Source organism: Diuraphis noxia, unplaced genomic scaffold (assembly GCF_037042655.1).
Source record: "Diuraphis noxia isolate RWA-SAM2 unplaced genomic scaffold, SU_Dnox_SAM2 contig0003, whole genome shotgun sequence".
Classification (NCBI taxonomy): Eukaryota; Metazoa; Arthropoda; class Insecta; order Hemiptera; family Aphididae; genus Diuraphis; species Diuraphis noxia.
The window spans coordinates 38,509,265-38,581,353 of NW_028301713.1; the positions used below are offsets into that span (position 1 = coordinate 38,509,265).

The 72,089-nt window shown below is 29.3% G+C and overlaps 2 protein-coding genes across 3 annotated transcripts; both read left to right on the plus strand.

The window, feature by feature from the left end:
• Positions 1–1,701: 1,701 nt before the first annotated feature.
• acj6 (abnormal chemosensory protein 6) lies at positions 1,702–36,681 on the plus strand. Of its 2 annotated transcripts, XM_015512941.2 has the most exons (4): positions 1,702–2,354; positions 18,560–18,619; positions 28,496–28,774; positions 33,383–36,681. In XM_015512941.2, the coding sequence occupies exons 1-4, from the start codon at positions 2,205–2,207 to the stop codon at positions 34,166–34,168; spliced, it is 1,275 nt and encodes a 424-aa protein (XP_015368427.1). In that variant the 5' UTR covers positions 1,702–2,204; the 3' UTR covers positions 34,169–36,681. The 2 variants fall into 2 exon arrangements, with proteins under 2 accessions (XP_015368427.1, XP_015368428.1); XM_015512942.2 differs by lacking the exon at positions 18,560–18,619.
• Positions 36,682–70,371: 33,690 nt separating this feature from the next.
• Positions 70,372–72,068, plus strand: LOC107171375 (uncharacterized). The gene is made up of 3 exons (XM_015521613.2): positions 70,372–70,635; positions 71,308–71,438; positions 71,530–72,068. The coding sequence occupies exons 1-3, from the start codon at positions 70,561–70,563 to the stop codon at positions 71,951–71,953; spliced, it is 630 nt and encodes a 209-aa protein (XP_015377099.2). The 5' UTR covers positions 70,372–70,560; the 3' UTR covers positions 71,954–72,068.
• The last annotated feature ends 21 nt before the right edge of the window (positions 72,069–72,089 follow it).

Genomic DNA, 72,089 nt, shown 5'->3' on the forward strand with positions numbered 1-72,089 from the left:
GGAAAAAGTAGTATGAAAGTAATAGGTATTAAAAAAATTAATTTCCCTTTTTGAACGTCTTCGTGATGAGATTATGTCATTTGCTATAGTGAAAATCACTTCTTGAATGTGACGTGTGTTTTTTTTAAATGGTGTTTTATAATCTGGTATATGCTATGCTTACACTCGTCGATGTTTATGCGTATGTCTATAATCTATTGAGTATTGACTGCTAATTTCCATACGAATGAGTTCCATGATCAATTTTTTATTTCCGCGACAAAAAATAAATGGACACCCAGTGTATTATGCATAGATGGTAAAAGGTCTTGTCATTGTATTTTGTAATTATAACTTATAAGGAATTTTAATACTAATTTTTTTTTCGTTATAACAAAGTAAAAATATTATGGCTATTGAACATATTTTGCATTAGAAAGACTGACGATTTATTAATTTAATATTAAATGCTTCATTCCCAGCATTCTGTTTCAAAAAAATAGAAGGGGTGGATACACTAAAAAAAAAGGAAAATAAAGGGGCTCCACTCCCTCTGACGAGCCCCCCAAAAAAATCAAGCGCTGTGGACACCTGTAGTATGGTCTGCACTCGGCAGTTATATTCGTTCTAGTAAAACTACTCGTCGATGATTATTAAGACTATATAGTATATACCGATGAGGTCATTAGGATTATAATTTATAATAATATATACTCCGATTACACTCTGTGGCCTCATCGTCACGCGTGTGTTATTTCATCCGTCTGTTGCAGCAGGGCTTATGGTATTATTGCTATTATTATTATACGATGATTATGCTGCGTAGGTAATAATATTTTCGTAATATCCGCGGGCACCACCGCCGCCGTGGTTTCTCTCTTTCTCACTCTCCATCTCGGAATAGCATAATAATAAAACCAATAAATTATCATTAAAGCAAAATATGTCGGGGCGCGCGTGCGTATACCAATAAGCGGAGGACTCCGTTAGGTTTTGTATACCAGCTAACCGCCTACCTATTATTATACGAATTTTGTATACCTACATAAGGTACCTATCTATAAATTGCACGACGACGGAATAGAATATATTTACCTAGGTACTTTTATTATATAATTCGTCGGTAAAAGTTCGAGACGCACGTACCTACCTATAACTACCCACCTATATATAATATCCATCAAGCGCAGTTAATTAGAACTCTCGCGCACGCGCGTAACCGGTGTCTAAAACCATAGACAATGGTTGGCGGATGGTAGGGGGGCGGAGAAGAATATCGCCGTGCAGTTAAGGGACGAACGCTGCTTTATATGTATAATGTAGTCGTCGACGTTTGGTTGTGATGGCGGTGGCGGAACGGTGAGGGGGATGCGAAACGACGGTCGTCGGAGTGCCACGGGAAGGGATGATCGGTGTCGGTGGAAAGGGGGGTGGTGGGGTAGTTAAGTTTAAAACACCCATCAGTGTGCATTATGCGCGGGCACGCCGAAATCATATTTACGTTTTGACCCCGGCTGTCGGCGAGGCGGCGGCGGTGTCTGGTGTGGCGGGTCGAGGCGTGCGCTCTGTCGGGTCGGGGCCAGGCGAGCGCGCGGCGTCATGGCGTCAACGACCGAGACGCAGCGGCGCACGCGCGCCCGCCCCGTGACGCGACGATCCAACCCACGGCGCGACGACGGCCGCCGACGGCGACACCGACTCCGACGACCACGGATGCCGCCGCCGCGGCCGACGCACACACACAGTGCCGCCGAACGCGCAGACCGTCGGGCGATACGAGCGATACAAACGGTCTGTTGTTGGGTTTTCACGCGAACTCGCACACACGCACACTCACGCCTACACTCGAACGTATTGCACACGTTCCACGTCGATCTTTCGTCACGTGGTCGGTGCGCTCAAACGACGACCCACATAATATATTATACAATATTCCCGCGATAATATAGTAAAGTTATAATCTCTGACAGTATTTTTTTAATACGTTGTCATTAAAATGTTACCGCTTATCCAGAAGTGCACGATAATGGGTTACGGATAACATTTATTATTGTACTGTAACGACACATTTCGATCAAAAAAGAAAACTGTTTGTATAGAAACGACGGTAAAAAATCACACGTGTTCTTGTCCCGACAGCGACCTGTACATATTATACAGGTCACCAATAACGTTTGTTATTGTAATAACGCGTCGTCGCGTACGACTGCATTGCCGCAAATGGTATGATGACCATGATGTATGGATCGGAAAAAATGATGGCCGGCAAACCGCCGTTGCCCATCACAGCCACCGGACCGTGTTTTCCCGGACGGTATTCGCCGACGTACCGGAATTCTGCGGACCCAATGCGCAGATGTATGGCCAACCCGTCAGTAAGTCAAAATCGTATTTTTCTTTTTAAGTTATTATTAAGACATTTAGACCGCAGGTTAACTTGGGCAACCCACACCCACAACAAAAGACTTGCCTTAAATAATCGCTCTCGACAACTACGTTATCTCCTCACATCACATCATGTTAACTTAAAAAACAAGCTACTATTATACAAACTCCTACTCAAACCAATCTGGACATACGGTATCCAACTCTGGGGTGCAGCCAAAAAGTCCAACTTAAACAAAATTCAAATCTTCCAATCTAAATGTCTCCGTCAAATAACTAAAGCTCCCTATTATATATCTAACGACACTCTACATAAAGATCTAGCTATTCCAACAGTTCAAAACGTCGCAAAAACCTTCTACAAACGCACACACTCCAAGTTCCACAGCCATCGTAATCCCCTGATTTCCGAACTATCTACCAACACTATTCCTGGTGACCCCAGAAGGCGTCTAAAACGTACCTGGTGTCGTGACCTACTAATCTAAAATTGTTTATACCTCTATCTCCCTTAATTTTGTAATCACACCCTCTCCTACTAGCAAACTAAAATCCTAGCCTAAAATCCTAACCTTAAGTGCCTCCAATGGGCGGTTTCTTATTTCCAGCCTCTCAAAAACCATATCACCTCCATCACATGCACTTATTGTAAAACAACATTTACAGATTGTGTATATTTAAATAAACGTTAAAAAAAAAAAAATAAAAAGTTATTATTAATAATGATATATCAATTCCATCGTTGCACGTGTTCCCAGCAGTTTGGGATTTATTCTTTTTCGACTTTTTCATGTATTGTTATATATTAATAAGTAGGTAGGTTAGGGACGTTAGGGTACCAATAATTATTGGTGTATAATAATCGTATTTATACTTATATATGTATAGTAAAAGATGTGCAAGAAGCATGCAAATAATATATGTGATGATGTATCGTATAATCATATACCTATTATTATGAAAAAATTGAGAATTATAATACGTATCACATTAAGTTAATGACATTTTACTATATCTAAGAAACAATTTTAACCGTTCAACATTTAAAGCTATGTTGTCTTATTAATAATAAAATAAATTATTATTATATTGAGACATTTTAATGAATGTATATACCTATACCTATAGTTTATTGAAAATTAGAACTATCTACTTAGGATTGTGATTTATGTTGTTTAAAAATACCTATGTTTATATGTTAATATGTCTATAAATATAGGTATATACTAAATAGTATATAGTATTATATTATATCTATTAACGTATAATCAAATAATGTACCTATTGCTTATTACTTTATTAATTAATATAAGTAATATATACTTACCTTCATTCATATTTATATCATTTTATGAAGATTGATCAATTTCAAATGTTAGAACTTATAAAAATGTTGTTACGACAAGAACTCAACAAAATAAAGAAAATTGGTCAATCAATATATGAAATACTGGTTACTTTTGCTAATAATATCGAACTACTCGTCATTACTTAAGTAATATTTTGTGTTAGACAAGAAATTTGTGATAACAGATTTAATTAGAATAATAAAAAACTATTAAACTAAACTATTAAGCTTTATCATAAAATATGAATATATATTTTTTAAATAATAATTACAAAAATCTATACAATTATCTACCTAATAAGGAAAGGAAAATAATTATTATTAGATCATCAATTTTTTAGAATAGAATAAAAATAACATTTCTCAATTAACTTAAAACTTTTACAAAATATCGCGTAAAAAAACTATGTATCAAATATGCGGGACATTAAAAATATGAAAATATCATTAGGTAAGTATTGCATCATCTCTTCATATGAGCTACCTAATTATAATTTATAGCGTTATAAATAAATAACTACCGTTTATTTATCTAAAAACTAATACTTTCAATCATTGTTTCTAGTGTAGCAATAGGAACTACCTATAGTTATAGTATATCTGTATATATGATAAATAATTCATTGTAATATAGTATACATAAACAGACTCATTTATATCGGAGTTTCCACTTTTATGTAAGATAGTAAATTATTAGATTTATTTGAAAAATAATTTGGACTTACTAACCATGAAAATGGGTAATAATTTATTAAAAAATATTTTCACAACTATACTAGCTCTTTTCATGTGAGATTTCTTAACCCATAGTAATAATTAAAAAAAAACACATTTATAAAATACAATTTATGATTGATATTCCACCAAGTTATAATTTCTCAATTGAACTATACGCTTAAATATATGGACAATTTTTTCTGTCTGAATAAGTAAAACTCTTCTTTGTGAAACCAACATAATAGTAGTACTAGTTTTTGTTTATGTAATGAGCTCATTACTCATATTAAATATTCAACATAAAGAAAATTTTTTGAAGTTATTAAAGTTAATATACGCTATTACTTATTCGGTACACTATATATATACATAGTATAATATTAAATTTATTGAATAAATTATTAGCTTCAATGATACTTGTTGAGTTATGTTAAGTTTTAAAGTATTAAGTATATGTACTGCCGAAATAAATATAGGTTATGAAACAGGTTAGTACAAAGTTAGAACAAGATATTAAATAGTTCAAAATAAGCATGTTTCTATTTTTTTGTTTACGATATTTATAAACTTATTTATTATGCTATAATGTTTTTAATAGGAAAAATAAAATAAAATTTTAGATTTATGATTAGGTTTTTACGCAGGTAAATAACATCCCCCCCTTCGAAAATTTAATTTGACTACAGATTTGTGTATCACAATAGATTGTTGTTTTTTTTTTTTAAATTAATATTTTTTTATGTATTAACGTACCTATACATATTATTTAACATATGTAACATTAATACATGCGCCGTACCTATATATATATATTATATAGGTATAGGTACCAACTTATAATATAAAATTAACATTCAGTATAAGTGTATAACCTAGCACGTAAACAACTATATAAATAACTTCATTTAATGACGTAGTCGAGTAGAAGTTGAAAGTCAAAGAAAAAATATAATATATATATAATAATCTTGTAAATATTTTTATTATTTAAAAAACATTAATTTATCATAAAAGACTCAAACTTAATTAAAATATAAGTCTATTTTTCATTATATTTTTTCTACATTTACATACATTTGCGTACCATCAACAGTATTTCCTTTGAAATTTATTTTTACGATATTATCACTTTAATTTGTTTCTAGTTCGTTTAGCTTGTTCGTCATATTCATGATTTCTTGTTGGAATATGGCAATCTCTTGAATTAGGGTGTCATACTCTTCTTCTAACTGTGTTAACTCTACCTTTTCTGGGATAACTTCTGTCATATTCGTACGTATAAATCTATATTTTTAAATGGCATTATAATATATCAAGAATTTTAATTTGTAAAATTCTCTTTTTAACTAAATATATAATAATTGTTAATAACTGTAGATGATGAAAAATCAATATTTTATTGTCTATGGTGTATGGAAAAATTAATAACTTCATAATATACGGTGAATGACGTTTGTATGTGAGCAAAAATCAAAATATATATATTAAAAAGTTAAAATTCATATTACATATTATTACACCTATATTATATCGCTGTAGTAAAATACACTGAGCAAAAAGTAGATAAATTGGGGAATACTTTTGCTTTTAACAAATCATAGAAAACTATAGTGATGTATATTATTATTAAGAAGTATTACAATATTAAAACCAATACCTAGGTGTACCAGGGTTGATCAAAAAATCATCAATATATTATGTTTTTTTTTTTTTTTTACAATTTCAACTGGAAAAAAAACTTTATTGAAGTTAAATTCTCAAAAGTACTGCTTGAACATATTAATATTTTTAAAACTGGAAGATGCGATGACCTGACAAACTGTATCATATAGTATTACCTAAGATTACATTAAATAGTTCCCTTGCTGTGTTACAATTATAAGTAAAGATCGTCTATAAATTGCTTTTAAATGCGGAAGGTTAAAATTATATACTATGTCATTAATAAAGTATTACAATTTTATAGATAGTACCTTTATGTATTTTATTGTTTATAAAGATAAACATTATTTAACAAATTTAAATCTTAACTAAAAAATATCAACACAACTATAATATAAAATATTTTTTAAACATTACATATTGCCTCATTGTTTAAATAACTCCCAAGTTTTAGGAGTATTTACGATTTAACCGGCAAAACTTTACGTAATTCCAAAAGTATAACAATTAACAAATAGTAAATTATTTCCGATGATCAGTTGTCGTATTTGGAGTTTAAATTATTGTAGGATAAAATTTAAATAGAATTTATAAAAATGTATACATTTACTAATTGGAAGCACAGCAGATTATATGTACATTCAGTTTTTATGTGACACAAATTGATTACAATAATAACTAATTTAACTGACAATGATGTAAAGTAATTTAGAAACTATTAACTATAGTATAGTTTCAACAATTGAATACATTGCTACTATACATATATTTTTATTATTTATCATTAATAATAACGTAGAATCTATAAATCATAATAATTTTAATTTTTAATAAAATTATATTAAACAACATAATATTGATATTATAAAAAATGTATGTTTAATAAACATTACGTATTTAATGAGGAAATGTGTTATAAATACTCGAGAGGATTAACTGGTTTTTCATCCATTTCATACAATAGCTTTAAAACATTAGTTAGTTTATCAATAACACCAGTTTTTTCTAAATAATTTGTATATTCTTCAGTCATCTGTTTAATTGGGTGGCAGGATGTTTGTATTTCAGACTAAGAAAAAAAATGTATTGATCATGTTCAATATGTTATAGGTACCTACATAGTTTAATGAGTAGATATATCTAATTAAATATTATAATGACCTCATTATATATAGAGAGATATTTCAAACTTTTAAAGTATAAAATCTTTATTATTATTATTATTATTATTAGGTATAACGTTAAAAATTTACAAAATACAATATTATGCAAATTCTCAAAAGTACAAAGTCATAAATAACAACAAATCCAGAACTTTTTAAAGCTTCTTTAAGCAATTTAACAATAATAATAGTTATCTATATTTTTTTAAATACGAGTATGATCGATATAATACATTATTTTATTAATTTGTTTCTACGTTTAAATAACAGATTTATTATATTTCATGGATAGATACATGTATATTTAAGTTCATTAAAAAAAAATCTTAAATGTGTCAACAAAGCATCATAAGTTTGGGAAAATGTATATAATATAGGGTTAACAAAGCTTTAGGTTATTCTGTGATCTTGATCTTTTTTTAGTAATCAAATTTATTACATTGACCACCTACCCCTAGCTTAATAGATGTATTACATAACTAATTTAATGTAATTTATTATAATTTATAACATAGTTAATTGCAGTACATACTTGCAAGTCAATAAATTTATGTTCAGCCATAATAAAAACAAAAATGTATTGTTGATCTCAAATAGTCTAGCTGGAGTGTTTAAAATATTTGTATGTATTATTATTATCAATAAGATTCACATAAAACGTACCATTGAATGCCGAATGTTTACGATGTTAAACGTATTATATTATAAAGTTTATTATGATGATTCCCATGGTTATTGCTTTTAATAAAATCAAACCAGAAAATATAAGGCATTTACAAAATCATAAATATGTTTAACAGGAATAATATCAAATGTTATATGACTTTTATGAGAGTGAAGATAAGTTAAACGAGTGTTTCGGTTCGGCACGATATAGGAGAGTATAAAATATATACATGAAAAGTTTGTATTTATTTGTGAACTTTCGTTCGTATATTCGTTTATCGATTTCGACCCTACTTGTATAAGCCAACACATACATCAACAATATACCTACCATGTTACATATGTTCTTCAATATATCTATATTATTATAATGTTCAAAGTTTTACGTTCGTTATAGGTAATATCAAATAACTATGTATGTTTACCTAAATATACCTATATTCATATAATATGAATTTAAAGTTCAAATATATTTAATAATTTTTTCTGAACTAAATATAATGTTAAAATATATTATATAGTAATAATATATTTAACATGGTAACGAATAAAAGTAGTAAAAAAATCTAAATTTATTCCAAAAATATCATTTTTTTATTGACTTAAAATAATTATATAGAATAAAAACGATAGTAAAATTAGATTATTTTAATATTTTCAACCAAAGTTATTGAAGAAATAAGAGAAATCATGTTTTTCGATTTATCTGAGCTTAACGTTTCAATATTTAATATTACTAGCTAGCCAGGTAATATTACAGCCTTGCTACTTATCTTTAATATTTTTTGAATAATCAGGCATACAAATATGAATAAATTAATATAGCTATCCAAGTATACTTAGGTATGGAAAAAGGATAGTAAAGTAATAATTTGTAAAAGCCAAAATTAAAAATGTTATTGGTTGGTAATAAACACAGTGGTGTTTATGAACTGCACTATATACCTATATAAAATCCAAATGCCGATAAGCAAGGGTACGATTTCGGATTTATGAGTACTATTTCAGATTTATCACTTGTAAATATATAATTAACTATAGAAGTGATAGTCATAATCAAAAATAAATTAATTTAATTATATTACAGCTGTGTTTTTTCGCTTTCTAAAAGTTTCATTGAAAACGTACTTTTTTTATGAAAACAATTATTTTCTTGTTCTAACAATTGGCTTATTTTTCAAACCAAAATTGGTTTGTTATTGTTTTTATAGAAACGGACATTATAAAGTACAAAAATAAGCAATAACATAGCTACAAAGTATAATTACGTTATAATAGATACGTGGAATATTATGTCGAATCCACATAATATTTGAATAATAAATAGTATCTTAAAATTCAAGTTCCAGTCAACACGAATGTATCGATTGACAGACAATTATCCATAATTTATTTACTGTATTATACATTTAACATTGTTTTCCACAGTATAGACATACATTCTTAAAATATATATATATATATATATATATAAAATAATACATCTAAATTCTATATACCTACACCGTTTACACATCTATTCTAAAGTATAGTATAGTCATATAATTCGTCATATATTATAGTATTATACTCGCGTGGTATTTCAGTTTATTCCTTTTTAAATTCCAGCTATATGTATCCCATATACGCGCGGTGGCATTAAAAATTTTTTAACAGCACCTAAATATGTTGTGTAAGTACATAACTTAAACTTTATAATGATAACAGATATATCTTTTCATCGCGCAATTGTTGCAAGTTTAATAAACTGATGACTAAAAAGTAAAAAGTATTAAGTAATAACTATTAATAACTAATAATAATTAATGGTATTTATAATATATTATCCGGCAGCGATACGAACGAAAATATTAAATATTACCATTAACATATAAATATAAAAAATAATTAAAATAATTTCTACAACGTAAAAAAATATCTAGATAAATTACAGAAGATGATTGGAGTTTTCATCTAGGATATTAAAATACATAATAATTGTCAGTTAGATATTTATCTAGATAAGATTCTAGATAATCAATATATTTATTTAGATAAGCCTCATAACTATTCTAATTTAATTTTTAGAATACCTACTTAAATTTGCAGCATTGGATGTAGGTATATTTTGCATATACGATCATGATTTAAGATATTGCAGTAGTATATCTCAAATCATGAGCACAGTTTCACCAGCGTGGCAGTTTTTAGTTTATATACGAATATACATGGTACCTGCATGCCTTATATATTATAAACATATACAAAAATGAAACACGCGTGACTGTAATAAAGACAAAAGACAACGATGCATAGCCCTGCTGCAGAGATGCTAATATTATAATATGAGCTGTAATATTTATACATTGACGGACGCAAGTTTGACAGCTGCAGTGATGTAGGTACCTCTTATATAAATATATGTATATATAATATATTATTCGTACACACACCATTCGTGCTCCATCTATGCGCTTATATTTGCTATTTGGTAAAAAAATATAATTTTTATAAATTGAATAATATTGTCTATATAAACCCATAAAAACATTAAGCAACGTTAAAGGTATGTTTGTACAATTAATCAAATTAATGTGGTAGGTACACAGAGAGAAGTGTGTATATAAACTCTGTATCAATTAGCAAACTATGATAGCCTGTAGGTATATATAATATAATGGTTTAATACGCAATTGTATATAGGTACACTTGTTTATGGCGTGTACCTATATATTATACCTATACGGAAGTATGTAATTCTTAGGGATGTGAAGATAAGTATTATTAATATATACCTACGTATTCGTCATTCATATATATATAAACTTATACCTTCTGAATAAACCCTTTTACGTAACATACTAATTATTTGAAAATAAACAAAATTTTAGAAACGTTTTTCAAAATATATTTTTAAGCAATTTTAAGACGTTATAATATAAAATATTTTACTATTTTTATCGTTACAATTTTTAAGTATTAAGTATTTTGTATGACAGTATATAGATACAATTTTAATTTAATATTCCGAAGCAGAATATGAATATTTCAATCTATAAAAATCAACGTCGGACAAGTAGTTTATTATATAGTTATAGCCAATTATAGATATTTAAATAGCTTGAGATTAGCTGCAGATTAGTGAACCAACATTTTGTGAAGTTCCACTCCGCTCATCCATATATATATATATATACTTATAAATCATTAACTAATCGGCCTCAATTCGATTTGTATACTTTGAAGTGCTCAAAAAAAAAAAAAAATTGCTGCTTTGAAATAAGAAATTAAAAATATACATATAGTATGTTGTCATAAAAAAAAGTAAACAAAATAAATATATAAATACATGATTAAGATAAGAAATAAAAAAAATATTACATTTATTTATTTTTTAGAAAATTAGGTATTGTTTTTTTTTTTTTACCATTTATATGAGATACCTAGTGTACCTACTAGAAATATTTTCCAAAAACGTTTAATTTAAATAGTTGGTGAAACAATAATTTGAGTGTCGTATACTATACGTTAAATGGATTACTTGCGGTAATATAATAATATTATGTCCGTAGATTGCGTATAACACTGTAGTGCGCGCGGGACGCCGGGACTGTGTAAGGGGCACTTACGTTAAACCGCCGGTTGCGTACGCAACGATCAATTTGCGGCGTCCCGATAAAAACGTCGCGTCGCCGTATTCGGCAAAACGATGAGTCTCCGCGCCGGACGGCGTCTGGACGGACGGCGGTCGGACGGGCGGGCAGCAAATGGCGCCCGAGATCGATGACGGAGAATCGGTCCTACGCGCGCCGCTCGTCAATTGGTCCATCGGCGCTCCACCCCCACCCGCCCGGATAACCACCGCCGACGCTGTGCGTATTATTATTAATATTATACAGTTTTCGGCGTAACGGCGCGCCTCGCTTCTATACCGGTGGCATTTCACGCGCGCGCGCACGCGCCCTCCCCTCACAACTACCCCGACCGAGGGTATACGCGAACATCGCTATATATAACGCGCCCGCGAATTGGTTTCCGTGACCGGAATGCAAGACACTATCGGTCGGCCGCTTTTAATGTATACGCGGCGGCCGCGACGACGTCCGAAGACGATGACGGCGGTAAACGAGGACGGCCAAGGCTGAGATGTATATATTACATACATATTATTAGATACTCACTCTATAGTATACCTTATATATATATATATATATATATAACACAAGCGTGCCTGCAGAGTGTGGTAGCACGGTTTAGTCGGTGGTGAGTGTATTTGGGGAGGTACATATTTTAGACGTTTCGATGCGGAATTTATGCGGACGATACGCGCCGCTTATCCACGTACACATATAAACGGTTTTTGGTATTCCGCACGTGTGCTCCAGAGTTGGGTTTCCAATTTATTAAACGAGATAAACGTACGCGGTGGTGGGTATACTTATATACAATATATAAACTTGTATTTTATACAACCCTCACATCACGCATATGTATATTTAACACGCAAATATATATAGATGTGTATGTATATATATATATATACACCATGACTCTATATTATATAGTGTATTTGCTACGGTCCGGCGAAAGTGTTCCGTGATAGTCGGTACGGTCGGCGATTTTTTTTTCTTCCAGTTCAACGTGTAAACCTTGTTTCTTATATCGGCTGCCAGTGATGTTATTATGCGAGCCCGTCCGATCTTAGGGTGACCGTAACATTATTACAGCATCTATTTATTATATAAAATCTATACATATTACACGTATATATATAGGAAGTCACACGTACGTCGCGCTCACCAATATACAGGTATATTCGTATATATATATAGATGAGGAAGGTGTCCAATTTATACTACTGCAATTTATATGCAGCTCATAATATAATATACACGCCGCACACCTATATATATATATAGAATAATAATAATAAAGAATACGTATATACCTACTTGTATGGTACACACTATTATTATATTAGATAGGTATAAGAGGATATACACTGGCTTCACATAGTCTATATATGTATCTAGAAAAGGTTTATATTTAATAATATTATTATACATTTAGATAAGACTCGCGCACACATAATAAGTAAAAGATGACGCGCGTGAATCACTGTTGCAGCCAGCCAAACTCAATCGTACTAAGTGACCACCACACGTACCTATATACAAATAAATATTATAAAATATTATAAAAAATTATTATATATTATATTGTATAATATGTGTGCATTTACCTATACCCATATAAAAACTGCACTGCGCGAGAAATTTGATTTGTATAGGAACTAATGTTTATATATACCAACTTATATTATATCTACAATTTATCGATTTATAGTCCATGTATATTGTATGTTATATTGTTATGTATACAAGACTATATTATACCTATTACAACACTGCAGTATAGTCATAATAATATTAGCCACAGCTGGAAATGGGAAAAATTTAGAAGGTGAATGACAAAAATGTGCGCACCTGAACTCTGAATATTTTAATGTCTTATTGATTACGGGTGTAAAAACGAGTATAAGCTAAAATATTTTTTAAACAACATTGTAGCATCGCCCCCTATCATCATGCACCTCTCATTCAAACAATTTTTATATATAAGTACCTAATATTATACTCAAATGGCGTATTTATGATGGGGGTTAGGGTTATTTTCAACCTCCTCCCCTAAAATATTACCATAATAATACTTTATTTATATTCTTAAACTTAAAATACACACAGTTTTAAGAAAAAAATAATTCTAAAATATAAATGATAAAATGTTTTTAAACAATATGCAATATATGTCGTAAAAATTAAAAATTGTAATACATATGAGTATGAAAGTATACTTATATAAGTAAGTTCATCAAATAGTTTATTATAGAATCTTTTATTTTTGACAGTATATACCAGCTAATAGTACGAACTTTTAATATATTTAGAACAATGTCATCCTATATATACATATATGTATATACGCGATTACGCCTACCTACATGGATGATTTTATTTTGGTATTGCATATAATCAGCAGAATATATTTTATAATCGCAATAATCATATCATTAATTTATTAAACATTGAATTTTATGCAGACTTGTAAAATTATTCATTTTAACATTTTTACATCCACCTTCCATATGAAAATGGAAAAATACGCATTTGACTTAAAACTATAAGGTAGATTTTTACGTGGATATATCAAAAGGTACAGGTTAGAAAAATATGGTTATACATATAAATATACATTGTTTAACTAATAATCAATGCGTTTAACTGACAGAATATTCATTCTTCACATTAATTCTGATTTTACTCCAATCCGCGTCACTGACGTGCGCTTGCGGCTAACGCAGCCTGCAGGTGTCTCATTACGCAATCCACACGGCTATAAAATTAATCAAATTTTATCACCCGTATAACATCGCTGTTTTTATTTTCGTTTTCTCCTCTCAAGACTTTCCAACAAAAATGAATCGGGACCGTGACACACGTCAGTCGCTGTATGTCATCTGTCGACGGCGGCTGCAGATGAGCCATATCTGCGCGTGTATATAAATAATAATCTTGTGTACAGGCGACAAGAGTATATATATAAACTGTAAAGTGCCACGGAATAATAAATAAAAAGTCGTAAGAAATAAACGGACCCGGTAAGGCCAATAACGTCAAATTACCGCTGGTGTTTCCTCTCCCAGAAACCACGGCGCTACCTCACTTCGCCGCTAAAGAGTGATTGATGTCGTTGGCGGTGGCGCTTAAATAATTTATTAATCGCCCCCGTCGTATCTTTCTCTTTCGGCTGTACTGCTACGATGGAATCCGCGTCATCCGACTCCCCTTGCAAAAGCTTTGCCATATTATATACACACATATATATATACCCCGAACCACCCGCCATACATAAATACCGTCTACCCGTCCGCGGAATAAATCTCCATTTAACTACCTAACAAACGTCTGTGAGAGCAATGCTATTATAGCGTCCAATTATGCGCAATTATTTGACCGTACCAAATCCGCGCGTATTCCTCCTGCAGCAGCAGCCTGCTGCAGCTGGTGTGATAAACCCCACAAACACCATTTTACGGCCCACGAATGAATAAAAAATTCTACCACCTTTTACTTAGTTTCATATAACGAATATCGTGGTTCTACAAAAACCATAAACGATTTAATTAGGACTTTATTTTGTACTACGAACCACACATGGTCGTGTTAATATTGTTTTGGAAACACATTTATAGGATTTAACCACACTATATTTTCACTGCTGTCCATAGTATAATAATAATAATAATAATAATAATATATTAATATACATATTATAGTATTCGCACGTAGAAAAAATTAATATGTTTTTCACAATGTATGTGATAATTATATTTAGTCATATTGCAGAGTATATAAGACATTTTGAAATACCCGATCAATAATTATTACTATGGTTATTATTATGATTTCAAATGTTTGCTTAAAAACATTGTTTAATATATTTAGTAGGTCAACGTGAATTTTATTATATAATTTACTATTCTTAAAATATATTTTTATTAGTTTGTTAGGTTAGGCTGTTACTGCTCTACAAACATAAGAATAGTATTATTATTTACCTATATAATACACAAACACAGTTATGATTTTACTGCCTAGTGGAAAATAACAAAACAAACATTTAATACCCAGAAAAAAAAATATTTAAGTCAGAATAGTTGTCATTATTCGGATGTGATAAAATAACAATTTATATTATATTGATAAATATATTGTATCTACGACTCTATGTTATCAGTATTATCTTTTTTTTAAACCTCTATGTCCCGGCGATAAAGGCATCTATTATTTTAACTGTATGTGTTGACTGATACATAGGTTGCGGTCATTAATTTATTATTGATCGGTTTTCTATACCTGTAACCTGCTGCCACGATACTGAAATAACCCTCGTCATATTATTGACAAGCTCTGTAGTTCAGTGTTTATTACACAAAGTTTATGGTAATAGTATGTATAAAAATATTTAAATTTAACTTATTTCTATTTAGAGTTTTTAAATTTTAAGTTAAAATAATCATTCAAACTTTTTTTTACATTTTTTACGTTGAATTATATTTTATGTTTGTGATAATAATCAGTATACAGTATACGCCCCTAAATTATAGAATATATTTAATGAAATGTTTTCAAATGTTTGTAAATAATATATTATAAATATTAAAAATGTACTTGCATACAATTTATTACTTAAGCATAGACATTAAAATATCCAACAATTATCTAGTTTTTATTTAAAATTTAATAAATTTGAATTCAGTTAAACGAAAATTATTGCATTCTCAATGGAATGATAAAAGATTTATTTGTCATGACTTTTTAGTTTTGAGTATCATAAATTTAAAACTTGATAATTATAATAAAAGTACCATAGGTGTGTAATAGCAGTACATATTTTCTAACGCTTATTTCAGAAAACATAAAATTATAGTGTACGATATAAATATAAATATGCATTTCAATTACGAGATTGAATCAAATATAGACTTTATAATATCATGCAGACATTTAAAACCCAAAATCTATTTATTTTTTTTTAATTTCTAAAATCATTACAGTACTTATATAATATATAATTATTGTACATCAAATGTAATAATAATAACAATGTATCTTACTACTTTAAGTTATGTATAATATTTAAGACTAATTATCATTTATTTCACACCATCATATGATATATGAATCTTTTGAGTCATCTAAAATTGGTCCAATGGAAATTAAACGTTATGATAATATGCGCGTGCCTGAACATATATTTTGTAATTGAGAAATTGATGATAATAATATTATGATGGAAAACTAAAAAATCTGATGCAGGTGCGTTTGATATTACACACACAAACATATTATACGTATCTACTATAATCCTCGCAGTTAAATTAATTACTTAGGATTTTAATTTTGAACATTTCCTCCTCCCCGTGTATATACGTTTATATTATTATATTATAAGTGGACACGAAAGTTTTTTTCATTTTTATTTTACCTCAGCAAAGTACCTAACAACAATGCGCAACTGCTGTGTCAAAACAGTGCAGCGCGCGTATTATATACATGTATAATAATATTATGTAGTATATTACGGCCGGCGGGTTGTGGTAATTATTTTGCGTATACGACCGTCTGTCAAGTACTAACTGAATTTTGAAACGAAGTCTCCCTCGTCCCCGGCCCCGTACGTGTTACGAGTACGCGCGTAATGCAACACACGTGCGAGTGATTATCACATCACCGAAGCTTGGACGTTCCGAGTGGGAAAATGACACGTGACGCAAATCCAGCCACCGCCACCATAGTATATATATGTTATATGTGTGTGTATAATATAGGAACTACCATTAAAGCGGAAACCCCTTTTCGTGTCACTTTACGTTTGATTTATGCACAATTTAGCCGAGTACGATATATATATTCTACCTATATATTATAAATATATAGTTGTGAAACTTCTGTGGCGATGTGTGTGTTATAAACGTATATAATAAAAATTAAATATATATAATACTGTTGTACGGTGCATAATCCGCGTATTTGGCTTCTTTTCATATACCGTCCAAATATAATATTATTATGCATGGTGTACCTACTTCTATAGTTTTATTTTTTTTAAACTCTGCCAGTGTGACATTTTACCGATAGGGATACGATGGTATCGAAATACACCACTTGATAAAATAAAAAAAATAACAATAAACTTGTGGTTGTTTCGAGTTTAAAAACGTAAATATTTTATCTTCATTCATGCGTACACTGATTGTATTTATGAACACTCGCACTTCCAAATATTTTTATTTTTATATACTCACCTCAATAAATATTAAAGATTTTTACAAACGCATCATTTCTACGATAAATAGAGTAAACAGTAATATGATACAGATATATTATGTCAATGTTTACCTACATATACGTGGCATTCAATGACATGCAGCGATAAGTATATAATATACATAATTTTTTTTTATTATTATTGGTTTCAAAATCTATGCTGATCATTAGCCTGAAAATATAATATAATTATATACACAATATTCGAGTACCTACCTTACCTAGATTAAATAGATAATTTTTTTCAATTCCATATGAAAATATCTATTAAGTTATTGATTTCTGTGTCATAATAGCTTTTTGTGATTTGTATAGCATATGATATTGTATAGAATTGTTGCAAAATTGGTTTACTTTAACATACAAATGACTATTGTATAGGTACTTATATTGATGTTAACTATTTAATGATGATGAACTACAATGTGAATGTCTTTATGTCTTTATACCACTATAAATTGTGAAGTTAATTGTTTGAAATAATAACAAAATATACTTGAAAAATTAATAATTCTAAAACAAAACACGATGAAACATAAATGACCATAAGTATTTAAAATATCTCATTTCGCATTTGTTAGGTTGCGTTTATAAGTTCCGTATAATAATATGTAGAATAATTTGTTTATGTACCTGCTATAAAATATATTACAGTATTAAAAAAAAATATGTACATTTATTTATAAAAGACTTTAAGGTTTTATAAATACATTTTTATCAATCTCATCCAAGTATTTCTACAAATCTAACCATAGTTTTCGTATTTTCAGAGCCGGATCCTAGAGGATGCGTCCTCATTCATGTGCAACACCTGGTCTCCACGACACAATGTACGTTTTCTTTATAACAGCTTTATGTACTATATTATCTTAATTTCATAGAAATTATTCATTAAACCGCTTCGATAAACGTACTAAATATTAAATATGTAGACTGTTTAGATAATATCATGTTTAGCCTTTAGCGTTTGCCTCTATCATATAACTGCTTACAGGTAGCTAGACGTTGAAAGGTATACACAATAAGAAATATATGGGTACCTTTAAACGAATCTAAGAATCAATTTCTCAATACAATAAATTTAGATTGTATTTTGTAATTACAGTTTTATTTCTATTAACTTACCTACATCAGTTTGTCAAGAATCGTTAGATGAGTTTTATTCTTTCTGTTGTCAAGAAAGGCGAGTTTTATTATAATCGACTTAGCACTTGTTGAAAAAGTTTTTTCCTTATTTTTGTTAAAAGCGGTCCTAAACGTTGCAGACAGTATCGTATTAAAGTGAACATTAATAAGAAACGTATTTTTTCTTTCTTCACTCAGTTGAGGGTGTCTTTTTTTATTTTTGTTTTTTTGTTTTTTTTTTTTTTAAATTCTCTCATTCTTGCTGCAAAGACGAAACAATTTAGCCAACACATTAAAAAAAAAGTCCCTAGAGTGAGAACAAAACTCCCGAGAATAAAAATGAGGGAGGATGAAGACTATAAACTAAAAATCATCAACGAAATGCAAGGCTTTTTGGTTTTCGTCGTTGCAAAGTGGCTTCAGGAACAGGAATTAAAAGGACTTTATTCGGTGGACCGAGCGACGGCCGGGGTAGAGAACACACAAGCGGCCTTAAAACCGTCCCGTTCGTGGCTCCAGTAAATAATAAATGAGTCCCCGGTTGTATCCACCCCCTCTATTCTGAAGGTCTACTAACTATGCCGGATACATGAGGCAGAATTTCGCCAATGCCTTAATACCGAGAGAAAACGTTTCGGAAAGCTCCTCTATATATCGAGCATACCGGAGATAATGTCTAAATAGCACTATATACGATTCACATTCGTTAGTCCGATTACACAAGGACGGATTCATAAATCTCCTCTTGGGATTTCTTCACGTTGAAGTATTGAACCCAACTGAGTACTGACTATGCACCAACAACACATATGCATATACGCGTATGTTTACAAACACACAAAACCAATTAATAATTAATTGAAATTTCTATACCTATAATAACTGAAAAATTCGTAAAAATATTAAAATAAGAATAAAAAGCGAAATAATTATTCTAAAATAATAGTTAGTAGTAACATTTTATACATTTGAATACATAAATTAATGTGGAGAATAATAAATAATAATTATAATAAGTAGGTATCTAGGTAAGGTATTTAAAAGTTAAAATTATACTATATGATGTAGGTATATTTATAATTCCGCACAGTAATGAAACCTAAATATATAATATATAAACTATAAACTTTAGTGCTGTAATGATATACAAACACCAAACTTTTACAATAAGAATAATCTATCCTAATTAAATTAAAATAATTAAATACAACAAACGCATTAGAAATAACCGAGTCATAAAAAAATCTAATATTGTTTAATGTTTGATAACAATATCATAAACCACTATTAATAATCATATTTTCATTGTAGACGATAAAAATTAAGTTATTGATTAGTGGTACAACTATTATTATAATTATTGCGATTATTATATTGTTATTATTTTTTTTTATTATTATTATTAGCAACATTCATCAATTCATCACAAATAAAAACAAAAAAATTAATACACTATTAAACAGTATGCTTTAAGAAATAATCTATTAAGTACATCAATAATAGTGTAGTATATATTTTAAAATATACGATGTGTATACCTATGATTCTCTGACAAAATATTTAAATAATAATATTTACACCACAAGTGGAGACTAATTAATATATATTGTATATCTATTATCTATGCAAAACTGTGATTACGATTGAGGATGTATGTATGGTTGTTTATATAACACGCTTAAGACCAATCCTAGAGGTAAAAAGTATACGACCCAGTAAATCATAAATATTTCATGAATAGCACTTGTCGCCACGCTTTTACCTTGTACAACACAACTTTGCCACACATTGAATCCGATCGATGCCGATTGAAGGTTTATTATACATATACATATATTATATATTAAACCTATATTTTAAAGTATCCTAAAAAGTAATTGAAATAAAACCATTTCCATCAATGTTAGACCTTAAGTGTTGGTATTAAAATCAAAACAATGCATAATTTATTTATTCAAACATTTATCTTTACGAAAAATAATAACACTGTGTACCAGTTAGATCAGAATCAGAATCACTTGATAATATATTGTGTATGCATGTTTCAATAATATAATAATTTATAGTTAGATTATATCGTTCTAATGGTATCCAGAAGTTCGTTGCGGTTTACCTCCTATATAAGTTACGATTTATTGCTATATAATTTTCACATTATGCGCACAGTTTGAAAGGGAACAATCTCATGATATTACCGGCGGACACGAATATTAATAAACACCTGACATCCCAGCGGGCAAAAACAAGGGTTAATCCAAAATATTTATCGTTTCGGCTAGTGTATTTGAATCTATTTATTTTTTAAGTAAATTTATTATGTTCCAACTTTGAGTCAATAGTAATATTTTTCTTTAAAACCTATCGTAACAAAAATTATGATTTTTTTCAAACAATTTTAGACTTAGCGGAGAAAGGAATGTATTGGCTTTTCAATGATGTTTATTTCTTTTTCTTTTTCTCTTTTATTCTGTTAACACTTTTTCTCCCTCTAAACTTGCTCAAAAGTATCAAGTGTAGCATCTTTTCTGAAAGGTAATGTTCTTGATCTGGTACTTAAGAAAGGTCATTTTTCGATTTTCGAAACGGTATACTCGAAAAAAAAAGCGGTTAAAGGAGAAAAAGTATGATTTCATGATTTTATAATATATTAAATAATTACGGATGACGTTTACTACCAGAAATATTGCTTCAAATGAAAAATGACAAGAGATCTTTTTTGTTATATTTTGGATTTTGTTCTTCACGGTTTAAAGTTTGGACAATTTTAGCCACTTTTTAGCTATTTATAGATATTTTAATTTTGTATTTTTTTGTTGTAATTCGGTTATTAAAAACTTGAAATTTGGGTTGTTTACTTATATTGGCCTTACCTAGACATGGTAAAATTTAAAAAATATTTGAGCGACTTTTTAAATCTAAGATTTGAAAATTTTTAATGATCCATAATATATCCTAGACAGATAAACCGTCTCCGCTCAGAATCGTTTTTCGTATACAATGATATAATATCATTGGATTCAAATTTAATTCCATCCATTACAGTAACCCACTTGTAACCTACTGTACAGCAGAGCGACATCTACGACTTACCCGCTTTTTTATATGTACTGTTATATAAGGTACATGTACTCATATAATTTTAAAAAAATTAGATATTATTAACAGTATACTATTATATTTTTGGTTTTTATTATTGAAAAATACATTTTTAGAAAATGGTGAAAATAACTCTAGATTTTATGTTGATATTTCCGTTATTAAGAAATTTAGATTTATTACGAAATATGATCATTTTAAAATTACCAATATGATAATATTAAAGAATTCTTTTTTTAAATATATATAATGTAATTTTGGGTGTTCAGAATTCAAAACAATATTGTAATTTGAAGATATTATGGAGTAGAGTAAACCTTTAAAAACTTTTTAAAACCTTTACTGAATTCATAATTTTCTAATAATTATACTAAATTAGCTTTTACTAAGGATAGAAAATAGCAAGGTTATTTCACAGAATCTAATAAATATTATTAAATATTTACTTACAAAGGTACCTATTCTAAGGTTTTTATATTATACTGAGCAGAACAAAGGCTTTTCACTACACAATTATGTGATTTAGTCGACCGTAACTTTTTTTATAAATCCATTTATAAATTGTGAATTTAATAAAAAATATTATTTATTGTATTTTTAATTACACAATCTCTGAATTATCACTTTCTTAGTATTATATTTTTATTGTCGTTTATTAATTTAATAATAATATAATATTAATGAAAATCAGAAAATGTGATTTTTATCAATCGGTATTTATCATAGACTTTTTAGATTAATTTATTGTTGTACTTATTGTAATAAGCAACATCATATTAACATAAATAACTATTAGATTTATTCAATGTTATATACTATAAAACTGTAGAATCCAGAAAGTTAATGGATCTATACATATTTGTGAAGTGTGCTTTTTCTTGCATTTTATATTTTATATTTTTCGGAGGCATTTTTACTGTTTTTACATTATGGTTGTACAAAATCCACAAACTTTATCACAATGTAAAGAGGTTTTTTGCCATGTCAAGACCTTTTTAAAAGCTTTTTATAGCTTTTTAAACCTTCTAAATTAAACACTACTAAGGTAAAATAAAACAAAAAGTAGAAAAATTCGTTTATTTTTATCTGTAATCTTAAATGACGAAACACACATATTTTATGACGGAATACGATCTTTTATTTTTGGTATAAAGATACATGCAAAAACTGTACCAATAACACTTGCAATAGTGAAAATTAATAGAAAAATGTCAACTCCGCTAAACATGTATATCATATACCTTAGATTGTTGATAAACGGTTGATTGATAATTAAATTCAAAAAGGCGTATAGACTTACAGCGACTCCAGATGTCCATAATTTCGACTAAAAATTAATAGGTAAATAAAACTTGATTAAAAATCATTGTGATGTTGTTTCATATTAATAAATTTATTTATTTTGATCATACGAGTATATCAAATTAATTTAATAAATACCTATATGATAATAGTAATTAATTATGAATTATGAAATTAGTAATTGTTTTAAAGTATTTTAGGTATATTGTTTAAATTAAATATATGAAAAATAGTCTATGCGTAGTATTACATATATATATATATACAGATATACAAAAAAATTAAATTTGAAATTGAAAGCTTACTTTTCTTGGGCAGATTTGTGTCATTAAAATCCACGGAATTGGACCATATCCAATTGAATAAAAAATTATGTACATAACGATCAAATTAGGTAACCATAACTCATTTAAACTTTTCATATAATATAACGTGGCAATCATCAAAAATATAGTGATTGTCATTCCAAATCCTGAGATGATTAGTATATTTTTCTTTCCCAAAATACTTAGAATTAGTAAACAGCAAATTGATGAAATGAGCTAAAGAGTTAGAACAAAATATAAAATGCAATAAATATAATTAAAGAATTAAACTGTTATTGCGTTAGAAAAAGATAATATTTTAAATACTTCTTGACTTGTATTAATTGATACAATATTTTCATTATAGGTTAGAACAGAATATGTAATATATAATGAATGATAATTTGTACACTTTTTTTATATTATTATAATAAACAATAAACTAAAAATATATTTTTCCCGTTTATGTGAACATAATGTCCCCCCTCCCTAAAAAAAAGGTCGAGTTAACTGACAGCTATGCCGCAATCGATATAAGTGTCCTAATAACACAGAGAAGCGCCAAGGGAGCTCCTATTGAAACTCCGTAAAACTTCTTGTATGAACTCCTATAATCAGGATTAAGATGTCTTTGAAAGGCCCAGAGACTCTATAGTCTGCTGTTCTATTAGTTAGGGTGGTGCCGGCGATTGGCAAAGTCTCCAGCCGGCAATTGAGCAATAAATAAAATGTCTGAAAGTTTCTACCAACCAATAGGGAAATAACTATAATATGCTTGACGTTTGATAGTAAACCTTCGTCAATATCTACCTACCCACAAAATATACTAAAGTTATGCATTTTATTGAACTATAATGTATAAGTGGTAAAGAACGGTAGCAATATGCCAATACTTGGAAACCAGTTATTGTTGGTATCATTTGACTTAACGGTAGTCGTTCTCCGTACGCACATTGTAATTTATCCAACAATGAAATGTTACCACTAAATTGTTGAATACTTATTAAACAGATGTTAATCAACAGAGGTTGATAATATTGTTTTTTAGCAAAAATCGAAGACAGATCTATTACTTTGTTGATGTCACGGTTTCTTAAAAACTGAAACGCCAAATAAAAATTTATAACTACACAATTACTATCGTAACAATAATCCACAGATCCATAGATCATAATATACTATTTCAGTTGTTTACCTTATGGCAACTATTTCTTGATACATCAATACATTTACAATCTGATTCACTCTTTCGTAAGTTTTCATAAAATATCAATTGAAAACAAGGTGGGTCTTCAATAACGCATAATACTATCAAGTTTAAAACTGCCATACCAATAATTCCAATATTCGCATATGAACACGTACAATAGTCATCGGCAAAGTTTGACAACATCATACCGCTTAACAATAATACATGATGCAATCCAATTAACACGTCTAAATTAAATTATAAACATTGTTAAAAATAACGTTAGTAAATAATTTTATATCAAACCACCGATTATTCTGATCTTAGGCCATAGATCCACTTATTTAAGTATACAGTATAAAAGGTGCAATGTAATAGGAGATGCACGAACATGACTGGGAACGGTTCTTATCAGTGTGAAGTTTTTAATTTTAATTACAAGATTACAAACAATTATAGTATTACAATGACCTCTTGAAAACGACACCATTGAGGACAAATGTTGCCATTTTAAGTATTATATTTAATCTATTACAACTTTAAATATACTAATTGATATAATTTACGCAAGTGTAGTGTAGGGGGAGTCGTGAAGACATTTATTACAAAATGTTTTTTTCGCGTGGCCCTTTGTGCTATAGGTACAATAGTCAATTATAAACGTCATGATGGAAAATTTGCGTTTTAAAACGTAACGCGCGATAACATAAAATGTAGATTCAATAAAACATATGTTATTATTATAATTATTAACGTTCTGACCTCTATACTTCAGATCAGTGATTTCTGCTGCGTAATTGGGTACGATGACCCACACAACTCCAGCACCCATGCCATGTAGGATTCGACCGATAATTAGTGTCGACAATGCGTCAGTCAAATACACGAGGATAATTGACCCGCAGAGGGTGAACAAGATTCCAATGATTAGCACCTCTCTGAGTTTTGTCTGCATCGAAGCAATAAGTGCCGCTGGTCCAGCACTAATGATTGCCCCTCCGTATATGAGAGTTTTCGACATATTTTCCGATGTACCCCAATCGTTTTCCGTTATCACGTCATAGTTAAGTCTTGTCCACTCCAAGCACATGCCGACCGTTAAAGAACACCCGGACACTTTAACATATACAATCAAAAAACCTTATAATTCCCGATTTTTATAACCTTTGAACACTCGCTACCTAGAATAATATATAGCACGATAAGTACCTATTTCATCAAAACAAAAGTTTATAACCACTTACAGCTATTAAATAAAAGTTATATTATATTAAATTGATTATATTGTATTAATTTATTATGTTATTCTGCATAACACAGTATAATATAGTAAGAAAAGTACCTATATACAATATATCTACATAATATTTTCAACACTCAATAAAGTTGATTTCAAATATCTCAACTAAAACTTTTAATATAATCGACAAAAAAATAAACAACATTCCCATTTTTAGTAAAATACCAGAGTAAACAACATTTTAAAGAATATTTTGTATTTACCAAATTATACTAAGATAAATGTCTTGGATGGGCGTGGGAAATGATGTAGTTTTTTAAAATAAGTTTTTAGAATATTGTAAATATTTAATCATTATTATAATTCATTTTGGAAATGATGGAGGTTTTACTTTCTATTAAACAAGGAATATAATTACTCTCTACAGGCGTAATCCTCAAAGAGGAGGTATAATTATATTTATAATTACATTGGCCAATCTAAAGGGAATAATATGGATTTAGTAGTGAACAACACATAAAATTATATTCTTAATGCAATAATATTTATACTTAATCCTCACCTAAAACTGTAAAAATAATCTGTCGTATTATGCTCTCTTGTATTACAATATTTTCTGACATAATTGTTTTGGTAAAAATTAATACACATGAAATGAAATCTAAACTAACGTGTTTCCGAAATTTTCATTGAATTAAATTCATAGTAAATATAAAAATTAAATTAAACAACAACAGCTTTTATATCTGAATTATCATTAACACACAATTGTTTTTTTTTTATCGCACTATATAGATATTTATAGTTCTAATAAGCCAAATACTTTTTTAAATACCTATAGGTAGATATTTAAAATTATTATTTTCATTTTTTTACCTACAATTAAATATATTATGTTGATTATCTAGAATTTATATAAGATGAGAATAGCACATATTCTAAATAATAGTTTATAATAGTTTTTCCTGTAACAGTACTATATACCTGTTGCCTTAGCCCTTAGGATTATATTGCATTTACCTATTTTAGTCCAATAAAATTCTTTTAACAATTTACAAACATTAAGAGGACGCTACACCCGCATGCGTCGTCTCCGTCTTACACGCGTTTTACATGAGCATGTTAAGTGTGAATATTTGAAAATTCACATAACTCATTTAAAAATTAAAATATCGTAAAAAACCGACATGAGAATACAGATAATGTTCCTACCAAAAAGTTTGATAATGGGTCAATTCACTCTAATATCAAAACTAACAGCACAATATTAAATCTAGCGAATAAAAATTTGCAGTGTAGTACGCGTGTAAGACGGAGACAACACATGCGGGTGTAGCGTCCTCTTAAGTACTTTAATTCCATATAATTGTGTCATATATCCTGTTGTATATTTACTCGTCTTGTAGGAACTACAAATAATGTAACATTAATCGTACTTAATTTTGTATTCTGTTTATTAAAAACATTTAATATCATAATAATTTATGTATAACAGTTACTTTTCAGAAAATAAATGTTTACTACAAGGTATTTTACAAAACTACATTAGGTTATTTTTATTTTTTATGTAATTTTTCTAAACAAAATGAAATACTACTTTTCACAAATTGCAAAATCAGTCGATCAGCATTTTGAAAAATCTATTCAATACCTATGCTCATTCAAACTTGAATTTTTAGATATTAGATATAATCTCATGGACATATTATAATAAGCCACTTTGATCAAAATAATTTTTCAAATGTGGTTATTCATTATTGCTTAAAAATCCATAATAATATATCATTATTGTCTTATGTTTGAGTGAATTTAACGAAAGAGTGTCCAGTAGATGCTTGTCTTTTTACCCTGAACGGATTCATATCATTTACCTATATAGGTATTATCTTTTTGACATATTTATTTTATACACTTTTGTATAGGTACATAATGATAATTAAAATCCATCTATCTTTCATAGTAGTTATTCATGTTATTTTTTATAATACTTTTTCATTTTTTTTCAATGACCATATAAAAGAATGAAAAAGTAACGAGATACCTCATAAATAATTGATGGCTCGTGTCTAAAGTCCAGGGCACTTGTCGCACACCCCAAAAAAAAACTCAGTAAGTAAACGCTATAGTCGTTGACGTCTTCAGTAAACGGCATACTTCTTATCTCGGGCGTCATAAGTCCACTATGATTTTCTTTTAACAAAAAGCGATTGCACACAGTTCAGTATTTATTCCACGCATAGTGAGAAAACGTACCCGCTTAAGACTAAAGATAGACATTCTTCATTAATATTCAAGTTGTTGACTGTCTTCTTCGCATTTTGTACGTCAAAGAAAACGTTGCACAAATTATTCTCTCTATTCATTAAAAGTGAATTGAATTCCTTAAAATTGAACAAAAATAACCATTGTAACACGTCGAGTTAATTTTTTTTAATATTTTTTTCCACAGGGTGACTTATTTGGTGGTCTCAATGACGGTCTGCTCAGTAGAGCTGAAGTGCTTGCTGCTGTGGACATGGGAAAACACCACCATCATCACAATCATCAATCACCGGGATCCGGTAATGGCAACGGTGGAGGCCAGGGCAATGGATCATTGGGGCCTGGATCCACTGGATCGCCTGGACCGCTCTCTCAGCTCAAGCACGACGTTATGTCGTCATACCACCACCATCATGGAATGTCTGGTGGACACTCAGGTAGCCAATCAAACCACCGAGGTCATCAGGTAAATGCACACTTATGAACTAGTTAAAAATAATCTTAAGAACAATTTCACCATGAACAACATAAAGTAGAACATTTATTATGAAACAAGACACCGAGACTTCTTAAATGAATTTCTTATTTCAATATAGAAACGTATTAAATATTTTCAATAATAATGAATAAGTGTACATAGGTAATTGCTATTTTATAAGCTTGCCAAAAATTCATCTTTTTCATATTGCAAAGTAATTTATTATTATAATATTATAGGACATTTATGATTTATTGGGCTTTTTCTGTAAATTTATAAGTGTATAACGTATTTAATTTAATATACTACTATAGCTTATTAATATTCTTAAATTTTAAATTGATGTGATTTATACTGACTTGCATTAAGATTTAAGAATTTAATAATATAAAAAAAATAAAATTGATTAATATAGCTTTATACTCTACTATTTCATTTGACCAAATATAGTACCTATTAAATATATATTTATACTCGCACAGATGCATAACGTATAAAATGCATAGATCATTCCTAATACATACCTACGTTTTTTTCTTTCAAGATTTTAAACATCGCAAATGTTAGAAATTAGAATACTGAATGAATGAAATTAATTGTAAAACTATATTTTTCTTCTATAGCACACAGTACATCTATGTTAACTTAAATGATAATTAATATTTTAATATTATATGTTTATAAAAATATTAAATGAGCTTGCAAATTGTTTATTAGGTATTATACACTTAGTCTACGTACTATACATATAATAAATTATTTTGATATTTAACGGGTGTAATATAATATATCATTATATATTTTTTAATAGTTAGGATGAATAGCTTTTTTCACTTTATGTTATATTTTTCCTCTTAATATACCCTATAACTATTTAAATACGTCATTTTATTGCATATCTCATCTGATTTTAATGGCACATAAATTATTTATGCGCTCCCTATACCTTTTTATACATAGATATTTTGGTAGGTATTTAAAAAAAAAATATTATTTTAACCAAAACTCATTACTTAAAGTAATTTAAAGACAAAAGTAGGTTTTAGAATTCTCCAACTGAAAATCTTTTGTTTTTCAACATTATTTTAACTTTTAACTGTTTTAAATAACTTACGTGTATTTTGAATTTCACTTATTATTATAAATTGTAAGCAAGGAAATAATTATATCATCTACACTATTCAGTAGACGTAGAGTTCATAAGCAATGCTGAAAGAAGTTTATCAAATGTAACTTTATCTTTTCATCAATCAAACCTCTTAAACACTGGACTCATTAATTTCTTATTGCTCGTGAAGTCCGACATGAAAGTCAATTGACTATACCCAAAACCTAAACGCCTTGTGCAGGAAATTCATTGACACGAACACACAACTATAGGTAATACTAGTAATTGCTCTTATTATAATAATACTTATGCTTTTATGGGTATATTATTTAAATCTAATAGGACGTTCGTAAGATTAGGTATCAATGAAATATACATTTTCACGCAGGACGCAGATATATACCAGTGAATATTATAACGCAAACGGCGTTGTCGTCGTGGTTCGTCCCTCATCGCTCGAAAATATTTTTCCTCCGAAGCACTTCGTCAAAGTTGTCGATCCATTAACTTTTGCTCGTATACTTCCGCTACCGCCCTCCAAAAAACACACGGACTCGCGTTCCCAGCGGAATACTCCTCACGCAAACCTCTCTCTCACTATGTCTGCCTGTCCGTCTCTCTTTCTCTTCTTTCTCGCTTACTCTATCTATCTCTCTCTCTCTCTCTTCTCACACACACACTCATACTCTTGCTATCTATCTATATATCTGTTTATCCCTCTTACTACAGCATCAGAAGCTGCAATGCTCGTATAATATAGGTGTTTACGCGTGCGTGTGCCATCACAAGAGATGAAGGGTACTACTACTACGCCAGAGGGAGACGAGAGACCGAGTTAATGATGAAATATACGTCGCACGGGGACTGCATTACTGTGACTAACCGGTCGCGTGGGGAGGGTGTGGCGCGCGCATAACCGTCGCGTTTGTGTGTACGCGGCCGATTACCTCATTACAAAAACGAGTATACTGTTTGGGTGTATATAATAATAATAATAATAATAATAATATACTCCTCGCGTAGTCGACGTCGTCGTAACCAATCGAAAGGGGTAAACGGCGACGACAAGGGCCACGTATGTGTATATGCGAGCGCGCGCGAGTGTGTTTGTGTGTGGGTGTGGGTGTGGGTGTATGTATGTACTCAACAACGGTATTGAGAAAGATAACGTATGTGCGTGTATGTGTGTGTGTATAATAACAATCCAAATCAATTATTCATTCGATTGCGTTTGCCGTTTCATCCCTTTCGACCCCTCACCACTGTACTCCCCGTAACCCGTCCCGCCAAACTATATCTCTCGTCGTCGACCCCGACGACTACTCTAATCTATATATATATATATTCATATACGCGTGACACACGCGACCCCACATCCTGCAGCGTATATATTTGTAACACTTTATATGTATATATATATATATATATTATATATATATAATATAATATATTATATATATATATATACAATGCAAGCATATACACACAACGGTAACGGTATAGTATATAATGTATACCTATGATGTGTACTGTATATATAAGTTTACCTTCACGCACACACATATATATATATATACTCGCCAGTGACAATTTCTCCCTGTCGGATTCACGCGTGGTGAACAACCCTCGCCACCACCGACAACACGCGTGGAATTCCCGCGACGTACGCTCGCCGCTATTTTTTTTTTCTTTATTTCGTACACGCATACGTACACATACACGCCGTATAAAATGCAAATTCCCACACGCTTGCCGATCCTGTGCATGTGTGCGTATAAAATAATATACATAATACCGCCGCCTTTCGTTTTATTTATTCGACAATCTCATCACGTATTTGTTGTTTTTATTTTTATTTTTTGTGCCGTGCATTCCGTATAGGTTCCAATACATGAGTACGCCGAGTCCGTACACATGATATGTATTATTGTATAAACACTGCAGAAGAGTACCCACGCTGCAGTGTTACAATATTGCCCACACATAGCAACGCGTTCAAAATCGTCATAAAGCGATCGCGGGGCGCCGTCGTTGCCGAAACGATAATCTCTCCCCCATCTCGTTGAGCCACCGCGGAGGGTTTCGATCTTGATTAAAATTAGTTTCACGCACAACACGAACAACACACACCACGAATGTTCGCGATAAATTTAACACCGCATACATTATCGTCAGATTTTACGAGCGCCATGAGCGCTGTATATATATATACCTAATACACTTCTGCAGACGAACAGCATAAATATAATTACCATTATGCTTTTATCGCGGTAATATACGTACCTGCATAATTATGAATAATAATAAGATTATTATGGTGGTGATAATGATGATGCTGACCGTGGATCGCAGTGTACTTATACGGTATCCGTTTAAAAACCTAAACAGCAGCTATAGTACCATTACCGGCTATGCATGATGCGCTTAGCGCGTGGCATTTTTAATGCTTCATGATGACTTACACGTAGGCGTAATACAGAAAATAGCGTTGATTGTAGATCAGGTTTTTTTATCCACCGCTTTACTGGGCGCAGGGTCGTTCGTCGGTATATTTTAAATGACGACCACACATCATCTTGATTGTTAAACACTTTAGTTGTAGTATGTGTTACCATACACTTTACGGATACGAACTGCTGTATAGTACGGCTTTTTCTCGATCTTAATTTATTTGGACCACAAAATGTGTACTCTACAGATTATCTACACAGTCAGCCTCACGTCGTCGATCTCTTCTTCACCTCATTTGGTTGTGAGGAATTACGAATCATGGAAAGTATACTTGTAGACTATTCAAAACCACGATTACTGATGGTCATGGTTTCAAGTGATCTTCCTGTTCTTTTGCAGTCAATGCATTTTTAGTTTTTCCTTGCAACGACCCGAATTAAGCCTACACTGTCCTCTCACTTGTATTTCTAGACTTTCTCTCATTATTATGGCTAAATATAATATGCTGATTGTGGTTAATTCATCTTGTACGTTGTACACGAAGGCAAAAAAGGATGTTCTCTTGTATTATAATATTCGTATACTATGTAATCGTACCACGTTTAATGGAAGTATTTTTTTTTTTACTCTAAAAATTATACATTGCAAGATTTTTTAGAAATCTGTCTCCAACAATCGCTTTTATGGTGATTTACATTTCATATACTTATCAGAAATTTGTACCTGATTTTTTGGTGCGGATGAATATACTTTTCGTTAAAACTTGTTCAGTTATAAAATTCATAATCAAAAAAATACAACCATAGGAAAAATAAATACCTCCATTAAACGAGGACGTGTATAATATAGGTATATTAATAAAATACGAAATATTCACCGCTCGTAAACAGTTGATAGATCAACTATGTTTGATCATTTTTCCCACACCTACATATGCACACATTGACCTTATTAAAACATTGGAATGACCCTGAAAGTGCATCGTACCAATACATATTGTAATTCTTACCAACATTCGTTTTGTGGTTTGTTTTCAGATGCACCCAGGTATGGAAGGCCTCGACCTCCTGGAGCCCATATCGTCGTCGACCATGACCACGTTGACACCGATGTCGGACGGGTCCGGACACGGTCCGCTCCACCCCGGCGTCTACGGTGCGGGCATGATGAGCGGCCACCATCACCACCATTCGCACTCGGGTGCTGGTCCGAACGGCCACCCGCATCACCACCATCACCACCATCATCATCACGCGGCAGCGGCGGCGGCTGCAGCTGCCGCCGCTGCCGGTATGATCGGTGCCGGCGGTGGTGCCGGACTCCAGCATCCCGACACCGATACGGATCCACGCGAACTGGAGGCGTTCGCCGAACGGTTTAAGCAACGGCGGATCAAGCTGGGCGTGACGCAAGCGGACGTTGGCAAGGCGCTGGCCAACCTTAAGCTGCCGGGCGTCGGCGCGCTGTCCCAGAGCACCATATGCCGGTTCGAGTCGCTGACGCTGTCACACAACAACATGATCGCCCTCAAGCCCATCCTGCAGGCGTGGCTGGAAGAGGCCGAGGCGCAGGCCAAGAACAAGCGCCGCGATCCGGACGCGCCAAGCGTGCTTCCGGCCGGCGAGAAGAAACGGAAGCGCACGTCGATCGCGGCGCCCGAGAAACGGTCGTTGGAAGCGTACTTTGCCGTGCAGCCGCGGCCTTCGGGCGAGAAGATCGCTGCCATAGCGGAAAAGCTCGACCTGAAAAAGAACGTGGTCAGAGTGTGGTTCTGCAATCAGAGGCAAAAGCAAAAGCGCATGAAGTTCGCGGCCCAACACTGATGGACCGGATCACGCTCCGCCCATCCGTCACCACTTGAATCCCTTCCTAAGACACGTGCTCATTTTAGTTGCATTAACCGGAAATATTCAGTTCTATATAATAATAATTTACATTACTATTATTGTCATTATAAATATTAACATTATCTATATAAAACCATAGTTGTGTATATAATGTATATAATATAGGTTTGGACGACCAACTTGTCAAACACATAGCTCTCTCTCTTTCTTTCTTTTTCTCTCTCTCTCTCTATCTGTAACAGCTTTAGACGGTTTCAGTTCAATTTTTTATTTTTTTCTATTTTGAGTGTTTTATCTTACAAAACGTCCATGGTAGTGTCATATATATTTATATATCATTATAATATTAGCAAATCTAATGTAAAAATTTTAATCAGCTTCTCGTGTACGATATTAAGTGCCACTTATTATAATAACATGTTCCTAAAAAACACGACCATCCATACGAGTGTGATCATGCGAATCATAACTGATATCGTATTTATGGTAAATGTATAGCCAAAGTCTCAGTTTTGGATGTACACGCAGGTATTTTCTTACCAGCGTTATTTTATAAAAATCCAATATTTAACGCATTCCTACCTAGCTGTGTAGGACCCGGGTGTGAGTACCCGCACTTTTCAAGTCGAATAAGATACGTAGAAAACCATCGTGAAATCAAATACGCAACAATCAGTTAAAAACATCCACACGCATAAACATAGGTACTACATAGTATACATATTACCTACAATAAATTTTAATTACTTAGTATTTCAAGATATAAAATACCAAATGATGCGATGTTTATTGAAATACATTTCATAATAGCTTACGGCAAATAGCGTATTAAGGAAATAAAATAAATACAAATCATTATTATTGAAATTAATTTCCGTGAAATTAATTTATACGCTACTTAAATTACATTTTTCTCAAGCATTTCTAACATTTCTTAAGTTTTTTACCAAGATATGTTTTTGGCAGACCAACGAACACACTAAAGCACTGATATTATCTTAATTAAAAATAATATATTTTATTTGAAAAATAAATAATTATTATAATATAACACAACAATAAAAAATATGTAGCATCAAAGGCCTATAATTACTTATACTTCTACCTATTATTAAAACGTAAATAATTTTATTTAAATGTTTAAGGTATAAATATATTTATATTAAGATATTTAGCCACACCGAAAACTTTAATTTTACAACAAAAATATTTTGACTAGGTATGTATAAAAATTATTTTAATTTATTATTGAAGTCATAACATTTTTATTTTTATTTTTTTAAACAATTAAGGACACTCAAAGCCATTTGTATCGAATAAAAATCTCTAACAATATTACTTGAAGTAATGTTAACTGTTATTTTATTTCCAGTATAACAAGATATCGACTACCTACCTAAACGAATTTCTTAATCAATGTTGAACATTATTTATTTTAATAGATAATATTAATTTTTTAGTTTATTTAGTTAAACTTGCAAAAAATATTGCCCACCTATTTAATGTATGTTACCTACATTACAATCGTCAACATTATTCGGAGACATTATGTACACATTTTCATTTTATTTTAATCTCACAATGTTATTAACAAATGTAATGTACAGATGACGCTTATATAATAAATTATTTTCACGTTACGCTTACGTGAAAATCACTTTATTTTAAATACTGCTATGGGGGCATCAAAATTGTACATACATTGGATCAATATAGCTATCTATATTAGGTATATATATTATGTAAATAAGTTATTGAAATTCTTAATTTTCGTCAAACTGTGTTCTTCTCTGCAGTGCAATAAGAGAATGGAAACGTGCAATATAATTTTTAATAACTATTCATCTATATATTATGATGGTGGTTTTTTTATTTTTACTGTATTCTTTAATTTCTTTGTTTTTTTTTTATTTCTGTATAAACATAAACAAAATATATATATATATTTAAAATAAATCTGAGATTTTCAGAAAATGTTATTTTAGTTGTTACATTCTCTGTATTAAAAGATTGATGTCCAATTAAAATTAAATTTATTAATAGACTTCCCGTTTTTGTAACGGTCTTTTTCTCCCCATCCCAATGGAAAAACTGTTGAAATCATTTGTCAAAACAAGCACTAACATGACTCGGCAGTTTCTTTCTCCGAGAACCCTAACACTTTATCAGAAAATGTTATTAAACTAGTGAAATTTTGACACTTACAATATTATTGTGTTATGATATATAACGTAATAAAACAACATATTTTTGTTATTATATTAATGTTGTAATCAACAACTCCTCTGTATAGATAATAACGTATTTTAATCCAAAATTGTTAATCCGGACTCGGAGATGTATTTTTTTCTTTATTTAGACTATTGTAATGTTAGGCAATATGTACAGTTGTAGTTTTGTAAAAATAGATATTGTAAAATAGAATAAGATGACTTGTATCCTTTTAGTTGTAGATGAAAAAATAAAATATAATATAAAATAAATCATTTCATGTTGTACCGCTTGTTCATTATTATATTTGATCATGCTGCCCATTATTTATCCTGCAGTTTTACTAAAACCGAATACAAAATCTTTGTCGATTTTAAATAATAATATAGGTATCAAATAAATTATCAAAACAAACAATACTTTATGCAGATAATATACATTATTTTTTAAGATGCATAAAATATTATGATTTACGTTCAAATAGCCCTCACAATAAATTTATTTATTCTTAAAATTATCTTAGTAAGTTAGATATAAATAATTGATTTTATTAATTATTCAGATGTGTTATAATTATTAAGGTTCTAAAATGTCATGAAATTGATTTTTTTGAAATATTTCATGAAACTTTAATAAAATATTTCATTTTTATGAAAAATAATAAAAAAATCATTTTTATTTAAATCTAGAGTAGCCTCAACCTACATTATTCATGATGGTGTGCTAATAATGTTTAAAAATAACGACAATAATCTATAAATAAAATCTCAAATTTATATTTTAGTCGCTCAAATAAAAAATTAAATTAATTAAAATGAATTATACATATTAGTCAAAGAAAGTACCTACAGCTAGTTTGTTATTATACAACTTCAGTAAAATTTTAAAGAGTAGGTAGTCAATATTTCAATAACATCAAAAAAATATAAAATTTGACATTTAATTTTAAAAAAGTATGTTAACATGTCATTGTACACCATACTATAATTATTAATATTTCTGTTACTCCATAATTAAATATTTCTATTTTAAAAACATATATTTAATTTTTTTTTTCTGTGATCTTATATGAAGTATATACCTAAAGCTTTTTTAGAAATGTTGAACTGCACTTTCTTATGTTTAAGTCAAATTATTAGTATCTCTTTTGTCTTTTAAGGACAAATACTTGTTACATTTTTGGTCATAATTTTATATGATGTAACAAATAAAATCAGATATTATTAAATTTATTATAAATTTAAATCCACCGTATATGATGATATAATTTTATATGTTTTTAGTGTCAGATGAATGGAATCGCCATAATCCATTAAAATATCCGAGTTCAAAATGAAATAATTAATCACTACAAATTAACATCTAAAAACCTGTACTTTAAAGTAAAAAAAAATCAAGTAAGTGTGTAACACTCTGCTGTATACTTAGGTGTCTGTAACGAATGAGATAAATGTCGATTCAATGATACAAAATCATTGTACAGGAAAAATGATTTAGAGCGAAAGCTGTCTGTCAGCCTTTATAGTAATTAGGGTTCTAAAATTTCATGACATTTTTTTTTTTTTTATATTTCATTTTTATGAAAAATAACTCCTTCAACCCTCTTTTTGGTTCAACCCCCCTCCCGAAATGCATGGTTGGTATTGGCCTTGATTTTGATTGTTATAATATTATATATTATATATAATATTATATCATATTATTATTATATATTGTCAGGATTTCTGTGAAATACTACAAGATAACGACGCTTCGTAACGGACCGCTGCGAGACGTCGACGGTCTATAATCTCTCTATATATATAGTTGGTATAGAAGTCTGTGATCAACGAACGACGATAATCTAAAAACGAAATTCTTGATATTATTATTTCTTATTATTTGGTTGTTAATTATTATAAAGAACCGGAGAACCGGACAAACAAAATTTAGTTAGTTTTTGGACGTCGGTTGTTTCGGTAGGTCGCGTGTGTAACAAAATATTAATTATTAAATATGACATCACAACCTTCATTATTACATTTTTTTAATAAAAAAGTAGCAATGACTGAGCCTGAAAAACATGATGATAATCCTTGTTCATCTAATACTATTAATAATAGCAAAATTGATAGTAATACTGATTTAACTGAATTAAATGATATTGGTTTATATATTAATACAAGAATATCTGACAACAAGTTGAAATATGATTTATTGAAAAAACCATGGCAGCCTCCTACGTACTACAACTTTCCAGTAATTTCAAAAAGAAAATTCAAATTTCAATTATCTTGGATCGCACGTTTCTCCTGGTTAGTAAATTCTAAAAAAATAGAAGGTGCGTTTTGTAAAATGTGTGTACTAAAATTCAATTTAATGATTTAATTTAATGTCTATAATTATTAAAATAAACTTAGTTTATAATATTGATTAGGTAAATAAATTGTTATTAACCCCCCCCCCCCCCGAATTAATTTATATATACGCCACTGTCAGTATACTCTTAAAAATAAAATCTACAGTTGTGCCATCCTCTCGAGAATAATAAAATATCACAAATTCACAACTAATCTTATTGGTCCATTTACTTATATTAATGGCATTATTTATACAGTATTAGACACTCATCATCTGTTATTTCACATTCTTAGCTGATTTTTCTGTATCTCAATGACCTGATGTGACAAAATACATTTGTTTATGCCAAATGTACTTTATAGTATTTACCTATGAATTTTTCTTTGTACAGAACCGTCAGTCATTAAACATTTGTTAAGTATAAGTACATTATTAACCTTTGAGCCGATTATTCTTCAACATTTTTGTATCATTATGTACATATTCATAATTAATATAAATTTTAAATCTCAACGTTATACCTATATAGACTTTGTTGCATTTATTTTTTTTGGTGAATTGTAATTAAAACATGTTTTGAAGTGGCTCTCAAAGAAAAACATTGGCCGCCTTACATTTGGAACACATTCGAGATAAATCAAAATAAAACATCTATATATAACCTTTGTTGAGTGATTTTATTAAAGACAATAAAATTACACGAGATACACGCATGACCGTACCACACTTCAAAGACGTCATTTTTACACATTTATTTATATGCTGAGTTCTAAGTTATTTATAGCCCTAGATTGATCAATACATCATTAACAAATGATAAAATAAGTAATCATTATGTATATACTATCTTCTATGAATGATTTGCTCTGCACAAATATATTAAGTTAAATACTGTCAGAAGTATAATATGGTTGATTAAAAAAATGTACTCAAAATGTATTTATTTTTTTTAAACATTTTAATCATACTCGCATTTTAAAGGATGGTACATATAGAGTAATGAATAAACTATATGAAAGTATCAGCTAAAATAATCAACATGGGAATTACTTGATGAAATATATTATATAGCGCAGTTCAAGAAATCAAAACATTTGATTATCTGTGGATAAATAATATTTTAAATATTTTGAGTATGCGACACAATAATATCTAGAATTAAGTAACCGCAGACACGTGATTGACAAAATAGAGCGACATTTAAAGGTAAAATTGTAATGTCTGTGTAGAATAAGATAACATATTAACATATAACGATATCTCAAACAAAATAATAAAAATAACTATTCATAAACAACTCAAAGTTAAGGAGAGCCAATTTTCATATATAAAAGTTTCTACATACGAATGACTTACAAAAATACAATAAATTCAAAATATATTTTAAAATAAAATATCAAATGATGATCTAGATTTCATCAAACGCTGCAGTATATAATATTGTACACGATTGATTTTACTGTGACATTTGATGGACTGACTATAGGGTCAGAAAACTCGTCACGCGTCTAGCCCTTCTGTCACGTGATGTTTGTCCACGCAAATTTCAGATCGCAGGTGCTCACCTGTTCTAAAGCCACCTGCTATACAACCAGATTGAGTGGAATAAAAATGAACCCTATACGAACGAATAAAAATAACACACACACACACACAAATGTTCGCATATGGGGTTCGAATCCCCCGGTGGTTAATATAATTATAATTTATATCGAGTGTAGTAATATGGTACCTAGCCCCTCTGAAAAAAAATATACGAATACCATGTTCGAAGGGGTCATTTCCATTTTTTCTCTAAAACAAACTGCAGTGCTGTCGCGCCGTTTTTATTTGAGTTGTATGGTGAAATAAAATATTACGACTAAAAGCAATACGAACGTATAAGGAAAAAAATGTTTAAGTAATGTATAAACATAATTGATAAGAATTACAAAGCAAGCGGCAATTTGTGTGGCCGTGGAGTTGGATATAATTTGGTTTTTATTGTTTGCCTTATTATTATTATTTTTTTTTTTGTAGGGGTTTTCTTTATTATGCAATAAAAAAAGCAACTTGGCTAGGAAGAAAAAAATTGTTTAAGCAATATACCGGTGTTTCTTGTGTGCTTTACGATCTCTGTGAACGAGGGCGGCCTTGTCGACAATGAATGAACTTGGTATATTTTTTTCTTTTCTCTTTCGTACCCCGGGGGCTAGTAAAATGTCGGTGGTCGTAAAATAAATTAATTACACATTCAGCGGCCGTCTTGATTAACTAACCCCCAATTTCGCAGTAACCGACGCTAGAATCCATTTGTTCTTTTAAACATTTTTATGTAGGAAATCGTTTTAAAAATTAATACACAGGTATTATAATATATAATAATTTTCAACTACAAATAACAATGGGTTGACGATTTTTTGAACGTAATTAATTGATTCAACACAATTAGGGATGTGCAGGTCAATACTTTGGCGTCTTGGATTCATTGCTTAAATAAGATAAATAAAATTCTCAACGAATTTAATATTATATAGTAGGTAATAATGAAACAATAACAACTTATAAAATATTATAATTTGAAATCAAAATTGAGATAATAAGTTTTTATTTATTGTAGGTATAATGTAAACTGGGTATTTTAAAATTTGAATTACCTTTTAAAAATATTCTACAGTGTTAATTAGTAGGTTTGTGTTTAGTTTTAAATATTTATTGAAAAACTTAATAAAAGTTAACTTTTTTCTTATCTCTACAGCAAATAACTTAAACAGTTTAATATCTATAATATAACCAAACGATAATTGTCTAATAACCTTACATTTAGATTTTTGTATGACTATACATATTATATAATTAAGTTAAATAAATTAAAGTTAATCATTTGAATAATAATGTGAAATATTTCCAAAAATGGTTTATAAAGGTTGTAGGTTGTGTTTATAGTTTAATACTTGCAGTCAATAAGTGTCAACTCAATCAAAATATTGTTCATTTATATAATATAATAGTATTATATCAATTCTAAACATTAAACAACTACCTACATACAAAGATGCGGCTAAAACCTACATTATTCATGAAGGTGTGCTAATAATGTTTAAAAATAACGACAATAATCTATAAATAAAATCTCAAATTTATATTTTAGTCGCTCAAATAAAAAATTAAATTAATTAAAATGAATTATACATATTAGTCAAATAAAGTACTTAAAGCTAGTTTGTTCTTATACAACTTCAGTAAAATTTTAAAGAGTAGTCAATATTTCAATAACATCAAAAAAATACAAAATTTGACGTTTAATTTAAAAAAGTATATAAACGTGTCATTTTACATCATACTATATTTATTAATATTTCTGTTACTACATAATTAAATATTTCTATTTTAAAACATATATTTAAATTTTTTCTGTGATCTTATATGACATGATGTACCTAAAGCTTTTTTTTAGAAATGTTGAACTGTACCCTCTTATGTTTAAGTCAAATTATTAGTAACTCTTATAAGGACAAATAATTCAAAAGTCAAAACCTTATACGTAGAGTCGTAGATAGTATTTGATATTTTAATAGTTTAAGAACAGTTTGAGAACAAAATTAATGTTTCTAAATCTGTTTATCTACGCACTACTTGTTAAAATTTTGGTCATAATTTTATATGATGAAACAAATAAAATAAAATGTTAGTTATTATAAATTTAAATCCACCATATATGACGACATAATTTTATATGCTTTTAGTGTCTGATGAATGAATCACCATAATCCATTAAAGTTTCCTGTTTAAAGTAAAATAATTAATCACTACAAATGAACATCTAAAAACCTGTACTTAAAAGTAAAAAAAATTCAAGTAAGTGAGTAACGCTATGCTGTATATTAGGCGTCTGTAACGAATGAGATAAATTTCGATTCAATGATACAAAATCATTTTACACGAAAAATGATTTAGAGCGAAAGCTGTCTGTCAGCCTAGGTATATTAAATAATAATGATAAGTGATTTATTTTAAATAATTAAATAAAATTAATTTACTTTACGTTAAGACATTTGTATTACATTAGGTGCAATTGATTATTGCCGAAAAAATCACAATTGAAAACATCTTTGTGTGTATGGACTATTTTAGATTTAAAAATAAAAAATTGCATGTATTGTTAATTTTAAATAATTAGCAAAATGTTCGTGATTTGTATAAATTTTCAACTTCAGACGCTCATAAAAAATGTATGTGGATTCACAATCAACTTTTTTCTAAATTTCTACAAACAAAAAATTTACTAAGCACCTTGTACCTATCGAAAGAAGACAATAACTAAAAATAAACCAATACAAATTTCATATTTCATATTTCTATAAATAGCTCAACATGAATCAAAATATTTTGGTAATGTTATGACGTATAGAAAATACTAATATTAATATTCAGAGAAAATAAATTTACTATATTTTTAAGAGTCAAGCAAAAAATAAAATTAAAATTCTCGGATTTCCTAAATTTTTTTTCCCAGCGCTTTTTAAAACTACTGGGATTTTTACAGGTTGATCACCTGACTAAAGCTTCACTTTTCTATGAGAAAAGAAACTGACTGAAGTTGAAATTTGAAGTATTTTTTCAAATTACTTATCATACATAGATAAAAAAACGACACATCATTGTAAAATCAATACATTCAACACCCCGTTCAAAATCTAAAAAAAAAATGTATTCGAATTTTATGAATATAAAATATAAAATATGTAGAATAATAGTATAATATTCATCCATCAATATCTAAAAATTTACCTTAGTAATTCTTTTATTTATTGCTACTTTATGGTATATGTTTTAAGAATTTTGTTTCTAATTTTTCAATTAAAGACATATATGAAATATAAAAAACTCAAATTCTAATAAAACATTTTAGAGCATGTTATAATGAAAATGCTCAAAATTCGCATATACTTTATGTTTAGGCTAGTTTTATATTTATTTCATTATATTAAAAATCTTTAATATTTATGAAAATGTGAGGCGTAAAAAATAATGGAGTACCAGAGAACGAATTTTCATTTTAAATTAAAACAACTTGTAATAATAATAATTACAACGGTAATAACCAAGGCAAAACGATGATAATGCAATGATATAACCCTTTGGCATAACTGTGCGTTAAAACAGCCCCGACCAGGGTTGATATTTACGGTGAGATGGAAGAGGGTGGGGTTGTTAATTATTGAGCGGATGTCCGGAATTGGTGAATAGGGATTCGGTGGTAGAACCGGAGGCCAATCCGCAGCCCGCTCTACCGGTTCAACCCTTCTTCCAAAGGGATTAAAAGGAGATGACGGGATCTGACGGTTTTTTTTTTTTTTTTTGTTACAGAATCCAACGTTAGGTACTTCGGCAATCCCATGGGACATGAAGAAGTTGAACACTAGGAAAACACAAGAATGCGTAAATGTCTTGTTTTAATCACAGCGAAAACACGTTTGCATGGATATAAGTTTATATAGTATATATATATTAAACAATTCCGGTAATATACATTTCTCCACATCAGAAGCACATTAATGTTATTTATACGTATAATGAAGGAGACATTTCTTGTAGTCAATAATTTATATAGGTAAGTAATTAAGTCACGTGTTTGACTAAATAATATAAGGTAGAGCAATAAGTATACTATATAGCTATATATTTTCCTAACAGGAGCTTATACAATACTCTATTAGCAAAGAATTCTTAAATAATGATATAATGGTGATCGTATATTGGTGTTGTAGTAATTTTTCCATAGACTAATGACTACGATAAAATAAACTATAGAATAAATGTATGATTTAGTCATATAGCCATTTATAATATTTATAAATAGACATATATAATAAATCATGACTATATATTGGTTTATTCATTTTATTTATTTAAAATGATTTCATTTCTACTAATTAGTTAGTCAATGTAAATAAACTGTCTGATTTGTGTTCACCAATAGTAATTAAAATAATATATTGTTTAAAAAGATTTAAATCTAACATCGTTGCTTGTTATTTTATGATTTTTGCCGGCAACGCCGGGTGAGACAACTAATTATTTATACTTTTGTATTTTTAGTCATTTTTTACTAGAGAGACTATAAGAAAGTGTTATTGCTTCCCTAATGAAAAACTAAAAACTTTAGTTTTTGAGGATATTATGAATATCAACTTTATTTATTAAGTTAATAATAAATTTGATGTAAACATTTTAACGTGTAGATAACAAAGTAGATTTGTATATAGATATTTACAACTTTATTATGCTTATGGATCTTACAAAAAATGCTAACGGAACAATGTGTTCAAAAATAATCAAAAGATCAACCCATATTGTATCACATTAAGTATATAGTGGCTAAAAAATGCAGTCATTTAATAATCTAGCTATATTCTAACATGGGCAGGACTAAAACATAATATTATAAGGAATTATTAATATTTTAAAGAAATATAATATATAAATCATGTACAACATGTTTCTTTAATATAAAATTGAATGTTTGTGTTTTTAGATACGGAGGGTTGAAAGCTTTTGTCGATTTCCTAAAAAAAAAAAAAAATAGTATTTTTTAAAGATAAAGCGGGTCATTAAAACTATAGGTTCTGCTTAATGAAACACTCGAAAAAAAAATAGAATGTACAGTGGATATTGTCTGTTGCGCGTGACTATAAAGTCCACCATATTCGCAGTACGACACTTTTGAGTGTTCATATTGTACAGCTGTTTTTGTGTGCACAACGCTCGACCTCGTCTATTGTTGCCATGTCAGTAGAGAAGTATAGACGGTTTGTTTAAGTACGGACAATGGCCAGAGAAAGGGTTTAGATCGTCGATTTATAAAAGTGGTTTTTTATAGGCGCTGCACTTTTCGATCTACGAACAAGGGTTACGGACCACTCAACCCATCGACAAGAAAATAGCATTTACCATCACGTTGCCAAATCACCAAATAATTCTCAATAATGATATATTATGTATCGATTTATTCAGTCTTACTATCATATTAACAGATATAGAAAAAAATTACTACATAAACACATCTGCTAATACACAAACTATTATTAGAGGTGTACTCCAATGCGAAGTATCACATACTATTATATTCATGAGAGCTTAAAAGTATATTAAAATATTATAATATTATGCATAATGTTTTGAGTGTATTTCAAAAGAATTTTGCAGTGATTAAAAGTTTGACTTCTAAAAATTTTATTTAAAAAAAAAGTTAATATAGGATCTCATTTTAAAGAAATAAAATTGAAATTTTAAAATATTTCATAATATCTATAACCATAATATACAGTTCTAAAATAAATGGTTATTGACTATTTTTATAAAATAATATTAAAATCTGTATTATTATAATAAAATACAACAAAACAACTAAATAATAATATAGGTATTACCATGAATCATGCAGTATTTTTTTTAAATATAGCATATATAAAATACAAAGAACGTTAAATTTTAAAACAATTGTCAGATTTAAACTAACTGCCCAGAAGATATAGTTTTAACTAGAAAAAATGACAACATAAATAAAAACTCATGTAACATTTTATATAACCATTAATTGCTTTACTCTCACTTCATATGGAATCTAAAATGAGTTGGTTATAAAAACGTAAAAAAAAATAATTAAATATACTTTACATACATATTTTATTGCACATGGAATTATTATCAAACTTCTTGAAGTTAACGCTTCGCTGAAAATGTCAAACGAAAATTTGACAGGTAAAACTTTTCCAAGAGTATAATTGGGATGAAGAATAAAAGGATGAAATCTGAATTCAACTTGTTTCCGTGACAATTAAAGCTTTATTCAGTCGTTGTCTCATTAAATATGTACCAAGTTGATTGGAGTATGGATTCATTTTTATTTGAAATGTACTGTTTTCTAAAACTAGAGTTTAAGTGGGTAATCGAGCAGTTCGTAATTAAAACTATATTTGCTAAAAAACAAAATGAAATATAAATCAAAAGATTTCAAAATATTGATTCAAGGACTGAAATTTCGTGTCATAATAGTTGTCCCATTTATTATAATTTTTAGGAATTCACTGGAAATTTTCGATAGGGAAATGTGATTATTAGACAAAAAGTAATACTAGGTACTAGTAATTTTATATTATGAAAATCTAGTACAGGCAGAGAAAGCAAAAAATTAAAATATAAAATACTACCATAATAATAATAATAATACCTCAATATTTAAATCGATATTAAAATAAGTAATAAAGCTAACGCATATCAAATTTAAAATAAATTAAAGGTATTATTAATTTAATTTAAAGATAATTTTTATACAACAGTCTCGATGTATAATTTGACACTGTATTATTAATAACATAATTTTTAGGGTGTATAATTATTTTATTATTTTTATTTTTTTGAATCTTATAATAATTTATCGATTCATGATATTTAATTTGCTTTATCATAATTTTAAAAGGATACGAAAATAATTACCGTATCAGTAGGTAATATTTCTTCAATAAATTATTCATTTGCTTTGGTATTTATTTAGCAGTGAAAAAAATGTATATATATTGTTTTATTTAAAAATATTAAATCTATGTCCAAGAGTATGACAAGAATATGTGCTACAAGCAATTAATACATGAAAAAAGAAGAGGGAAGGAACAACCTAGTGATCGCACTTCTTTTTGATTAATTACAACGAAAATATGAATAAATAAATGAAAGAATCGTTATGTATACAACATATAATCAAAAGCAACTAATTATTTTATTGAGAAAAAACGTAGTATAAATTAATTCATTATATGATAGTTAATAACCTACATAATTTATTTTTAATATAAAACGTCACCATAAATAATATTGAATAATTTCTTAAATAAAAGTTCTTACAATAGTCAATTATGTACACTGTGGTTCATATCAGTTATGTTGTAATTTATATTTTGTTTTTACTATTATAATATTACAGCTAATAAACATAAATGTTACAGTTATTACATAAATGTTATAATGTACAATGCACATAGTTTCGTTTACTCTGTGTTTTACAAATGAAAACTATGGTTCAACATCTTACTCAAACATAGTACGAAGATACAACTCTAGTGCGTTCACAGCATATCTCTTAAACAACTGAAGTATTAAACAAGGGTGCACGTATACAATAATTACGCTTACTGATAATATGTTTCTAAAAAAACACTCTCTCCGTCGTCTGCTATAAAGTTCTACTGATCTGTATCGTACAGTCTCCAAATGTAAACATCTCTATGGTGCACAAAAGATATGAAAGCCATGACTCATTAAGCTAGTTTTCACTATGGACAAGGTTAATCCTAGTTGAAAAGAAAGCTGAACAACTAGTGTAAATATAAAGAGATCAAAAGTTTGGTATATGTCTATATTTATTTTTAACAGATACGTATAAAAAATTAGTATTCGTATTTACAATTTCAATTGATTGCTTTTCTTCAGTTGGATTAATTAATATAATTTAAAATATATGTACCTATAGAGTGATATTTTTTTTAGGAATTAAGCTTATTATTATTGTTTACCAATTTTCACATAATATCTTGATTATTATTTATAGCCAAATTCAAACTAAAACACACCTTACCTAAATCTTTCTCTTTTGTACAACCTTCATATAAGCCTCGAAAACTTCTTAGTCCTTAAACCACAAAATTCATATGTAATTTCAATAATTGTAATCAAGGTTATTTTCGTAGTTACTTATTAAATTAGACCTTAAAAATTTGTATTTTTCCAGTGAAAAAAGTTATTAATATAATGTTTATTACGTGTGTAAAATATAAGTTTATTTTAAAAACCTATGAACTTCTCAGCTTTCGACCTTTAGAATATTATACTCTTCTGATTCTGCTATAGATTAGTACCTATATATAATATATATAATGTGTTGTGATAAATTAAATTATATCTACAATATCAATAGGTAATCTACGAGAATTCTTAAGTTTCAAAAGACATATTTAATAGAGATTATATCTATATATTGATGTGCCTATACTTAATCAATCTACTTTGCGCATTTTAATAATCGACGGAATCTTTAATTTCGTTTAATTTTCTACTAATATAAAACTTTAATTGTTGATATTAGTATTAAACTAAGGAAATGTCATTTTTTATTTATAATACAGTATTTTCCTGACTTAGTTGTCTATAAACTTATCAAACTTAGTTGAAAATTTAATATTATTTATTATTTCTACCATATTATTACTATGCGTATTCCGTACGTGACGAAATTCTAAAATTGGTTTAAACACATCAGCAATTATTTACTCAACTTAAATGTATTTTTTGCACGCATGCGCTGTTATTCTCATACACGCGTTTCTTTTTAAAAACATAGTTGGTTTTTTTTCAATTTCCCCGACAAACATCCGAACATCGTTCGAGAACCATACACCAGTCCAAACCATTAATTTGTTTTAACCTACTTTCTAGTTGTACCCCGTATATAGGTATAGTTACTCATATGTGTTGTGCACACGACAAGCTTTATAGCTGTACTCGATGTGTATTATTTTTATTTTAAACACATAAAATAATGAAATTGTCCCCAACGGTCTCGTTCAATTCGGTAAAAAAGAAAAACGTGCTTGGTACTCGAACCACCAACCACGTTGCGACCACTCGGTACAACGTGTATGCAATAGATGTATATAAACCTCCGAACGACGCAGCACTATCGTCGCGACGACCGTTCACGCAATTTCTACGGTCAAATTACGTTTTGGGGGGAAACGCCTTTTCATCTTACTGCCGCCTCCACCACTGAGAAATAATGGCCTAAGCGCGTTATTTCCCCGGGGCGCCCCCGCTAAAAATACCCTCTCGATACAACGTAAACCTATTCGTTGTACCCTCGTCCTCATGTGTGTGTGTGTGCAAGAAGGTAACGATGGAAGAGAAAATATACTCACACGTAAACACATAAATGTATAAACGTATCTATATCTATAAATGAGACGTGTAAACTATATTACATAGATACATATTATATAAAGGTATATAATATCAAATATGTACACTATATATAGTATATAAAGATAGAGAGAGAGATATACAGAAACGGAGTGTAAGTGTATGTGTATGTGTAACTGTGTGAGTGATAGAGAAATGATATATAAGACGAGACGTGGGAAGTGGGCTGGTGTAAAGGATCTCGTATAGAATAGGTCTTGACCATTGGCCGATTTAATATTGATGGGCAGATAGCATACCGGAAACCGTTGGTCGGTGTAGATATGTGGTGAAGGGGTTAGATGAGGATCCCGACAACGGTTGCCTATACTCCTAACCCCTACTTCTCGTCCACTGTGGCTTTCCTGTAGGTAGGTATATTCGCTGTTTCCACCGCCGTTCGAAGCGACCGAGTGTCCGGTCTCTTGCGGTTTCCGCTCTACTCCGATTCTATTTGCATCCTTGATGACACACCCAACGAGAGTCGAAGGCCAATTCTACTACATATTTAATTATGGCACCTTTGCCTGCGTTAAGGCCTTAAATATCCATAGTGTGCGGGCTCATTCACCCCTTATAATGGCTGTATAACCCCAAACCATCTCCACCGTCGTCGCCTCTACCTCCATTACCCTACTCATCGGCCTCCACCACTACGCACCACCGAAACAACCACTCACAGACACTGTGTGTCTTTTACCGTACCTTCATGTCATCCCTTTGATACTTCGGTAAATTAGTTCTGAAATTGACGTGATAAAGTGGGTAATGAACATAATTTTGGTAGTATAGTAAGGGTTGGGCAGTATCAAAGATACAATAATTGTATCTTGTATAATGATACATAATTTTAAAGTATCAAGTACCATGTATCATGATACATTTTTTACCAATATCTTGTATCATTTGGAAAAAAAGATACAAGATACTTTTATTGTAAAAATGTGTACTTAATAGTAACAAGACATTTTGATTTTCGATATTAGTTAATTTCGTAGTGGATTGCATTTTCAAGAAAAATCTTCCAGGTGCAATCATTAGCAATTATTACAGTATACTATTCGCATTGTTATACCATTCTATACATTTTACTATTCGTTCTGTCTTCAGTGTCACTGTGTCACGGTGTCAACTGGCCGTTTACGATTTTTTCATATTTTATTGCTTTATAATTATCGATTTTAAAATGTATTTAATGGATTATTTTAATGTATTTATGTATTGACAGTATAGTGAATTATGAATAGACGTTTTAAGTTTAATAGCAAATAAAATTCAATTGGAAATATAAAAGTATCATGTATCTGAGTATCTTTGATACATTCACAATGTATCTTGCATCTTAATACACTAAATGTATCATGATACTTTTTTTTAGTATCTTTACCAACCCCGAGTATAGTAAATAACTTTACACTGACTTGTGCAAAATATACCTACCTAATAAAACCAACGATGGTATTATTATATAACTAACGGTAACTATTATATTAATAAACAATGATTAATTCAAATTTTATAATATAGCGAAGTAGAAAGAAATATTAGGTTTAAAATGTGTTCACTTAAGTTTAAAATTATGTAAATTAATTTTTTTATAAATATAATTGGCATTTAAAAATACCATGACCGGTTAGCTGTAACACATAATGTTTAAGATATAACGAATAAACGGAAATTGCCAATATTTACGCCAATATACAACAGCCCATTTGCAACAAAATAAAAAAGGTAAGATATTTTTCCCAGCAGCCCCCATTTGGGTAAATATTTTACACTCACGATTTGATTTAATTAATATATTTTTAATAAAAAAATAATAAAATAAAAAATACAACATACGTTAAACTTTGTGTTTTTAAAATTAAAATATCAATTAAAAATTAAAATTAAAAAATAAATTTTACATGATAATAATAATCAATTTTTAACTCTGTATTATATGGCTGTATGACATAAGCGCCAAAGGTACAAAAATGACCTTTCATTTGCGCCAAAATCTGTAGAACATAAGCGTCAATCTATACAATATACCTGCTATAGCTATACCCAACATATGACATAAGCGTCAAAGGTTAGGTCTATCTACACAACAGCATATTTTTAAATTATAATCAATATCTAAAACCATTTTTATTTTAATTTTTTAATAAATACTATCAATAATAATTTAGTAGGTACATATTTTTTAAAAGTTATAATAAACTAATAATAAAATAAAATAATCAATTAGACAATTTTTTTAAAATCAAAATCAATAATATGGAATTAAAAAAAATAATTATCAATAATACACATTTTTTCAATCTTTCGCGCTATAATATACAAATCTTTAAAATCTAAAGAGTTATAAAATAACTATATTATAAGTTGTAAAGAATGTCGTGTCTTTAAATATTTATTTCACCAAGTCGTTATTGTAAAATGTTTATTGAGGTAAATTTGGCGCAAATGAGCTATCAAAAAAAAAAAATCTTTTTTATTTTGACGGTAATAGGTGGTGCCCAAAATGAATCAATTTTTTTGGCACGAACGGAAAATTAGTGAATAAACTTGCTTGTGTTACAATCACAGTAAGAATTCCGATACTACTTATATGTGGATAAAATACCTAGCACCAAATCAAATACTTGTTTAATTATTATTCCAGTGGTACCTAATCTGTAGCAGCTGCACAAATTATTATAATTTGACATATAATACAGTTTGTGTGATCAATACAGTCATTTAGTTTTTCTATACAGACATATTTTCAATACGTTTATATTTCTTACATGCATATAAGATATAACAATAACATTACAGCAGTAGAAAAGTCACGAAATTAATAAAACTTTAAAGTTTGTGATGTGAAGAAATGTCACTCATATAGCTCGCAGCTATTGAAAATTACTTTATCACACTTATTTAAAAAGAAAAGTTTTTTTATTTTACGAAAAAAAACTTCACTTTCGGAGTGCTTTTCAATTACAGTACGTCGTTGATATAAAACCTTAAAAATGAAATAAAATAAAATAAAAAGAAGAAGGAAAAAAACAGAAAAAGAGTGAAAGACATTTGGGGCGTTGGGAATGAGCAGTCAGCCAATGCGCGGCTGTTTATCTAAATACGGTTCACTGTATATCTGGCAACACAACTTTTTTATCTGCTTTCCTTTAAACTTTTATTAGATATCCTCATTACTGGTATTTACTGATGAAATTTTGATGAATCTGAGATTTTCCGGTACCGTCGCCGCAGCCGAACTCGTGCATTATTTAGCGACCGACCGACCGACCGTCCGACCAAGAAACTTCTTTTCCTTTTCACAGGAAGGTTTTTATTTTTATTATTTTATTCCAGTGTCTCTCGTGAGATTTAATTTTTCGCCCCTAGCCCAACCGGATGTATATTTGTTTTTGTTTTGGATCATTACGTTTTCATATGATTTTTTATATATGTACATTATACACACCGAACAAAATTACATGGTACAAAAAACATGAATATTTCGTAGAAAGAAACTATACTTGTCTTCACATTTGACATACTATATTATATCACAAGACAATTTCTTATATCAATAGAACACTTGAATAAATTAAAATCATTTATATCACATCGATGAAATATTATATTATTGTGATTATAAAAACATTATACGAGTAATATAATAACACTGAAAAATGAAAAAGATAATATTTTTTAAATTAAAAATTTAATTTATTTCCAAAATTGTATAAAACATGTTGATAAATTAAATGAATATGTTCATTGGCGTCGAACACTATGTTGAAGTCGAGCCATGGTCAAACATATTTTGTAAATTTAGGAAAGGGCCGCTTCATATTAACCACTTATTTCCTCTCCACGGTACGTCATTTTTCCGGATATTAAGATATTGGGCCGCCTCTTGAAATATTTATCCCCTTACTAAATTTTAAAATCTTCGGCACCACTTTATTAAATTAAACTTATTAAATTTTGTTTTATTATATTAATAATAATAATAATTAATTACAATAATATATTTTAATATTCCGGGCAACCAAATAGTATTTAAAATACAAACGTAAAGAGTACCTAGCAGTAAATAAATTATTCGTCTAAACATTAATTAATTGTTTATAATATAAAACGTGAAGACATACATTGATATATACTTATCAAAAACCATGTACATTATTTTTGTGTGTTTATTATTTATGCAATTTGATGACGTATGGTGTAAACCAATAAAGTATAATGAACAAATAAAATCAAAAAACACAATCGCAGAAGACTCGAAAAATAATTATTTTTGGACTATAAGCCAACTTGAACGATGTCGTTTTTTGTCAATAACGTTGCCTTTTGAAAACCAATTGGACTATTTGATCACTTTAGAGCGTAAAGTAAATATTTCTACTAGATTGTACGATATAGAATCTATATAGTATAAAAATTGATTAATGATTTCAGATTTCTGACATAACACAGAAGTATAAAGAGTTGGACAACAATTTCCAGAACCTAAACCTAATCAAAGGAAAAACGTTAGATCATAAAATGGTAGATCATTTATTAATTTGTTTTAGGAAATTCTTCACATTTGATAACCCAGTTTTAATCGGTATCATTGTTTTCTTTAGCTCGTGGATTCTATGGAACTATATATATGTATATATATATGCAAATACAACTAAATATTTAGTCTAGTAGTAATAGTAATATTTTTATTTAACATAATTTAATTGTGTAATTATTAATTACAAGTTTACATTAAAACTAAATACTTAGTTATATTTGCATATGTATACATATAGTTCCATAGAATTAACAAACTTAAGAAAACAATAATACCCATTAAAACTCTTTAAAACTCATAAAATGATAAAATTTTAAATATTATAAAATATTATAATATTTTGATTATAATATTATAAAATCATAAAATGAGAAAAATCAATTCTAAAAACCAATTAATAAATGATAATTACTAATTATGTTTATGTGGTGATGATTCCATTATAGTCTACGAGCTAAAAACAACAACAATACAGAATAATATTGGGTTAAAAAATAAAAATAATTTTCTGAAATAAATTAATTGTTTTTTGTTTATTTTTTTTTTTTTTGTTTTATTATACAATCTGTAAATATATTTTTACAATGAGTATAAGTGTTGATAAGAAATAGAATAAAAATAAAATAAAATAAAATAAAAGGGACTGATGATGAGTGAAAAATCCATCCAGCGATGGAACTTCTTGAGATTGTGAATGGGTTTTATTCAGTCAGAAGATCCCGACACCATTTGCGTTTTAAACGTCTTCCAGGGTCACCTGGGATTCTGGGAGTAAATAAGTTTGAGATTAGAGGATTGCGGTGGTTGAAGAGATTTGAATGGAATCGTTTATACAGAGTTTTGGCTACATGTTGTACTGTTGGAATAGAGAGGTCATTATGGAGTGTATCATTTGAGACATAGAAGGGTGCTTTGGTAATTTGTCGAAGGCATTTTGATTGAAATGTTTGAATTTTCTTTATATTCGATGGTTTGGCCGAACCCCAAAGTTGTATACCATATGACCATATGGGTTTTAGTAGTAGTTTGTATGGAAGTACTTTGTTGCTAAGATAAATTAATTGATTTACGTTTTTCCTTCGATTGGTTGCTGGTAATTGTTGTATAGATCTAGTCGAATGTTCGTGAGTGTTTCAAGAAAAAATTCAACAACCACCTAATAATTGAACACCACACTGGCTTAAGAACTATGATTTAGACAGATCTAATTCATACTACTGGCTTAGAAAGCCACAAGATCGATTGTAGACTCAACCAGAATACCGGTTGGATAAAAAGGTAATAAAAAGGTCTCTCTCTCCCCCAATATTATTTTATTATCCGTAATAGGTATTTAGGTATGCTAGTATAAGGTGTATGATGGAAACAATATAGTTATAAGGCCTTTTCACATTAAATATATTGACATCCGTTGTGAATTTCGATGACATAGGTTACATCTATACTTTAACGAACATAATCATTAATAGTATTTTTCGTCCGTGTTGGACGAAATAATATGTCCGAACGCATTAAAGAAATTGACCTGTCGCAACATAGAAATTAAATGAAAAATTTTTTTTTTATTTATTTATCATAATCCTGAAAACTATGGCCATAAGCTGTTTGTAGAGGGATAGGAATGATTGGTTTGGTACACGTGTTATATATGTGACAAGAATTTGTTGCTATAAAAGCCCGGGTGGTCAATGGCCACCCATCCGGAAGCCAGGAACACCGGTCGGTAAATGAAATCAGAGCATTTCCGCACTTGAGAACACGACCGCAACACACCAAATTATTGCATATATTGTGGCTTTAATGAAACACGGTATTAATATGCTGTATTTTAAGTTGGTACGTCATAGAATATATTTTCTTATAATAGTTATAATATTTTTATGTGCATTATCAAAATCAATTACTATTCATAGACATCAAATAAAGATAAGATATTTGAAGAAAACATCCTGGATTATTTCAAAAATAGTTTCCTATATAGCTCGTTATTACTCCGTTAGCTTTACTATCTACATATCAGTCTCGTACCTTACAGTATCGTGTGCGCGATCGTAATATTTTATTTTAAATTTGTAGTTCACATGCACCCACATTTAACGTAATCTAACACCTGCAGCACCATCAATTAAACTATTATATAATGAATATTAGTGTAAAAAGTCATCGCAATTAAGCACGTACGTGCAGTTACACTGCAAGATATAGAAACTCGTACATTTGCGAGTAAAATTATTTCAGTAATGTTTACTGTTTAGTGATACTGTAAACAACTATTTATTCTAATGAATAACAATTAGTCTCCAATACTCAGATCTGAATTATCTGACATCCATCTAAAATCTACATTAAAAGTGAACTATCTTATTAAGATTGCGCCCAATAAATTAATGGAATATAATGTAAATGACTATACTAAAAGATCACATCACAATTGAAAAAACATGTATAGCATTTGAACAAGTTGATATTATCATTATACCAGTATAATAAACCAAATACAGTTACGCATTATTTTAAAGTTAAGAGACATTTATTATTTTATCGCAATCACTGATTATCTTTATAGATATTAGATATTCATTTTTTATCATCAAGTCCAAACAATATACTATAAGTCTATTAGGGATAACATTTTCAGTATAATTATGTTGTATACAATTTATTTTTTTGAAGACATTTTCATTGGTTACATGGTTATCTAAAATAGTAAAATGTTTTGATGATTGTTTTAACTATTCTTTCTATATCGTGTAAATAATATATAATCTAATACAAGTTGGCCGATATTTATTAAAGCTTAATTATTATTATTATTTATTATCCTATAATAGCATAGGTAAGTAAATGGATGAAATTACAGTTGCTTACTTAACATTTTCAATAAATACTAAATTACTTAACAAAATGTATATTTGAATGTATAATTTAAAATAATTAATATATAACAAAATATGTTTAATATTATCTATCTATTGTTCTATCAATGTATTAGGTACTCTTGGACTACAAGGCAAAACATAATTCCATAATACTTTACGTCTACCCTTGTACAACAGCATTCTAATCTAAACATCACATGACTTTGTAGAAATCCTACACAAAAAATCCTCATCCAAATTAAGTTTTCTATCAACGATTCAATCCGGTCTATCCCTTAAAATTTTCTGCTTCTCAGTTCTCTTCCTCTTGTCTGATAATAACCACGAATATTATCCAGCATCACACAATATTGTATTCTGCAGATGGTATGGCGGCGGGACATATCAAATCAAAATTATATTCTTTCCGTCCCTCTAGATTATTTGTACATTAGGGACCCGAAATCGAAGGGTCTTACCATATATAATATACAGTACGTACTAAATGGACTACAACAAACAGGTGTCCCGCTCGTTCCCCTCATTGCCGGCCACGGTCTATCCCCACGGGGGCCTTCCGCATCCCTTACACACTACACCACCCCTAACCATCGCTGTTCGCCGCCCGTGCTCTAATATTGTTAACGCCCGTAGTCGTTGTTGTTTATAACAATAAACAATATAGCGGCACTGTGTATAATGTAATATCCTCTTACAATATAGCGCCGCCGGAAAGGGATCGCGACATCATCAACGTCATATATAGTAATCTGTTGATTTTTCGTTTTTATCGTTATGATTTTTCGAAACACATGTTACCCCTTTTTTTACATAGTACAGTAGCAATTTTTAACGTCCCCTAATAGATACAGAGAGGGCTATACATAATAATAATAATAATAATAATAATAATAATAGTAGTAGTAGTAGTAGTAATAATAATGCATTGCCCATAGCGAGAGAAGAAGACCGTCCATATCGTTATTATAAAAACGAACAAATTAGATTTCGGTTAAAAACAACGATCAAAAGAAACTAATTTCAAAATAAAAATTAAAGGGGTTAGTGAAAATTTGTTTTGATATTTTTAAAGTGTCTGAAAAGAACCCATCGTGTCGTATTTATTTAGTCTGCTTAATCTGTGCGCTTACACAAATAATATAATGACATTAGGTACCTATACTAAATCATTACTACAGTCTACAGAACCACTTAAATTTCGCTAAAAAATATTTAAAAAGCTTTAAGTTGTTTTGAACATTTTATGTCTTAGTTATACTCTGTAGTTGGTTAAAAATTGTATGAACATTCTGCTTCATTATGGAATTTAATCAAATAATTATTATTAAGATACAATAAACTACTTATTACTTATATAATAGTATAATACCCAACACCATATGATAACAAATGTAAATTATTATTATAAAAATTATAAATCAACAAAATGTCGATTATATTCAGAATAAACTGTTAATACTCTTTGATTGGAAATAAAAATCATGAATTATGTTTTACAGTTTTTAAATAAAATGTTTTATTTGAATACACAGAACCAATCTCTCATACTATATTACTATGAAGTATGTATATCAACAGATATATTATACTGTTTTATGTCTTATGAACTCGTTTATATAAGTCTAGAAGTAAAGAAATCTTTGATAAATATTATAATAATTCTATGCAACTTTTTATCACTTCTTTATATCATCGATCTCTGAGTTTACTTAAACATGAACAATTATTTAAAAAATGTTGTTTCATAATTTTTACTTTTAATTCATCGTGATACATTTTTAAATCATCATAAAATAAAAATGTAATTTTTAAACTTAAACATCGATACTAAAGTATTGTTATTTAAGTGGTTTATTAAAAACACAACCATTTCATAATATGTTAAAACATAAAAATCAATATATACAAACCGTGAAATAGTATACTAATGGTAGTACCTAGTACCTACGCAGAATGCTACATGGTGATACGTGAAAGTCAGTGTGGTGATAGTACGGGATATTAATAAATTAATATTTTTACTAAATGTTAAAGCGACTAACGGATCTAATATTATCTAATGTCTTGCAAAAATAAGTGCTTATTAAATATATATTGTTAAATGTTTAATATTAATTATTACTTTGAAAAAATGTATTGACATTTTTTATAATTCTATTTTTGTTAATTATAGTGGTACATTTACTTACCATAATACACGTCATGAGAGGCGACGAAAAAAAAGTTTGACAATCTCTGCCTTATAAACTGTTATGTCTATTTAGAGTTTAGTTGTTTATCTATTTAGTTTCATAGTTTAGACTGTGGAGGTATTGTGGCGTTACCAGGGGTTTGATCCTGAGTCTAAAACCTTCACCCTCACAGCCTCACTCAACATTGAATTATATAAAATAGTTTAATAAGTAAAATTATTTAATCTAGAATAATCCATAGGTATCGTTGGATAGGTATCGTTCTGCACCTCGAGATCCTCGCAAAATAAACGTGTCATTAACAATATCTCAGGCGTATATACTATTATACATATATGTATTTATTTTATAGGTGTAACTGTGTATAATATATATTTTATATATAGGTATATGAATATATATATATATATATATATAGCTATAATAAATGACGCGTTTCTACAGCATCGATATACATAACCCCCTTAAACTCGTTAAAAACCGTGTAAACAATATCCTCGAGGTGGGTTCGCCGTAATAAATATTAATCAGTGTTTTAACGAGTTCCGCGGGGCCGCGCCGCCACCGTATGCGCGCACACACACACAAGCGTGTGCAAACTATACGGTTTTAATAGAATCCTAACCCAAATATTTAAACACAATAAAGTATCGTTATAATAACAATAAAGTAGTGTGTGCGTGGGACGGGTGGATTGGCGTGGCGGCGGGCGTTTCGAAGACGGGGCCGGGAACGATTGAGGAGGTAACGGTGGCGGTGGAGAGAGAGTCGGCTGCAGTGCCCTCAGGAATAATGCGACGGGAACAATGGCAGCTGTTACCAATACACGCGAGTGCGGGGGTGGGTGATGGGTGTTCGGGGGTCGGGTACGATAGTCCCCCGAGGGTCAGCCACCAGAATTCGGCTGGCGGGTGAAAACGGAAAAAAATTGACTGGTACTGTATACATACGTCACGGAGAGTTTATCGAGCATGAATTAAGAGGCTTTGCGCAAAAAGTCCTGTTAACTTGTGTGTGTACGCGCCTACCTATGTGTGTGTGTGTTCGCGGTGGTACATGCTAAAAGCTTTACGGCCGTATAGAGAACGAACGAGGCCAAATCCGCTTTGGAAATATACAGAGCGCTCTAATGGGGTTTTGGGAAATAGAGTTGAAAAGTACATTGATGTTTTAACCGAGCTCAGCATGTTTTTACGATCAAAATGTATATATATAATGGTATATATTTAATCTATCTGCCATATACATATATATATATTATTGGTTCGAATTTTGCAGCATAGTAATTACAAACACATCATGATGCCACGCCGCCACGATCAACGGCGATATAATATTTGTTATACATTAGCACAGAAGTTTGGTGCGTTATTTATTTATCCTCGTATCCTACGAATACCTACGACGTTATGTTCTTTTTGTTACTGAAATTGGTAAGATCACATATTTTACAAGTATTAAGTGTCTATAAATGATAATCGTTCAATGGAAATATGAAATTATATAGGGCAATTATACGTTACTGATGATTGTACCAATATAAAAATCATTACGTATTTTATAGGGCGTAGGACAAGAACATGTCTGCAGCAATCTTAAATAAGATGGGTTCACTTTTAATGTAGATTTTAGATGAATGTCATATTATATGACTCATATAATTTGGATCTAACTATTGGAGACTAATTGTTATTCATTAAAATAAAATATTACGATCGCGCACACGAGTCTGATATGTATATAGATAATAGTACAGCTAACAGAGTAATAACGAGCTGTATAAGAAATTATTTTTGAAATAAACCAGGATGTTTTCTTCAAATATCTTATCTTTATTTGACGTTTATTGATACTAATTGATTTCGATAGTGCACAGAAAAATACAGCATGTTACATGCACAAAAAAATGTTCATTGTGAAAAAAATACGCGTTTTCATTAAAACCTCAATATAATATAATATTCAAAATATGCAATTTATTTTTGGTGTTTTTAAATTCATTTCAACTTGAAGCAAATTTCCGACTTGTGGCTCAGTCGCACGCTCAACTGCGGAAATACACTGATTTTATGTGCCGGCTGATTATGTTGCTGGCTCCTGGATGGGTGACCACTGACCATCACCCAGGCTTTTAGCTGCAACAAATCCTTGACACATGTATAAAACGTGCTCCAAACCAAACTCTACCCCCCCCCCCCGCAAATAGCTAATAATTTCGAGATTATGATCAATAAAAAAAAATTTTATTTCATCTCTTTGTCGCGACATTATGTGATATCAGACATATTATTTCGTTCAACACAGACGTAAGGTGACTCATCTACTGACAATAACACCATTGGGAATACTGTTTTTAATGTTATGAAGGAAAAATTATTTTTAATTATTAATAAAGGAATCGAACTATAAATTTTGAAAATTTCATCAATTTCATCAATTTCGAAATATGTCATCGCAAGTCACAACGGATGTCAATATATTTAAATTCTGCCGTGAACACAACGATGTTAGAGTCAACCTCAAACTAGCTGACAATCTCTACGAAGCTCTTGGTCCTGACCCCGACAACACTCAGAAGATATTTACCTTTTTAAAATTATCTAAATTATATAACCTAATCTAAACACACCTTCACACCCCAAGCTTGAATTGTATAAATATCCCTCCTTTTATCACCATATGTTAAATTTAACTTCAGCCAATAATCTATGTTGTTGCGGCTTAATTTAAAAAAAAATATATATATATATATATATATATATATATATATATATATATATATATATATATATATATATTTAATGTGAAAAGGCCTTAAAACTTTATTGTTTTCATCGTACACCTTATATTAGTATACCTAAACACCTAGCTATTACAGATAAGAAAATAAATTTGGTGGAGTTTACATTAGATCTGATCATTACCTTTTTATCTAACAGTATTCTGATGGTATTTCTAGTTAATAATTTTTGACAATTCCTGTAGCATCTGCAAGCGTGGAGCTGTGATTTTCCAAGCTAAAATGTATGAAAGGATATTTAAAAAGTACGATGATGCAATATCCTTTAAGTGAACTGGCTTTAATTTCAATCGAACAAGTCAACAAACAGCTCAAAAAGTTAACTTTGAAGATTTAGTCGATAATTTTTGCTAAAGCAAAAGCAAAAAAGAAGAGATTTTAAATACAGTTGTATATTGCCTTATTCTTTATATTATTTAAATCGACAAAATGTTTAATAAAATGTGACTATAAAAATAATATTACATTAAACATATTTTTTAATATTTGTAATCTTAATGGGCGGAATTTTTTAGTTGGCTTTTTCTTTGTATTAGGCAATTCTTCATACCTATCTCCTTCTTCCAAATTTGTAAGACTTAGGGCGGCCTATTGGATTATTTTGCCACGGGTATTTTAAAGTTCTAATTACGCCACTGACATTGACTGTTATAAATATTTAAAGTTCAACTTTTTTAAACTAAACATTACAATTTACTTTAAGTCAATTAGTTATTAAGAATCATATTTTTTTATTAGTAGAAAAAGTAAAAACGTTAATTCATTTTTTGTGTAACTAAATTAGAATTGTAGATAAATAATTTACTAAGCAATGTATTGTTTAGTTGGTTTTTACTAAAATTTCTTATGTTATCAATTATTGAGTAGGTAGTAAAATTAAAGACTCGATTAGTTAATAATTTTCTATTAGGGGTCTCGAAATGTTAACTGTTTAGCGGAGTAGGGGCCCACAAACGTTTAATCCGGCATTGATGGTAGTTACGTGTAGTTCAACAACGATTTTGACAAGTTAAACTAGCAGAATAAGACTTAAGATTATAGATGCTAAGGACATACAATGTGCATATACTGTATACGCTTATACTATAAATAATATATAAATATTACGGTAGATACGAGTAATTAATCATTATTAAACATGGTATGAAACACTCGCCATTTAGAACCCGCAAAATGTAGAATCGTAAACATTTTATTGAAATTTTGCTTTGAAATTTTACGATTGTAATAACATCCCATAGAGTACGTACCTAATAAATAATAATTGTATCAAATTGGCATTATATAATATTTAGGTAATAATATAAACAGTTAGCACTTCTAAGTATTCCAATCAAAATCTTTGATGTTGCTTTAGAAAAATATTTTTTGATTGACATAAGACGTATAAAGAACACAATTCACGCTATAAATGCATGCTTATAACTATAAATAATTAATCGATGATTTCAGCAATTTCAAACAATAAGTCCCTATAATAGTCACCATTTTGGAAATTTGGGACAGGATTCTAACTTCTAACTACATAATACCAGTCGGTATACCTACTTAAATAAACGTGTAACGTATGGATCGTCGAAATAAATTTATTGTGATTTGTGGAAGCCCCTTAAGAGCTGCGAGCTTGATGAGAATATAATAGGTACCCGTTAGAAAAATTCCCTAATGTATTGTGATCTTTCGACCATCACGCAATCCTATGTATAGCTTATACTTGAAACACGTGTCCTTGATTACACTCTATACTTTCTGTAACTTTTCTGACACGGCATCAATTTCAACACAAGGAAATGAGAATAGCTGTACTACAACTGACAAACTTATTCACCTTAAGTCTTAACTTTAACGGAACCAACCTGATAACATTATTTCTTATTTGATCAAGAAATTTCAAATTAAAATATTTAAGTAGGAAAACATTACAACGAAATAATTCACTCTCACATATACCATAAACAAATAATTCCAAAAGAAAACATCGATGACATTTCATTAAACATTAAACGCTTTATTATATTTACATTACCTAAATATTATTCCAAGAATTCTCGGGATAATTTCATTATACCTACGTTGAATTGAGTGGTAGTGGTTGACACCTGAAGTTTCAAATCCATTACAGTATTGCTACTATTACGGGTCAATAGTATATTCAAGTGATTTTCCCTGCGATTATTGAAATACATATCTTTTATGAAGAGTACCTCGAAATAGTTTTTAAGATAATTTCGTCTAAGATATTAAAACTATGTTTATCGGAAGGTAAATAGTGTTAAAATATGGTTTTTGTACATTAACAAATTACTATAAATTAGCAAACATAAATAACAATATTTTATTTCAAAAAATTCGATTAATGACCATATGAAATTAATGTAAGTATATTCAATCATCGTATTTCAATTATAGTTATGCGACTCCTGTTCAATACATGTAGACCAAAAAAATAGGATTCTTATACCCAGTACCTACAATCGAATAACTAATTTTATTAATTTAACTCAGTAGTATACATATTGTTTAAATTCTTTCAAAGGTGATGGACAATACAGAGAGTTGGAAAGATACATCTTTAGGAGTAAGGATACAGTGAACAGAATAAGATAAAGGATCGGACCCAAGGATATTGGAAGACATACATATAATACATAATATACATTAATTTGTTACATTTTAATAAATATGTATATACCCGTTATGGCTAATGGATAAAACTACGATACTATTTCCCTTAACTAAAATTGTGTGTATTATTAATACTGCAGTAACTAGCAGTTTGATTATAAAACATTTGATAAAAGACAGGTGCTAGTTGTAAATATATATAAATAAAATGTATAATAAAATATCAATAGATATATTAAAGCTGTGAATGCACAATGAAATATTAGAAAATACAACCAAAATCTCTAAAAATAAAATATAAAATCTAATTTTTAAAAAAGCGAGTAAGTGGGTATCGCTCTGTTGTACATTGTACATTAGGGGGTGGGTGGACCTCTCACTAGGGCAAGTTAAATTTGAATGCAATGATAAGTATCATTGTATACAAAAAACGATTCTGAACGGAGACGATTTATCTGTCTAGGATATATTATAGATTATTAAAAATTTTCAAATATGAGATTTAAAAAGAAAAACTTTTATGAATTTCTAGTTTAATATACGAGTAATTAGCGAATTTTCATGATTTTTACGTATGTTGTCAAAATTTAAATTTAAATGCTTGTAAAAAAAATTGTGGCTATATATTTCTTTTATTTTTCAACTGCTATTGTAAAAATATATTATGAGTCTTGTATTAAATTCTCAAATCTTAGAATTAAAAAGAAAAACTTTTATGAATTTCGATCTAAGATAATTTGAAAATTGGCGTAATTTTAGATTCTGAACGAAGTGATGAATGTATTTACGTATTAAATTAATATTTGAACTTCAATGCTAATTAAACAAAATTGTGCCTATGTTTTCTTATAATTTTTTAATCACAATAAGAATAACTTATGAGGAACTTTGTATTAAATTTTCAAGTATTTTGATATGGTCAAAAAAATTTTATCGACACTTCAAAAAAAAATTTTCCGACAAATTGAAAATTTCAGTCTTCTATAAATATCTCAAAAAAAGTCAAAATATTTTGAAAATTAAATCATGTAAAGAAAATGCCAATCTAAATAACTGATAAAATTTTCAAGTATCTACGACATATTATACTTTTTGAATAATAACAAATATTTAAAAACGTTTCAGGATAAATCGTTATCGTTACCATTGATTATAGAATAGACTATTCTATTCTATAATCAATGTCGTTACGCTATTTTGTAAAAATTTAAAATTCAAACGCACTTAAAATTGTTCCTATAATGATGCTTCGAGTTCTCTCTATAGCTACTCGAAGGAAAACTTATGGAAATCTTAGTGTTGTATCCTTAATTATAAACTAAAAAATTTTTATGATTTTTCAACTCAAAATTACTTGCAAATTTTCACGTTTTCGACAGATTTCGTAAAATTTTGAACTATAAACGCTTATTAAAAAAAATTGTGACTTACGATTTTTAATTTTTTTAGCTACAATAAGAACAACTCATAAGGAACCTTGTATTAAATTTTCAAGTTTTTTTGGTCCTTCAAACATTTTTTACCGGCACTTCAAAAAAAAATTCTCAAAAAAATTGAAACATTTTGAAAATTAAACTGTATATAGATATCACTAACATAAACATTTGGTGAAAATTGCAAGTATTTGCAGTGATTAGTTTTTGAATAACAACCATAAAAAAAAATGTCTGTCTTTTTTTTTGTTTTTCTCGATTTTTTTGAAAACTGTTGGAAAATGTTTGCTTTTGACCTGTATAATACACCAAGGATCTTCAAATTTACATCGGAAACCACCCCCAAAGTTTGAAATCGAAGCATTATTTCGACTAGTTATGCTGTACACAGACACAAAAAAAAAACACACACACACATCATTGTAAAATCAATACATTCATCACTTCGTTCAGAATCTAAAAGAAAAATTTTACATAATATATTTTACATTCCCCTTTCTATGTCTAACATAATGTCTCCTCATAAAATTATTACCTTATAATTATCTTAGGCTAATTACCTGTGATGTTGTCATGTTGAAGCCTTTAACCCAATAAAAAAATAAATAAATAAATAAAAGCTGTAAAATAATAGTTTTAAAATTGAACTTGTTATTACTTGATATATAATTCAAAATGTCTGTTATGTTAACATCTCACAATAAACTAAAAAAAAAAAAACATTTTTCTTCAAATGTGATAAGTAATTATTTACCCCTCGGGATTTGCCATAGATATTATAATATAATAAATCCATAGATTCATATACTCAGTAATGACTAATGATATATGTTTCTTTTAGTTACTTGGTATTTAGTAAATAATAATATCTGGGGAGTAGTAATGTTCACACAGATCCTCCCCTGCTGTCGGTTCAAACAGGAAAAAAAAATAATAATAATAATATCTGTAGCCAGATTATCCATGATCCACTACAGTAATATGATATGTACAGGAGGGTGCGCAAAATATTTTATCCTGAAAATATATTTATAAGAAAAATATTTTGATATAATATATTTTATCAATCGTGTTTAAACGAAAAGACAACGTGTGTTTATCTAATTAAAATTAATTATTTTTTTAAAATACTATATTTGATACTACATAATAAAAACCAATGTATTAATAATATATAATAACATGTCGTAGATACTTGAAAATTTTACCAGTTATTTAGATTGTCATTTTCTTTACATGATTTACTTTTCAAAATATTTTGACTTTTTTGAGATATTTATAGACAACTGAAATTTTCAATTTTTCTGAAAATTTTTTTTGAAGTTTCGATAAAATTTTTTTGGCCCTATCAAAATACTTGAAAATTTAATACAAAGTTCCTCATAAGTTATCCTTATAGTGATTAAAAAATTATAAGAATACATAGGCACAATTTTTTTTTATAAGCATTTGAAGTTCAAATATTGACTTAATACGTAAAAATTACGGCAATTTTCAAATTATCTTAGATAGAAATTCATAAAAGTTTTTCTTTTTAGATCTAAGATTTGAGAATTTAATACAAGGCTCCTAACATAGTTTTACAATAGCAGTTGAAAAATAAGAGAAATATATAGTCACAAATTTTTTTTATAAACATTTACAGTTCAAATATTGACTAAAGGTATAAAAACCTTTGACTCCGTTAAATGGAATCTTCTGAGGTACCACAACAACCTCATACCAACAATAAAAATGATATATGTCAATAACCAAGTGTATATATGTTCGTTTAGAAACCGATCTTTCCAAGAGTTATCAAATAGGACAACGCGTAAGACAGCTAGGGCTGTGTGTTAACACCATTACTCTTTAACATATACGGAGAATGGATTATGACAACTAAAGACACTATCCAAGGAAAAGTCGATGAAAAGAGAAGCAGAGGCAGACTCCCATCCGCTATGTAGACCAAATTAAAACCATACTGTTATATATATTTATATTTATTTATCTAATAAGTGATACATTTAAGTTTCTACAGTCTGCACTCATTATTTCGAAAAATTAAAATTCTTTAGAAAATATTCTTTTTTGCGTCATTTTATATTATAATAATTCCAAAACAATTTTTTTTTACTTTTTTGAATGATATCAAACATTGTTTATTACATATTCTTTATAGTAGAATATTATTCGGTGAATTTCAATGAATGCAAATCAAATTTCCGAGAAGTAATTCATAAATCATAAGTTATAACTTTATAGGTATTTAAAGTTTATATTAGCGGAGTAATATTGTTAACAGATTTTACGGAGTGCCTATGTATACATAAACTCTACAACTCCCCTCAACCAAACTTGCTTCAAAATTAGGTAACAAACTACTCGTCCGTAATTTGATTTTTATAGATAGAAATACTCCAAATAATATTCTGCATCAGAGTAAGAAATAAAAAAAAATGTATGGTGTCATTTAAAAAGGAAAAAACTTTTAAAATTATAAGGATAAAAAATATTAAAAACAAAAGTTTTTTTCAAAAATATTGTTTTAAAACAAATTGTGTGAGAAAATATTTTCAAAAAAAGTTAAGATATTTATGAGTAATATAAAGACAATATTAATTTGGATAAAACTATAGGATTAGCGTGTATTGCTAATTACTATGAGTGAATATTAAAAAAAAAAAACAAAAAGCTAAAAACCAGGAACAATATTTTACAGAATAAATAATATTATTATGCAAGTAGTTTGGTGACCTGTATTAAACCTCCCTCAGCCGGTCTGTCATCATTTCCGCCAAAAATGTGATTTTTGTTTCCGCCAAGGATCGTTTCCCCCGAATCTATTTCTACTTATATTGTTGAGATGAAGTAGGAGAACCTCTATAATACTAAAGTCTATATAAAATGTATAGTCTATCTGCAGTGCTATCGATCACCGATGTAAGTCGGGAATCGTGATAAACTATTTGATATTGAAAATATAATTGATTTTACACGTAGTATAATAAATAATAATGCCTACCTATTATAAATATAGTTAAATAAATATAAATCGAACTAATTTACATCACGTGAGATAATGTCTGTGTTATCAAGATCAGAATAATTTCACGCATATTTTAATCACAGATTCACACATTAATAAATTTTAAAAATCTTTAATTTCCAATGTCCATAACAACGTATCGTTCTAAATAAGCCTTTAAAAAGGTATATGCTACGATTATTCGAAGTAATAAATAATTTATGGTATTCTCAGAAATATTTGACTATATATTTATTAAATATAATAATTTAATTATAATCAACTCAATTTAGTTCAAATTCAAATTTTTGAAAATTTTATCAAAATATTAAGCCAAAAAATGTTTTGGGGATCAATGAGAATCGCCTCCTCGTATAGTGGATCCATGATATCTCTAAATGGTTCCCAAACTATGATTCAATACAAGTAGGTAGAAACAGATTTGTCGGAAACAAAAATCAAGATTTTTGGCAGAAGCGACTGACGCCCCCTCAACCACACAAAACTTCAATATTCTGTTAACACGACCATGGAATGCTATGGGACACCTCAAGTCCTCAAGCGTTACCACATACTATGTCACATCCGTTGGGATATTCTCCACCCAAACATTGCAATTCTCTCGCACTATATGTATGTTCTAAGTACTAAAGCACCAACTAATGTTTTATGATATTATAACTGTAAATTGTAATTATTTTTTTATTATTAGTAATAATGGCAGTAGTTACAATATGTTAAATAATTAATTTTTACCGAAAACATAGCATTTGAAAATATCATTGTGTGTATGAGTACTTATATATTTATATATTTATAATTATATACTCATAATTTACTTTAAAAGTTTAATTATACCCATGAACCCATGAATAATATTTTTAAATTAGATCCAACAAAGTAAATAAAATCGTTATTTTTGTTAGAATATCTAATTTAGTCGACATTTTAACTTAAGATATTTATAAAAAAATAAATTTTTATCAAATCCCCCCTCCCGAAAAACAGGTCTGCAAATAGGTACCTACCTATTATATTGTTCTGTACTATTATATATCTTAGTCCGTGCCTATAATTTAGGGTCGTTCTAAATACAGTCGATTACAGCACCAAAGTGTTATCATTTTTATCTTATCAGTTAACATGTGATAAAAGTAAAATTTTAAAATTAAAATATTAAATCGGCTCATGTAAACAATTATGGGAATTTTAACCAATTATCCGTGACACTGAGTTTCATAGTTAACGTCTTATTTGTAAATCAATTGATTTATATTAGATATATGTTAACATTTAAAAATTTGTCTTTAGTTTTTACTCCAGATTTTAAATAACTATTTTCTATGGACAGTTCTAAAATAAAATGTACATTGCTGTGTGGCACTTCAGCAGCTTATTCTCAATCATTATTATTTGAAGTGGGTGATATATTTTTATTTTTTTTATTACAAAGAAAATTAATAAATCATTATCATAAATTATAATACTAATTAATGTACCTAAACTTCATAGTTATAACAAACAATTTGCATACTTCTTGCGAAGTTAGTTAGCATTATCTACTTTTGATGTACCTATACGTCTAAAATCATAAATCTCCTTAATTAATAAACTAACATTTTACTAATTGATAATCTTTCTGGTCTGGCTCTACAGTATCCAACTTAGGTAATCAGCAAAGTCTTCACACACCAATACCTACAAATACAATTTATCCTAGTCTCCGCCTAATTACCTCTGCCCCTTGGTATATAACTAACAAATATCTAAATCTATCTACCTTCAATGCTTAGCAAAATCCCATTAAATAAAACTTCATTCAAAGCTCCATTCTCATTCCAATCCTCTAATCAAGAAAACTATTATCTCCCACTTTCATCTCCAGAAAATTAAAGAGACAACAGCTCGGAGACCTGTTAAAACCGTCATAAAATAATGAATACATTTTTCAGGTGTCACCGCTAGGAGCCTTTCTTTTAACATTAATAATTCTCATTTGAAGTACTCATCACACTTAAAATCTAAAGCATTTTATGTTTTGCAAATCTGTAAATATTAATGTTGTTGTTTTGTTTGTTTACAATACATAGAGCGCTGTATACTGGTCTGAATTTGGATATCGAGTGGTTTACATTCAAATATCTCAGATGAAATCTCTACCAATTCCATTAGATGGAGCCAAACCGCCTAGTGTGCATGCACTGAATCGCATTACATTCCTGTAATTAAATTGATCAATAATTTGTTAATTTCTAACAATTTTTTTATTTAATTTTGACGTTAAACCACATTTATTAATTTTTCATACCTAGAACATTGTCACAGTGGGAAGATCTTGTCAAATACACTTGTTCAATACACGAAACTAGTCCAAATGTGCCACATGTAATTTTAGTATCAGACTTGAATAATTACTATAGGAATGAAGATAGTGATCAAACTACAAGACTAGCACACATGCTATGTGCTTGTTTGTGTGATGCCATTTCATATTGTAGTAAAGTACATAATTCTACATCATATTTAACTGTTTCAACACAAGACACTGCACTTGAAACACAAAAATTATCTGCGATGTATTTCCCGTCAAGTACATGGATTAGCAGTGTTGTTGATGATAAAGTAGTTTTTTGCAAAAAACAACTGTATTTACAGCAACATCATAGCTGTAATATAAAGTTTATCAAAGTGAACAATAAACTAAGATGTGATTCTGTAGAAGTATTGTATATGTGATATTTTTGTTACTGTACTTGTTTTTTAATTGTTTTGTTTCTTATTTTTCTTTGCATAATTTATACATTGAAACCATTCAAATATTTAAATAAAGATTAAAATAATTTTATGTCAATACTGAATTATTAATTACTCA

Coding starts and splice junctions, on each gene's coding strand:
- acj6 (XM_015512941.2), top strand. CDS start 2,205: ATGATGACCATGATGTATGGATCGGAAAAAATGATGGCCGGCAAACCG. Junction 2,355..18,559: donor GATGTATGGCCAACCCGTCA/GTAAGTCAAAAT, acceptor TCGTATTTTCAG/AGCCGGATCCTAGAGGATGC. Junction 18,620..28,495: donor CCTGGTCTCCACGACACAAT/GTACGTTTTCTT, acceptor TTTTTTCCACAG/GGTGACTTATTTGGTGGTCT.
- LOC107171375 (XM_015521613.2), top strand. CDS start 70,561: ATGGACAGTTCTAAAATAAAATGTACATTGCTGTGTGGCACTTCAGCA. Junction 70,636..71,307: donor CTCAATCATTATTATTTGAA/GTGGGTGATATA, acceptor TACAATACATAG/AGCGCTGTATACTGGTCTGA. Junction 71,439..71,529: donor CTGAATCGCATTACATTCCT/GTAATTAAATTG, acceptor TTTCATACCTAG/AACATTGTCACAGTGGGAAG.